Source organism: Pempheris klunzingeri, chromosome 15, assembly GCF_042242105.1.
Source record: "Pempheris klunzingeri isolate RE-2024b chromosome 15, fPemKlu1.hap1, whole genome shotgun sequence".
Taxonomy (NCBI): domain Eukaryota; kingdom Metazoa; phylum Chordata; class Actinopteri; order Acropomatiformes; family Pempheridae; genus Pempheris; species Pempheris klunzingeri.
This window is the reverse complement of record NC_092026.1, coordinates 23338745-23390425: the sequence shown is the minus strand read 5'-3', so window position 1 is coordinate 23390425 and position 51681 is coordinate 23338745. Positions and strand designations below refer to the sequence as shown.

Genomic DNA, 51681 nt, shown 5'->3' with positions numbered 1-51681 from the left:
CATGTGACAACAACCTCCCGTAGTCTTCATATGTCTGGGCTGTGGGGTAGGGTGGCAAGATTCAGCCTCCTACAGCTGTTTCAGTTTCAGTTAATGACTGTGCTTTGACTTACATATGAAACTGATGATCATTAGCACCTGTTTGGTATAATTGGTTAATCAAACACCAGACTATGATCCTACAAAATCCCTGACTTTGTGCGAGTGTACCCAGAAGAACTGATGCTGATGCAGAGGGTGGTCACACCAAATATTGATTTGATTCAGATTTTTCTTGTTCCCTCACTTTGCATTTTGTAAATCGACTGTCTCATGGAAATCCTCAGCTGACGTTCAGCCTTCGGTCTGCTTCTGTATGTTCATCTTTTCATCTCGGCCCAGAAAACTTAAGAAGACATTTCATAATTCTTCAAATTATATTATTCATAAAACTTAAAATGAAAAAAACGTATGAATGATTGAAATAGTTTGAATGACACTTCTTTACGGTTAATACAAATACAATCAAATATATATACATGAGTAAAACAAATAAAATACTAAATAAATACATAAATAACAACGTGGATGATTAATATAGTGTATTAAGTTAATAAGCAACACTGACTTGTACAACCTTAACAACAACAACAACGTTTAATGATGAGGACAGTTAAATGCTATGGATACATTTTTTTGCTGTACAAACAATATCAAAGCAGAATCCTTCAAAATTCTTTTAAGTTTCAGCATATTCTCCGTCAAATGATTGTGTCCAGCTATGAGCAATGAAAGTCACACTCCTTCATAAGAAGTGTCTGCAAATCCTCACTCAGTTCTTTACAGTTCTGCATTAAGATAGGAGGCTGTTACAAGCACATCTGAACAGGTCTGTTGAATTCTCACTATTGTCTAATTTAAGTTCCTCTGTGTCAACACTATAATATGCCTTGAATAAACCCTTTTATACCAACACAGTTCTGTGATTCAGAACACAAACCATCACCTAAACAACCTCTTCTTCAGCACTGAAATGCTTCTTAGCTTAACAGAGCAGATGTCCATTATTTATACTGTGTAATGAAAGAAACAAGGGCCAGAAGGACCAAACACATGACACTTACAGAAATTAAATGAACAACACTGACACACGTTTCTTAATAACACTGGATCCACACCATAACTACAGTACTTGTTTGGTATTGCTGTTTCTCTAGCTGATTTCATCATGTAACACATTTATTCTACTCTACACCTCCACAGCTGTGCCACATGTCTGTCTGAAGCTTTCTGACACAACTGCAAGGTTCCTTGGTGCTCTTCACTTTGCATACCATATTATTTCTATTAGCCCTGTGAGCATGAAAAACAACTTTTCTTACACTGCACTGAATGAGCTAACAGATAAGGTGGCTTTAAAGGTAAGGAGGATTTCTAGTTTATAATTCAAGCTACTTTATGTACACTTCTGTACAGCAGTGTCAGAGGTCAGGCTGTGTTATGGGGTAGTAGAGTGTAGAAGCTGTATCTTGCAGTTCCTGCATACTGCATACTATCTGCATAATGGTTTTTATTGGCCTTGTGAGTATTAAAGTCTGATGAATGGGGCGACTGATACTGACACGCAGAGAGAAAATTAAAAGTGAAAATGGAAATCAATTATCAAATTAATAATAAATGAATGAATAATATATAACTAATAATTACACATTAACTGCTACTATGATTACAGAAATGTCGTATTTCCAAAACAAACCTTGGAACAAGTTCAGCCAGGCTCAACTCCCTCTGTTTTAGCTACACGCTGCATTTGTATAATGCTGATTGGCTGTTTTGCAGGAGTTGGAAACAAACCAGAGTTATAATGAGTGTGAATATTGGACTTGCACTGTTGTCACTATTTCAAACTAACAAACTTTCAAATTAAAGTCAAAGGAAATGGCAGTGTTTTTAAATGTGGATTTGATTAATAAACCTGTATTTTCAATCAATCAATCAATCAATCTCTAATCCTATAGGGCCAATTCATAACTGTGTTATCTCCAGACTCTTTCCATAAAGAGCAGGTCTAGACCAAACTCTTTAATTAGAGAGAGACCCAACGATTCAGGAATTCAACATTAAGGATTCAAGAATCCCCAGATTTTGGTCATTTATCATGATCTATGTAATTATGTTGATGGATGACAAAGTAAATCTCTGTACCTTTATCCTGCCGAGGCATGTTTACTAAATTCAGAGCTGCGGTGTGGTGACATGCCAAACCTCTTCACCCCTGCTAACTTATTTGGGTGAATCATAGTTCTGGGTAAGCTAGCTGCTGTCCAGTAATGACGCTGGATGTCCTGACATTAACAGGCAAGACTGGCTCCCATGTCGCTCCAATTGGCTAGGTACTGCTTCGGTTCTGGGCTGAGCAGGTGAAAGGCTCAGCAGGCTTGATTCCACCCTGGAGGTACAGCTCTGACTGACTGATGGTGGGAGATGGGCTGAGTTTGGACGACTGGTCCTCACATTCTGTGACCAGATCCTGGCAGGGAGAGATGTACAGTCAAGTCTGAGTCTACAGAGGCCTGTGTTTCTGTGAATGTGGTTTAGAATACCTATGTACACAATGAGGCATTTTCCCCAAACTTGAACTCTAAGACGGAGAAAATGACAGGTGTGTAGTTCTTCTGTGAACTAAAGGGCTTTTGGCTCTCAGCTCTCAATAAAGTTCTTGATGAATATGTTCGCATGGACAATCGTATCCTGGGCCTTCAGGTTAACAAACTGTTATCAGACTAAAATTATTCATTCTTTAATTATTAATAATTAATTCTCATCTGAGTGCTGATCCTGCTGGTTAGTGTAGGTCAGACGAAATTTCATTGTACTTTGCTGTATGATGACAATAAATCTGATTTCAGTGGCTACATCACAGTTAACTGAACCATCACATTAAACCCGTGCTTTTCTGCTTTTTCTGCTGGACCATGAAGTTTCCATGTCTTTTGAACACTAGTTAAATGGTAAATGAACCACTCAAAGTGCTGTAACACTACATTCACATGCCTTTCATACACTGATGAAAGGGCCAAAGCAGCTCATTAGGGGCAGACTAACCTTTCACACACATTCACACTCCTAAGCGCAGTTTCAGGAGCAATTTGAGGTTACAGGTTACGAGGTTACAGAAAACATTTGACCTCTGTCATTGCCAACAAAGGGTATATAACAAAGTATTGAGATGAACTTTTGTTATTGACCAAATACTTATTTTCAATGTGATTTCCTGGATTCTTTCCCCCCATTCTGTCTCTCATAGTTGAAGTGTACCTATGATGAAAATTACAGGCCTCTCTCATCTTTTTAAGTGGGGGAACTTGCACAATTGGTGGCTGACTAAATACTTTTTTGCCCTACTGTACATGATATTCTGACTAACTGCTGTGTAACTTTAGATGCACCTGCACATATGACAGAAAGTTTTATAATAGAAACACATATCCAGGATACTCCAAAAACCCAATCATCACCAGGATATCAATGAGCATGTAATAGTCATTCCATTTCTTTCATTAGCTTTGCATGCATTCATTCCCCACCATCTGAGAAACAAGAGGATATACTGTGTGTTTATGTTAATATCCTGAAGAAAAGCTCAGAATTTAATCACTTTATTTGCGCAATCTGTAATTTCTGTAAAGCCGAAGGTTGTGTGCTAATTTTCAAGTTGAAGACTGAAAATGTTTAAAGTTGAAACATCTTTATTCTTCATGTTTAATATGTAGTTAGGTTTCTTTGCAAAAAATGCAAAGAAAAGTCAAAATCCTGAGGAAGACTTCTGATAAGAATTCAGAATTGCATTCTTAACACTCTTGATCTAATGATTTTCTTGACCTAATGATGATTTTCACCCAGTCACCCAGTCACCCCACCCCATCCATCCCTGTTACCCCTGAAAGCGACTAAATCTAACTTGATAGGCGACTAAAAGGTTTACAGTACCTGTGGGACAGACGCTAAGCTCTGTGTCCTGGCAGGAAGGGCTGGTTGTTGTAAGGAAGACACACACTGATTTCCTGTCTGAGGAAGAACAGGGGAGGAAAACTGGGTGGAGGACTGAGGCTGGGGTAAGTTGGGAAAAGTAAACAGCGATTGATATGAAGACGTGAGAAGGGGTGAGGCATGGATGAGAGGGGGTGAGGCAGTAAGATGCAGGACAGAGGAACTACAATCGAAGGAGCTCGATTTTGGAAGTTGTTGAAGAACCTGATCTTGGTTTTTGTTGGACTGCTGCTTTTGGAGGTTGGTAGGTGACTTATCTATGGGGGAGGCAGGGGTTGGGGAGGCAGCGCTGAGGGACAGGATTGGGGAGGTGGGTGCGGTAGGTGTTGATGTCAGGGTGCTGTAGGAAGGTGGGATCATTGGTATCTGTCTCTGCAGCAGCTGCATGATTCTCCCGATGTCTGCTGACATACGAGACTCCAACCTGGAAAACACACACAAATACACACACACATGAGTTTATAGGGATACAGTACTGAGACACACACAGCTGGCTGTTTACTGGTCTGCTCTGGTAAAGCTGTTTCATTACCTGTCTGCTACAGTGAAAGTGTTCACTGGTACACAAAAAGAAGAGCTTAATAGGTGTTATATGCTGTCTTGATATATGTAGGACAAGATGGATAAAACTCTGTGTGGATTCACAGCTAAAAATATCCATACACATTCTTTTAGTCTGATTTCTAAATATGCACGTTCACCCGGTATCCTTTTAGAAATCTCAATCAATGTGGAACTGGTCACAACTGGATGTAGGAATGCCCTTAATCAAATCATCACATGGTCTTCTCTGGGTCATGGTTGGGTCAGGCTCTGTAGCCCTGTCTCTGTCTTTGGAACATAGTTTAGCTGTCTGATTGCTCTGGGTTGGGTTATTAAGGTTATTAAGGCTCCAACCATTGCTGAATAGACTGTCGCCTGTTGAATAAACATGATCACAGTGACCTGGAGATTCATACAACACGATCTGGGGTACATTTTCACAATTGGCTCAAAGAACCTGGAGGGTGGAGAATCCAAAACGCTTGATATCTGAAAGAGGAATATTAATAGTAATTTGAAGCACTATAAGAAATCCGGGTACAAGTGCTGGGCAGGTTGTCAAGTATTAAGACTGCAGTCTTGGGATACTGCAAGGCCATAACAGGCTGGTTATTGTCTGGAGTAGCTTCGGGCTGTCTTGTCACAGAGGTTTTGTAAATTCTTAATTTGATTAGGCACCCATGATGCACCTGTAACCCAATCTGGGCAAAGACGTCTTCCAGGGTAACTGAAAATGTCTTATTTGTTATGTCAAGAAGGGGGGTGCTGCCGCTGTGATCGGCAGGACTGTAGGAGGCTCCGGTGTGCTTCTGGTCCTGGAGGTTTAGGCACCAATAGAAGCTTGCACACAAGGGCGAAGAGGTTTTGAGACTCACACTCAGACTGATGTCTATGTTCGTCTGATGTCTGTAAATGTGAAAAGTACTGTAAAATGGGTAATGAACACTCTAAAGCAGGAAGTAGAATAAAGAAAAAATAAATATATAAATCAGCAACCCTCACTCGTCTTCTATGTGTTTCCTCAAAGCAAATGCAAATACAACGGACTTGACATGGAAGCAGACGCCTTTTAGGGTCCACTAAAACTTTTGAAATGAACGATATTTTTACGTCTTAAAATGTGCCAATAAGAATACAAATATTAATTTGACTTCTAAACTCAACTCAACTCATGAAAGTAGATCAAGCCCTGCGACCCACCTGGATATCTGTTGCTGCAATGCCTCCAGCCTGTTCTCTAACTCCACCGTCTGCCTCCGAGGGATGATATGCGGTGGAGGAGGGCTCATGGGACAGTAGGAAGTAGAGGTCAGTTCGGAGAGCTCCTGGGAGGGAGGCTGAGGAGGAGGTGAGAGGAGGCTATGGGAGCATGGCACCTCCTGGTATCTCTGCTCCTCTCGCCTCTCTGAGCTCCAGAACGTAAAGATGTTGGACACTCCTGAGAATGCATCTGGATCACACAGGGGTACAGTGAGACACGCATAGTGCCACGTGGAGCTCTGACCACCACGCACACAGTTCTTTCTGATGTTTCATTTATCTCATGTGTCTTGAAACCATCGTTGCACTTGCCTGTTAAAGGGTTACAGGTCTCTTTTTTTGTGATGTTTGTGGCGGCTGCATGAATCGTGTAGGTGTGAGCAGGGCTGGTCACCTCTGAATTCTCCCCTTCATCCTCACTGGAGAACACAGAGCCATATCTACAAAAACACTTAGTTAAGAGGTTTGTTTAATAATTGGGATAGTCTAGACAATGAACTGATTAACGTATCTTTTAAAGAAACTCAACAAAATATCAAGTCTTACAGTGCGTGTTTATGATCGTCTCTGTCGTGGCTGTCACTTTGACCCCCGTTACTGGGTCCTCTTCTACATTTGTCGGCAGCTCTCTGTCTCCTTGCTGAAATGTTGTTGCCTGATAAATACACACAAACTATCACTGTGAGTTTGCAACCTGAAGAAATGAACACATTTACAGGTACTTGGTGCTGATGAATAAAGACAAATAATGGTGCAAGTTGCACAAAATAGACATTTCATATTAAAGGTGTCAGAGACACATTCAAAATCCTCAAATGTTAAGACACAGGGTATGCCACTTGTGCAAGCCGCACAGCATCAGTAGGTTTGAAAGCGATTGGTTGGGTTCTGAAAACAAAGTTCTGATTCTCTTTTAAGTTCATAGATTTTCTCTCAAGAGCTAATAAGCTGTGCCTCTGCTATAAGCTGTGTGTGCTCAGTGCACAGGTCTTCACACAGTTTCTGTAAACACCTGTTCTGCTCTCTTGGGGCTCCATTTGATGTAGTCCACTACTTTGGCATCATCTTTCAGGGTTTCATGCAGCACTGGCACTATATCTTTAGCTGCTGAGGCCTGAAAACAATGGTTCCAAGCTGTGTTTGGTGCACTTCCAAAAACTCTCCTCATGACCCTGGAACATTCAGTTGTTATTCTAACACACTCCCAGGTGAGGTCTACTGAACCCAGACACAAAACCGCAGTACTGAAAATGTCCTCAGTAGCTGTAGTGGTGGGAAGCTCTCTACTGCAGAGAAACTGATCTTGAAGGTCATCTTCCAGGATATGCTTCATATAAACCAGTAAAATGGGAATATTGATCTGTGGGGTGTTGAATGATGAGTGAACATCTATGATTCAACATCTGTGGATCATCTGTAGTGCATTAGTATCTATGTGAGCTGTGGTTGGTTTTTGTATCAAGGTTGTACTTCCTAGAGCTTGCTTGCAAAAAGAAATAATTCATTCATTGGTTCATTTCCCTGAACCATGTCAGTGAGCAGTAGTATAGATGATCTGTCAGACATGAACACATGACCCACAGCTGGGAAATACAGATGAGGCTGAAGTGATCATGCAACATCAGAAAATGAATGTATTGCTCTGTTTGTCTGGTCTCTCTCTCTTTTCCCCTTTGTGTCTCTAGTGCTCCTTCTCTCCACCTCTTTTTCTGTCTCTCTTGTTTCCACACCCTTCTCCCTCTCTCTCACATCCTCTTGTGTCTCTGCCTTTAACATTACATTCTGTCAGTTCATTTCTGTCTCTGTCCTCTACTCTTTCTTCTCTCTCGCCCTCTAAATTCACACTCTGAATACCTTTTTTTAGATTTCGGTACCTTTTTTGGTGCCTCCTGTGGGGCCAAAAGAGTGAGTGGTGAATCCCCTCTGTGATCTGATTCACACTGACTGCAGTACATCTCTGTTTAGTGTTACCTGAGCGAGAGGAAGAGAGTTTTTGTTCCCTCTGTGGTCTGCTGGATCCCTCACAGTCAGAGCCTTCTCCACTCAGAGAGCCAAAAGCTTCATTATTCACCTGCAAACGGTGAGTAGAGGGAAGAATATGCAAATGTATTGAGAAGAAGAATCATGTACTGCAAAATTTCAGCATTTTGTTTTGTGCTATGCTACAACGTGTACAATATGATGGAGTATTTCTGATATTTCAATTCACTTTCATTGTGCACAAATTCAAAATGTTTCCAAAAACAGACTTAAGGTGCTGGTATAGAACTGTTTGTCCGATTTAAAAGCTTCAGAACACCCCTTGTCTTTGGCGCTGACGTGTCCAACAGTTTCTGTATCTTTCTGAAATCGACAATCCAACTTTCACACGAACTTCATGCTGTGACTGATCATACGTGAAGGTTTTGAAGTTCCTAAACTTCCCTTTTTTAATTCTTCAAACGTCTATTTCATATGTCCAAACAGGTGCAACACTTCGAATGTCTCCCAGTGAAGTAAGCCTATGTCAGCCTACTGTCTGGAAATGTGTGCCCTTATGTCTCCAGCTCTCTGGTCAACTTTTGGTTGTGTGGTTATGTGGATCAGCTATGAATATTTTTGCCTTTAAACGTGGTTTGGACGTGGTTCTTCTAGTAAAACCCGGTTCTTAATTTCCTGGCAGAGACACAGTGTGTTTACATCCATTCTGTTACTTACTAATCAGAATCAAGATGTTTCTAATGGAGGTTTTTCCAAGTTATAATTTCTGCCTGGTCTCAATAAATAGAGGAGCTTTAACACGAGTAACATACATCTCTGAGATTGAAGGTGATCTCCAAGTTGGACCAGAAATATTCACAAAATTCAGGATACATCTCCAGAACCTGCAAACACAAGTGACAGGAAATATGGAACAGGAAAAATATAAACATGTATATTTCTTATCCCATTGACCAAATAGCACAGGCTCAGTCAGCAGCCATTCATTCATTCCATTCTCTCACTGGATGGATGTAAATTGACCAAAAAAGTGGTGATACCTCCAGCATATCCTCTCTGTATATTTTGTGCAGATCACAGTAAGTTAGAGCTCTGACATCAGCATTGGATTTCCCTGGCATTGGAAACAGATTGATGGGCTCACCAAAGACATCATTCTTTCCTGGAGGAGAAGAAAATGTAGTCATGTAGTGGGAACATAGGAATCTTGACATGTTCATTTATTTATGGAAAAGACATTTCTGACTTAAGTTGAGCATATATCGGTGGTTCATGGAAGCACCTACCCAGTATAGCTACCACCACATCTCCTTTGAGGATCTCTATGGATCCTCTGGAGATGAAATACAGAGCTGATATCAGGTCTCCAGCATGGACTAGGGTGTCACCAGGAGGGGCGTGTGTGGTCTTAAACCTCATGGCTAGGGCCCTCAGGCAGCCCTTAGTGGATCCTAGACACCATATCAAGTACAATATGTTGGTACAATGCTACAAGAGACATGTTTCCTGTGTTTCTACTTGTGTGTATACATAGTAAATACCAAATCTGTGGTTATGAATGCATCTACAGACAATATTGTTATAAATATTAATTAAGATGAATCCTTTTTGTGTTTATTTCAGTCACATACTTTATCAGTTCCTGTATTAAAACTGTGTAATATTTACAATAAATATCCGTGAAAGCAGGGGGGGGGGTATCTTCTTAAATGAAGTGAGCCTATGTCAGGTGAGGGATGGTATAAGGTCTGTACTTGTATAGTGCCTGTCAGGTCTTTTCAACATTCACACTCACACACCATTTATACACTGATGGGAGGTTGCCAATGTCATCTGTGCAGCTCATCTCTTTTATAAAATGCTGAAGTTTTAATGCAGCTTTAATAATTTATTTGATTTGTCCTGGTTTTTGAGATATCAGATATCAGATATCATATTGTACCACTACAATAAAATTGTGAGCTGAATATAACTTCCACTGACATCATTGTGGACAGTTTTCATAGGGGGTATTTCTTAATATCTCTATGGACACTGTACATTGCTAATTAAATGGCCTGTCCATTCACCCCCTCTGTATTGGGAACTAATTCTTGAACAATACTTTAAAAATGATCTGCATAGAGAGATGCCACTAGAAGAAATTGAGAAACCAAAAGGAGGTGAGTTGATGAAAGATTTGCATGGGAAGCAGTTATAAAGGAAACATGCTTAAGGGCTTTTAACATTGCTTTTAGATATTTCTACACAAGTGGTTAAAATCTTCTTAACTTTGTATTTAAACTTTAAATCTCTTACAGAATCTGACATTATAAAAGTATATATCATGTATGATTGCATGTATTTGAATGTATAGTGTAGCTCTATTTCTTGAAAGTGCCTACTATAGAGTCCAGGCATACAGTTGACTCGAGCTTTAATAACACTCTGTAGTCCATGGTTACACTTTCAACCATTTCTTTTAAAGTATAAAATAAAAATGGTAAGAAAATATTTTAACATACTAAATAAGCATGATTACTACAGTAGGCACCACAAGAACAATAAGCACAAGGCAAACATGTTCAACGACTAGTGTTTAATTGAATAATAATTGAAATAATTGAATTACTTAAATGAAGTGAAGAACTAATTGTATTTAAGTACAGTACAATGTACCACAGTAAATCTGCAATACCTAATTGTATTCATAAAACATCCCCTTCTCAGGTGTGATAGTATTACCTTTGAATGCCTTACAGTGCTGCAGCAGTGACCTGTTGAGGTGAAGACAAATATCTGCTTGTAGACACTCTGGGAATCCTTTTAAAACCTAGGGGAGGGATGGGGATGGAGGGCACGAAGGGAGGAAACCATTGAATTTAGCTACAAGTAGCATGCAGACATCAGCTTGCATAACCTGTGTAAACTGTAAATATAACCCCTTAATAAAGTAATCATATATGTTTACATCAGACTGAAAGTTTCCCATACTCACAGCATTCATATCGATCCCATTAGTGTATGACCATGCGTGTTGGAAGTACTCCTCAAGCCGCTGTCTCAGAGGGTTAGGGATCTGGTGGAAGCGGATGAACTCTCGAACTCTCATCATCTGGGCATGATAGCGTGCCGTACCAGAGTACAGCCGCTGGATAATGGCTGACACATTACCAAAGATACTGGCATACATCAAAGCTGGATAAGAAACAGAGGACCTTGTATCATTTACCCAGACACAGAGACTGAAGCAACAAGAAACAAAGACAAGAAACCAGCAAAAAATAAAATGAAAATAATTAAGGAATTACACAATACACAGCACAATTGCAGCACAATTAATTAATGTACAAACCTATTACAAGTTTTATAATAGTTGTAAGATATGAAGCTTAGTGGAACATCTTTATGCCACTCTCTTTCCTCTTCACCTGCTTTTCTTCTTTGCCAGTTGATGTGTGGCCATTTACTGTTGCCATATTTATCACAATCTCCATTACCCAACCTCCTCTGGACACCTGAGGGTCCTGCTTAGCTCTCACACTTTTCCTCTGGACCCCTGAGGGTCCAGCTCTGTTTCATCATGGGCTCTGCTGGAGACTGAACTCACCGCCGATAAGCATGACACAGATTGAGAAGATCTTCTCAGAGTTGGTGTTTGGGGACACGTTCCCAAAGCCTACGCTGGTCAGACTACTGAAGGTGAAGTACAGAGCTGTGACATATTTATCTCTAATGGAAGGGCCCGACCCGATGATGGAGTCATTGTATGGCTTCCCCAGCTGGTCGCCCAGAGTGTTCAACCAGCCGATCCCAGCCGAGGTTGACCGCTCCACATTACCAATGGCATACCTGAGGCAAGAAGACAAACACTGAAATTGCTAAATCTATACACACTGATATACATACATAAGCGTGTGTGTGTGTGTGTGTGTGTGTGTGTGTGTGTGTGTGTCCGACAGATCCTAATTGATTTCCAACCCCAAGAGCTACTCAGCTGGCATGCTATTGAGGGAGAACTACAACACCAGTTTGGCCGCTGTATCTATGCTGATGATGCCTGAGACAAGCTGATCAGCCTTCAAAGGAGAACCAAAGAGAGCTTGTGTGCCTATGCTGCGGATATCCTCCTTCCTGCATGGCAGGGATACCCCACCCTTGATGCCGTTGCACAGCAGGTGGAGCTAGCCCTCCAAGCCAGGCTGATCTGCATCTCCACCCAAAGAAGTACCACCTATTCCTGCAAGAGACAACTTTTCTGGGACATGTCATCAGTGCATCAGTGTCCACTGACCCAGCTAAGGTGGCAGCAGTGAGGGACTGGCCTGTTCCCCGCAAAGTTGGAAAGCTGTGGAGCTTCCTGGGCCTGGCTTCCTACTTCCGACGATTTGTCAAAGGCTTCATCACCATTGCCAGCCAACTACACCAGCTGACCTAAAGAGGACAGGTATTCAACTGGAGTGAAAACTGTGACCGTGCCGAGAGGAACTACTGCATCACTCATCAGGAGTTGCTGGCTGTCATTCTGGGTCTGCGCCACTTCTACCCATACCTCTATGGACAGAGGTCCCTCCTGTGCACCGACCGTGCATCCTTCACCTGGCTCCTCAAGTTCAAACAACCTGAAGGGCAGCTGGCCCAGCGGCTAGAGACACTGCAAGACTACAACTTCAAGATTCATCACCAGGCTGGCAGTGACCATGCCAATACTACTCAATGACCCTATGAGAAGGAACAATGCCGGTACTGCCAGTGGGTTGAGGAATGCGACGCAGCACCCCAGTGGTGACAGCACTAAGAGATGGCCCAATGGAGGATGTCAACAACAGGCCATCAGACAGCAGCCACGGCTCTGAGAACTTTGATCCGGAACAACTTAGACATGACCAGAGCCAAGACCCTGTCCTCTCCCGTGTCCAAGATTGGGTGAGAGCAGGCGAACAACCAGCATGGCCTGCAGTTTCAGTTCTAGACACTGAAACCAAGGACCTCTTCTCCCAGTGGTCCAGCCTTGCCAGCCATGATGGCCCTCTCCATCGCCGATGGCAGAGGCTTGGGGGCTACCATGACACCTTCCAGCTCCTGGTGCCTCACAAGCTGCGCACCATGGTGCTGTAGCTCGTCCATGGCTAAGGTCCCGGTTCTACTGGCAAGGGTGTAATCAAGATGTGGAACTGTACGTGCATTGGTGTGACATCGACACCGTCCAGAAGGGTCCGACCTCTCGCTCGCATGCCCCTTTGCAGCAGTGCCAGGTGAGGGCTCCCATGCCAGGCCCGTTCTCTACCATCAAACTGGGTAACAACTACATCCTTGTAGCCATGGACTATTTTACTTGAGAGAATGTCGGATGTTGTGTACAGGGTGCGGTTGATCAAGAGAAACCGGGTGGTAATGCTCCACCGTGACCAGCTTGCACCCTACTGATCCTCAGCTCCTAGTGTCCTTGCGCAAACCACTGAACCCCAGCTCCTGATGCATAGCTTCACTGTGAATGTGTGTGAAAGAATAGTGTTCTCCAATTTAGATTCCTCATGTGTGAATGGGTGAATGAGGATGTAATGTAAAAGCACTTTGAGTAGATGAAATGACTAGAAAGGTGCTATAAAAATACAGACCACTTACTTAATTGAGTTGAGTTATGCTGTGTGGGTGAAATCAAATAAAGCACCAGCATGGTTGAATGGTTAAATCGCCCTGCTTCTTTCTACTCTGAGAAACACCCACCCACCGCCACAATATCATCTTTTCTCTTTATACTCAATATAATACTCAATAATTGTATATATACTCAATAATTGTTCATTCTATTTATATCTATTAGAATCATGAAATGGGTATCTGGTTTTGGTTATGTCCACCATTTCTGTGTAACAAATGTTCTCAATAAAGTCTGGGTCTGATTAACAAATACTGCAGAATAAAGTAATGTACCAGATGCAGGCCAGCCAGTGAGCGATGAGAGCGAAGGTGCACATGAGGAGGAAGAGGACAGCTGCACCATACTCTGAGTAACGGTCCAACTTTCTGGCTACACGAACCAAGCGCAATAATCGAGCTGTCTTCAGTAAGCCAATCAATGTGGTGGTCTGTTAGGACGAACAGACAGAGAGCAGCATTGTTACTATGTGACTAGAGTAAGTGAACAATGACAGAAAAAATCCCTGCAATCGCTACAGTTTTTCCTCTCTACTATCCCAGTTTTACCCACGTCTATCTCTCATCCCACTCTCATCTTCTTCTTTCCCTCCCTCCTCCCTACCTCTCCCTCTCCACCTCCCCTAACCACCTCCTCTCCTGAGCGGTAGATGAGGAGGTCAAAGGGAATGGCTGCCACCATGTCGATGAGGAACCATCCTTTGAAGTAGTACACTGCAATCCGCGAAGACTGGCTCACCACCTGAGGAGACAAAACACAAAAATGTAGCTCAAATTTAAATCATGTAGCATTATATTTAAATTACTGACAGACAGAGAGTACTTTTTGTTCAAGTGTAAATAAAAGCTGAGAAATATTTTTTCCACAATGATGACATCGTCTTATAATCTTCTGGGAGACGCCTGTGTCATTTCCAATCAAGAAAAAACTTGCTGGTTGAATAAAAATAACTTTAAGTCAAAATTTGCCAGGGGTATGAATCATTTCGTGCTTAACTGTATATGAAATACAAAATAACTTAAAAAAAGCCATATGAAATATAAACAAATCCATGACCATATTATTACAAAATAATCAAACAATAAATGGATCACTCAACGTATTTGAAAATATATATGATACATAAATTTTTCAAGATTCAAGATGCACCTTTTATTCATCCCCCAAAGGGGAAATTCACCTGTACTTGACAGCTACATTCAGAAAAATTTACAGTGAAAGAAAAGGAAATTTTAAAAAGAAATTAAGTTAAAAAATAAAATAAATACCAATATACAAAATGTATTCAATTCAATTTTTCAATTCAATTTATTTGTATAGCCCAATATCACAACAGAGTGTCTCACAGTGCTTTACAAAGTTCACTGAAATAAACAAGTGTAAGCGAACAAACAATCTAATAAAGAGTCCATGTAGACAGGTGAATAGTGCAAATTTACAAAAGTGAGCTATTGTGGTTATGATAAATAAATTATGAAATAGTATGACAACAAATTAATTAATGGAACTTCTTCTTTAAGTTACCATGACAATGAACCGTTTTTTATTTACAATAAATTTATTTATTTTATTTAGTTGAGGATCCATATAGACATAGTTTCTGGTTTCACCTCAGAACTACTGGAACTATGAGCCAGTGACTCAGTAGGTCAGTGAATTGGACAAATAGTGTCTCTGTCAGTTATCATTTCAGTTAATAAGACCAGTTTACCTCATCATTGGAGTTTACATATGTGGTCCTGAAGTTGATGATGATGTCGACAATGAACATAATGTCCACTATAAGATCCACCACATTGAGGGGGGAGCAGGAGTAACCGCAGGTCTGCATAGCTGCTTCTCCCTGGTCACTAAGAGAAAATACATCAATAAATTGATAAATGGATTTTGATAAATGAAACATCCACTTGAAGAAAACACATGGCAGTAACAGTGCAAATTATTTAGACCTCAACATTAAAAACAAGTGATGGTATTTAAAGAACAACAAGGAACTTAAGACACATGTACAGACTTGACCGGTATGTTTATTCTAGAGACACATTAGACTTGAACTAGAAACTTAGATTAGGATCTAAGTGTCATGTGTGGACATGCAAACACTCCTGGTATTCTTGGAGCCTCGTGTTTGTGCTGTAGGTAGTAGAGTAAAGAAAAGAGGAAAGTAATAGAGCACTTTCAGGTTTAATCTGCAAATAGATCAGAGAGGTTCTGTCAGGGTACCAAAGGGTGGCCCGTCCAGCACAGACCACAGTTTGTAGTGTGGACTGTTCGCTGCAGAGGAGTTCACCTCTTGGGTTCTGCTGAGGGGCCTTTCAACAAGAGCTACTACATATCAGCCCCATTACTCCACCCACTCATCTCTCCCAACTTTGCATGTTGATTCTCAAATACTCCATCCACCAGCTCCAGCCCACCAGCTCCCCCTCCCAAACCACAGTAGGGGCCTGGGCATCTGCACAGCTGCCCATATTGGCCCCATCCACAGCTACCATAGCTATGGCTTTGTTGATTCAACATAGGGACACTAACAGAATCTTCAAGAGACAGAAACCCTGCAAAGCAGCTGGGCAAGATTCTGTCTCCCCATCCATTTCTGAAGAACTGTGCCGCTGTTTCCAGTGTTCAAAGACCTCTATGATAATGAACTAAATTGAGCATTTTGTATGGTCCCACAGAACTGACCCACTCCTGGCCCCCCTGCAGTTTGCCTACTGACACATGTTGAGATGTATCCCTGCAATGCACCTCCAACCAAAAGGTACTCTGTATGAATACATGACATGATGCTAACTGGTTAAAGGTATCAGTTCTCACCAGTCCTGTTAGCTCTTGCAGTAATACAGAGGACTGCAGGGGAAACCTTGCACCTTTATAATTAACTCTTGCAGATCAGGTGAGCAACAGTGTTGTGTGAATCTCCACCAACCTCAGTAGAAATGTAGCAGAATAAGGAGTGAATATGGCGGTATAAATCACTAGGAGCAGAATGACCCAGTCCCACACAGCTTTGAAGGGACTGTAGTGAAGGATGGTCCACTTATGGATCCTGGGAGTTTGCAGTTTGTACTCTGGTAATACATCAGCACCCAGAGACAGCACCTATGGGTGAGAGAGGGAGATCTGTTATTCTACTCATGCACTCTCTCGCTGTGGCTCCACAAGGCAGAAAAATAGGAACTACTGTTTGGCGACAAACTAAAACAAAAGCCAAAATGCAGTGAGTTTGCAATGTGTTGTTCTATAACCTTGCAAGGCAGCGGGATTTACAAGAATCTGTCTTGCCAGGATCCAAGTTATTTGCTTGTGGTTCAGACCAATCCACTTTACCTATGAGCCACAGGGGCAACTGTTCAAAACAGCAGCTCATAGATGCTGCTAATGCATCAGTTATATCTGAAGTAGAGACTATTTCTTTATTGAAAAGAAAGCAAAGCAAAGAATCACACTTCTCCCAACTATGTTATATGTTATGTTGATCTGACTGGTTAAAGTTAGCCAGTGTTATATGACGGTGGGCAGATGGTTCATCCAATCACCTGCCAAGTATTTTTTAACAAACCATCTGGTTGATCAGGTTGATTGTCATAGATTCTCTAAATGTGTGGACCTCTACTCTGTGGGCTAACAGCAGTTTCAAAAGATATTCCTTCATTTGGTGTTGTTTGATAGTGGTGGTGGAAAGTGCTATCTATCATATTGCCCTAAAGTCTCCCAAAGATGTTAAGTTGGGTTGAAATCAACCACTGCTTCATTTACAGTGAATGGACAAGTCACTTTGTGGAGCCATGCAGAGGTACGACATCAAAATGAAGTTCATATTCTAACAGACGTGTTGTAATTTGGTACCTTGGGCATCAATAAATGTAGGGGTTCCAATTATGTGTGGACAATTAATACTCTGCCTCATACGGCGACACCAAAATGCTGGTTAATTTAATAACTACTACCAAAATTACCATACTGACAGTTAGTTGAAGGATTTCGGAGTTCTTGACACCTTTTTCAAGGCAGCAACACAAAAGTGCTGCCTGAACCAAGTTTATCAGCACCAGCAGGTATGACCCAAAGTCTGCCAGCTGATCTTCGGAGCAACAGGAGCACACCAGCAAGTTAGCACACAAGGAACAAAGAAGCAACCAGATTCCTCCAGCCTGCAACCAGGACAGCAAGGATAAAGAACCACTTCTTCCAGCCTGGTTCATCAACAGGCTGAGAAAGCAGCACACTGAAGGGCCTTCTTCTTCCCTTTGAGGACTGGTAACAAAATCGTCAGTATTATTGTTATGTTATTATTCCGGTTGTTGTTTGTTGTGCAACCCCCCACCCCCCTCTCTATTGCTCGCTAAATTGCGAATGCACCACTGAGAAACATTTCCAACGCTCATAGCCATGTAACTTGATTCATTCTTGTCTTTGAAAGGAAACACTAAAGATAGCTTAATGTTTCTATGTAATCAAAATTGCTATATAATCTCAATGGCAAGCTGACTCGAACAAGATCAGTATGCACGCTAAAATGTGTTTGTAGTATGGAGCTTGGATAGCTCTAGTGTATGACTCAGAAGAGTCTCTTTGGTTTATTTGTGTACATGGGATAATTACAATTTCATTATGAAAAAACTTTAACAAGGGTTTAAAATTAACAAGGCTATGGAAATAACACACTGAGCTGCGGATGAAGAGTAATGCAAAACAATAACTAATGTTATTTTCTAGGTCTAGTAAAAGTATAAAAGCACTGCAGTTTATTATTAGTTTCTTTTTAGATTTATTATAAGATTTTAAATTATCCAAATGATTATTATATCACCAACAACTACTTTCATCTCTGATTATCATAACTGCTTATCCAACAACTTCTATCAGCAGGGTAAAGACAAGTTCATATGTTTTCTCTTTCCTTACTGGGGCGCATCTTTTTTACACCTCCTATTTCATGATCTCTAACCAGTGACCTTGTTCCTTTACAACTGTGTGCAGACTAACGACAGTGATAAATTACTCCAAGCCACAGCTGCCCCATAGTGGAACATGGTGACGTGACTACAGTACAACAGCTTGTCCAGATTATCTAAACCACTTTACTTAGAGGTGAAACTGGAATGTTGCAGGAAAACAGTGTACACAAAACTACAGTAAACACAAAAGCAATAAGTAAGTCTGTAAACTATGATGGATGTTTACAATGGGCAGTTTGAATTTTACTCTTCACTCCTGTTTTCTCCTCCAAATGTGTTTGACTAACCTGCTGTCAACAGGTCAGTTGAATGCTTGTGCTTGTCAGTCTCATTTTCTTGGTCAGTACAATAACTGACCAAGAAACACAACACTAGAAGTGATGGCTGTAACCATAGTTTTCCTTAAACAAGTGAATGAATATGACACTTTCAATTACTGTTGAATTGTCATTAGATTAATATATTGCAAAATAGTTGTGAAATTATACAATATCTCATTATATTCCATCTTACAGTACCTGTGTTCTTTTGCTGTTTTCATTTTTGTACACACCTTCATTTAATCAAATGCTCCCTTTACAGTTCTAATTCATTTGCTGTATTTGAAATGCAAATTTATAAATAATTCTTTGATGTATTCATTTACCACAGTGCAGTGATAATAACTGATTACTATTATACATCTATAACTGTATATCCTCCATATTCAACCACATTTAGACCATTAACATTGCCAGGATGATTATGGTGAAGGTCTTTCCATTAGACACCAGTTAATATTGATCAGTTCTGTGACAAACATGTAATCAATCTATCTGCTTACATGCATTCTTTTAGGGTTCGGTGATAGTGAGACATGCCCACACTGTTCGACTCACCTCATGAGCCACTATTGACGAGATGCGGACAGGTCTCTTCATTGTGGTGTTTCTGCGATCACTGCTCAAACCTGACAGGCCGTCCTGAGACACACGACTGTACAGGACACTCTCTGAAGACATGGTCCACGCCTGCTGCAAGTGCAATTCAATTTGTCTGTCTTCTCCTCTGTCTGACCAGGGGTTATCCTGTCTTCTTCTTCTCTTCTTCTGTCCTCTGAGACTTTACCACTCTACCTACCTGTTTCTGTTTTTTTTTAATCTGTACGGTTCATGTAGCAATGCTGATCTCACTTCATAGTGCAAAGTTCAAGCTCACTAAAAATAAGACGTCTTATACTCGTAAATGACCAAGAAAGTGAAGGAAGGGTTGTTATTGAGACATATATCACGTCCATGGGTCAGTTCACAGCCACAAACTGTAAGATTTACCCTCCGATTTTCTTCAGCACTCTTTCAATACATCCACAACAGATCAGTCGTTGAAATCAACAGAAGCGTTTTTGTCTTGCTAACAGCCTCCTAGTGATGCTTTAAAGACAAGAGCCCTGAGAGTGGAGGCTAAAATAGACCCAGACCCAGAAGTGACCAATGAGTCCACATTTGTCTTCAGCAGTTGAACTATCATAGTAGAACTTGCAGGCGAAACTCTTCCAGCAGCAGTAACAACATTCAAGACAGTTCTCTTTGCTTGTTGCAGGATTGATTCAGTTGAAGTGAAAGTACTCCGTGGCAGCCCCCTCTTTCTCTCTTTTTCTCTGGGATCACTGAGTTAGTTATAATAATCTCTGGACAAATGTATAAATAAAAGGACATAAAAATCCCCTATTTTCTTCCATCTCTCCTACCTGTATCACTATCAGTCTATGATAGAGATCCAACTGATCCATGCTACCTCTCTCATCCCATCACTCCCTCTCACTCCTCCCCTTTTTGTCTCTCTCCTTATTTTCCTCTCTTGCTTCTCCCCCCTCCTTTCTCCTCCTTCGTGTGCAGTGGTGCAGCATTTCCATTCTACACAACATAAAGTAAATATGTTTCCCAGAAAAAAGTTCAAAGTTTTTACACCTCATCCAGAGGGGAACATGGATGTAGGTACCAAATTCTGTGGTCAATCAATCAAATAGTTTCCCTCAAATTTGTTAGGCAGAAAAATCAGAGGTCACCAAAATCAATCAGTCAATCAATCAATATTTATTTATATTGTACTCAATAAAAGATTTTGGATTTTATAGGCTTTAATATTGTATAAGTGAGGTTGTATGAAAAGATATTGGCCATGACTTGGACTCAGTTCTTGCATTAAATCAACTGAGTTAAACAGAGATGCAAAAACAAAAATAAACACAATTCATTGAGACTTCTCTTAAATGTGCTGGATATATTAGATGCAGGAAAACAGAAAATAATCTCTCAGCAGTGTTGTTACTTTGGAAACTGGTGTTTTTGTTTTCCGATTGTGCAAACCTCTACCATTAAAACATCAGACTGTTCTGTGAAAGAAAATGACAAAGAATCAATGCTGTAGACTCAAGACTTGTCTTGCTAATGACTACTGCTCAACTCATGCTTGACTAAAAGACTGGAATAATACCCCTCATCCTCTGTGTATAATGATTAGGCTTACATGGGACATATAATCACTGAAAATGTTTGATTGTAATTTTGAACTTTGTACGCAGTGCTCCATATAAATCCATATATGAATGCATCTGAAACAATGAATGTTCACAGGTCTTTTGCATCTGAGCTGTGACTGGCTTTCCATATGTGCCCTCCTAATTATTGGTAGAAATACTGACACGCTCATGTATGCTTGTACTTTTAGTAAACCATATTACAAGACCAGTAGGTAAACTGCAAGACCAATATCCAGACTACCTAGCACCACTGTGAGAGTACTACTGTGGTATTGTCCTCACACAGAATCAGAGGACATCAGTGATGTCATCAAAATACTCCTGGCCATGGCAAATTAACTACACGGTTATCGGTGAGTACCCCCTCATTAATCATGTGGTCCACAATCTGCCCCACAACAGAAATATCTCCCATGTACCTCAGTGCCCTCCAACTGAAATAGCTGAGAGTTTGGGGGACATGAGGGAGACACTGCCCCTTTTGCACCAGTCATGGAGCGGAAACATTAATGTTAAGTGATACTCTGATCCCTAGTTTATATATTTATTCAAACTATTTTAGTTTTTTTGTTTAAAATTTTTGTTACATTTCAGTGATTCAGTGCTTCATTAGGTGATTTAATAAAAGACAGACAGGTAAAACAGGAGCCAGTGCAGCATCTAAGCCTCCTCAGGAAGAACAGTCTGCCGAGGTCATCTACTCTCATACTGTGCAGTGGCAGTGCATGATGAATTTTACAGAGGAAGCCAGTCAACTTGCCATGGAGATTATCACCATAAGAAAATATGAAAATTATACAGCAATTTTGATTCTAGTGAAATATTAAGCTATCTTTAGTGTTTCCTTTCACAGACAAGAAGGAATCAAGTTGCGTTGGAAAAGCTTCTCAGTGGTGCGCATATCAAATTATAAAAAACAATAGCATTTGAAAGGCAACTATAAAGCAATACAATACAAACTGGGGTTAATTTTCTCTCTCCAAAGAGGCCTTTTGAAAACACTACAGTATAGTGACAGAAAGTATGCACACTGCCTACCGTGAAGGAACTCCAACAACTCCAATCAGCAAGAAACAATAATGCATAAAAGATGCAAGATCCTAACCCGGACCAGATCTATACAGGCCAAACTTTCACACTGTCTGATTTATCTACAAATAAAACACATAGCCAAAAGGCTCCAGGCATATTAATACTCACATTCCTCGAGACTCTGGACGAGGAGGTGGAGTTGCAGCCATTTTAAACTTTGGCTTATTGATCAACCCTACACCTAAACTAGATCTAGACTTGAACTTTCAGGTCAGGTCAGCACTGCTGCTGCTACCGTATGACAGTAAACTGTACTACTTGTAGCTGTCCGGGCAGATGGGGCTTGTTAACCTTGGCTGGCAGCCCACCTAGGGGAAGGCAAACCCCGATCTCAAACCTCCGCTGTCTTGTGGCCACACCCATTCCTGGGAAAGGCTTCGGGAGTAAACCCTTAGGAGAAATCCAGAGTTGGAGTCCCCAAGGCAGCACGTTGTTGAATCAACATTGTTCTGGCAGCTCCTGCGACGGCATTGGTGCCAAGCTGCTTGGGCTCTTGCCCTTCCCTTGGACTACACCAATGACATGGAGAGGGGAGACCTGCTGCATGGGCAACAGCTTGTCTCCTATACCCCCTTGCCCAGGCCTGCGCTCTGGAGAGGTCACTCCAGTGTCGCTGTGAAGCGACGACACAACACGTGAAGTGGCAGTTACCGGTTTTAAGCCTTAAACTTAAGACTTAAAACCTTAATGACAATGGGTCAAAATTAATGAACACATGTGCCCACTGGGAGCATAAACATACCTACAACCCACATGCTGGTTTTGCGAAAGTTGTGTCCTGTTTCTTGGCAGGAAGTCAAGTGTGTTCTCAGTCGGTATTTCTCTCCATCAGGACTACGGGTTGTTGCTGATTCTGTTTCTGATTGTCAGGGACAGAATCTCAAGGCCAAACAACCAAAGAGTGATAGACAGGTAGCTTGGAACAGAAACGTTAGAGTACCAAGTCACCTCTACTAACCTGGGTGACTTTCTCCGTGACATGATGTGTTCTGTCGATCAATTTGCAAGGAGGTCTGATTTCACCAGGAGGTAATGCCACAAAAGCATCTGCCTTTGAGTCCAGAAGGCTCTGGGTCATCTGCTGCATGTGCAGAAAACCAGCCACACACACACACACACACAAACAGAGAGCAAGGTTTTTGGTCATTGATGTCATATTGAACTGTGTAAAAATGTAAACTGTATGTTGAACATGTAATAAAATCGAGAATCCACTGTGAGAAACAGTGATTCAAACATTCATGTTTGAGAAAATTTGCAGCATCAGTAGTTCAACAACAAATAATAACATTTCCTTTTCACAGCTAATTTTTTACTTCTCTCACATACTGGGACTTCTACAATTGCAGAGGTTCATTTGTGTTAAGTGTGTGGACTGTCTGTTGTGGGTGTGTCTCCGTGTGTTACCTGGCTGTTGGTTCGGCAATGCAAATCAGTATCTGATGTCCCAACTGGCACACTGCTCTTTCTGATGGTTACCATACCAGCTGAAGGAGAAAAGATGGGAGAACTTTGGTAGCATCACTAATGGAGTTAGAATATTCCAAAGCCAAATTCAAAGAAACACATTTTCAGTAGTAGTAGCAGATATATTTACATACAGGATTTGCAAGGGTCCATGCATGCATTGGAGCAGAGAATGTTTTGAGAGTGTGATCAATGCTTTGAGTCTGAAAGTGCATCCGACTTTCCTTAGCTGACTGTCTTCGAGCCAAATAGCATTCACTCCTGATTTGCAATTTCTATTCCTGTGTCACACAAAGAGGTTGTGTCTGCCTCCCACATGGCCTGCTGCAGAGATGAAGATATCACCAAGCTGGCTCAGTGATCACATACAGGCAAGTACACCTCCTTTCTGTTAATCGTGTCGATTTAGAAATTTAACTGGCCTCCTTGACAAAACAAATTCTAAACTTCATGCCGCTTTTGATCACTAACCTGTGGTTGTTCTAGTTCATTCATGTCTGCTGCATGGATTCATTCCTTCTCCATGTCTGCATTGTATGTGTAGATAGTGCTTTTGTTGTGTCCTTGTTATTTTTCTGTTAATTGTAGCAATAATGAAAAATAAATCTAATGTCTGTGTCCTGACATAGCTGTAGTTTACTTGCAGTTAGTTGTTATGTTTGAGATCCTTTTCTGGCTTTTAACTGAGTTCAAGTTGTTTCTGGTGTTATCACTCTTGACTGATCACCATGAGATACTATGCTGATTCCTGAGACTATATCGCTGGACAAATAGTTGAGACAGGTTCACATAACCCTGATTAATGCTACACTTTCCTCAAAGTAGGGGAAACTGAGGTGGTTGTGTCCTGGGGGTAACAGCAAAATACCTCCCAGTATGCTACACCTGTATTTTAATTTTCTCATTTGTCATTTCAAACGGCAAATAAAAACCAATTTAACTCTACCAGACCAATTTCTGGCCCAATTTGTTGGTGGGTATCAATTCACATTCAGGTTGCAGAAACAAATGAGTAGTGCCAAATCTGATCCTGCATGTTTGATGATGATGACTGCCCTCTGCTGCTTGGTACCCATCACAATTCTTTGGTGTTATTCATCACATTCTTTTAGTTTTCTTCTTTCAATTGGCATCTAGAAAACTGCATAAATGATACCAAAAAGATGGAAATTATTGGAGACAGACCACTGACTTCTCATAATAAGGATGTATAGGTAATATTGTATGTACTGTGTTAAAAACTTGGGTAAATGTAACATTAGATTAATAAGGAAGTATTGTGTTTTTTATGGGAGTGTCAGTAAGAATGAGAAGAAGTTTTGCACTTTATTTAGTTAATTTCATGTAGTGTATAATTTTTAGTATGCATATAGTATTTATAAAATTAGGACCCTTTGATAAGAAGCAGTAATTTTTTGTAATTTCTCTTAAACAATTCAGTGCTACATATCTTAAAGGCATCATTTTAGTTGGGTGGTCTGGAAGCACAAGTGTCAGCCTGTCTTGCTTGGGCGTTTTGGGGCGGTTATGAGCAGCGTGCAACAGACAGCAGGGGGACTGAACAGCATTTAAATGCAGTGTTATTCTCACCAGTACAGCTGTGTCTCAGCTTCAGCCTCTTTTCCCAGTAACTCTGCCCAGTCTTGATATCATCCACTGAGGAGGAATGCTTTAAACTCCCATCTAACCTGCTGGAAGGATGGTTGATGTGGAATAGACAGTCATCTTTATCTCGTTCTCTTCCTCTCCCGTCTCTCCTAGAAAGAATATTTGTAACATTTGTAAACTGGGTCTCAGTACCTTTTCACCTTTCGCCAGGACGTCCAACCCACAAAGAAGAACCAGGAGTGTCTATTTAGTGACCTGTTACTGTTGGACCCCCTTTTAATTTCATTTCCTTTGTAGCTTTCTCATAACCTCACCCACCCAACCACATGAAAAACAGATCTAAATCTCTTATACAATATGTAATATGGCAGAAAAATTGTACTGTAACATTGCTGAATCACAAGTTATCTTGCATTTGATTTCCCAAGACTACAGCTACACTCATGTGTCACATTCATGTCTTCAGATATAAAAACTAAAAACTAAAGTGTGGCTGAAAAAGAAACTAAATGGTTAAACTGACATAATTTTGATATGTAAAAAGATAGGAAGACATAGTAAATCACATGTCAGAAAGTCATAAAAACATGTATAAGGCCTACATACAGAGCTGTCCTACATCAAAAAGTCAATTTCAGATGAAAAAGAATGTATTATTCACAAAAACAAAACGATAAAATGAAATTATTTAACTTTACAGCTCATGTACCTTATGTAGAGATACTACAATACGTTATTCTCTTGCAGTGAGTTTATTATTTATTGAGTGAGTTTTATTTATTATAATTTATTTACGGGTTTAAAAGAGCAATGTGTTAAAAAAAAAAAAAAAACAGAATGTGTAGAAGTAACAGTAGTGGCATTATGTCAAAGTCTATTTACTGTGTTGCAGAGATATCTACTAAAGTTAGCATGTTAACCAGCTAAACTGTGCACATTAGACCACTTTATAATTGAGGCCAACAGTGAAAAGAATAGTCTCCTCCAGCTTAGATTCCTCCTGTATGAATGCGCTCTTAGTTCAAATGACTAGAAAGGCGTTACACAAGAACAGTACAGACCATGGGCATTGCCATCTTGGTATTTTGGAGCCAGAGGTGGCATTCATTCCACAAAGACATCACAAGGTAGTCCCGGCCTGAAGCATATCCTGCTCTACTCTACACAGGACCACACTTTTCTAAATGAGCATCATGCTGTATTGCTGTAAAAGACTGAAAACTAGTGAAACTAGTGATTGAGACCATAAACCCATTAGGAAGAGAAACTGAGGTAATAAATCAACTGACTTCTTTTTGGAGCCAGTGGAGTTGCCTCCTGCCGGTCATTAGGAAGAATGCAGGTTTGAGGCACTTCAGCATTCCCTTCACTTTGGCTTCACTTTTCAGACCCGTAAGATACGTCCACCTCTACGATCCAATATAAGATGAAGAAGTAGCTTGCCCAGTTAACAACTGACATTGGATCTTTAGTGCAACTAACAACAATCACAACGATCACAAACCCTTCCAAAAAACATTCCAGATACAGCAGATGTAGCTGTTTCAATCGGCATTTGTTCAGTTTGGATTAACACCAGCAGACTATGAAATGAAAACAGTGAGCAGCATCAACCTGGACCAAACACTGAGCGTGAGGTTCGGATTAAGAGCAGCAGACTTGGCCACAACAATTTACGACCACCAGTGAGACTAAATGCTGCAGTGGGCCATGTGACCGTGCCATTGGAGAGGGAAGACGGCCCGTGAAGTGCAGATAAGAGCTAGGTTAACCCTGCTTGGACATGGCTGCAGTTATGGAAGATGGAGTGGATGAAATGAGACTCAGGCTGGCCAAGCAACAGGATATCAGAGACATCTTTACAGATACCTGGCTCCATCTTAGCGGCTCGAATCAAGCTACTTCTCTAAATGGGCGGACCAGGTCCTGAGCAGACGGACCGGAAGACTCGGGTAGGGACAGGAGGCAGATGGAGGCAGACTCTGTCTTTACATCAGTGGTACTTGCTGCTCAAAAAATGCACTATAGATTTATTAGATGTATATGTTTATGTATATAAACAACTGTATTTATTGTTCTAAACTGAATTGCCTGCATATACATTATGTTTTAGATGCATTTTAGTTTTTTTGGGAGTATGTGGCCAATCCTACACATTGTGCCAAAGCAACCAGTCACCTATTTTATATTTTACAAGTTTATACAATACAATAATATGCTGCAACGACATGTTTATTTAAAAAAGACAGTAGAATAATTTAATTACCTTGGTGGAGCATGTGAATGAGTCGTCGGGGTCAGTGTTGGGGGTGCTGAGGCTGGGGCTGGAGGCAGACCTGCATAGCACTCCCTCCCTCTTCTGCTTCCTCCTCCTGCACCTGTATCCACCAATAGCCCACAAACATCACCTCCTTCTCTCTTCTTTCTGTCTCCCTCACTCCTTCGCCTGGGTGCCACCGAGCCATCCCTCTCTCTTCCTCTTCGCCTTCCTCTTATTCGTTCTTCAACTTCCTTCTCCCCATCTTTGTCCCACAGCAGTAGTCCTGCGCCTGCCTCCTCCAGCTGCTGTCTCTCTGGGAGGGACAGCAGTTTGTCCAGGGCCACAGATTCATGTCCAAGGGGAGGCAGGTTGGCACAAGGAGTGCCCAGCTCCGTGTCCGGTGACAGAACACCTGTACTAGAGCTGATGGAGCGGAGGAGGCGCAGACGCTTCCGTCGAGCTGGGTGCAGCACAAGAGGAAGGCAGTGATGGTTGAGTTGCTCTTCGAGTCAATTTTGTTGCTATAGCTGGCTAATTTTTGTAACTAACTGTCAAGGGGATCCCAAACAGCCTCAGGGTTACTGTATGGTAATTTGTTTATGATAATTTGATATAATACAGACACACACACACACACTCTCTGTCTCACTCACATTAGATGGCACATTCACCTACACCTACACCTACACCTACACCTTCTAAGCTGATAACGAATTTTAAAGGTCTTGATAGTTTTAAAATCTAACATTCTGTTTAATATACAGGCCTGGGTTTGCATTGAAATAAACTTCCTTTGTGTTGACTGGACATAAATTCCATGATTTTACATTTAAATGTCCACTTTTTCAAGCTTCAGTCTTAAAACAGTACAGAAAATTGTACAATTAATTGGTTGATGTTTTTAATTGATTGACAGTCCTGGAAAAAAGGTTATGATACTGAGAGTGCTCAAGTAAATATCTGCATTATTAGTTAAAAATGTATTGATAGTGTAAAACAAAATCAAACTCTTATCTATATATAATTCATATTTCTACTTTTTTTTGCATTTTGGGGGAGCTTGCATGATGAAGTTACACTTATGGTGTAGATCCTAAGTAATAGGGATGTTCTACAGTCCAAGGAGATTTCTGGATGTTTACCAATGATGGTTTCAGACATACTGATAATAAACTGACTTGACTGATAATTGATTTTGATAATTACACTGAGGGGTTCAAATTTAGATGCAAACTGCGCCATCTGGTTCAGTACGTGATATCACAGATGTAAAGCTAAGTTACAGTCCCAGAGAAGCTGATACCAGGAATTCATTTAAATTGCAAACTTTCTTTCTTATTCAAGAACTTCCATGAGACTGGGTTGGTGTGCACCTCACTATGTACGAATTAATTGACAAATTAAACATACCCAGAGACAGCCAGGGGATGTGCAGCACTCTGTTGAGCTCTCTTGCAGGAGAGCTGTTGGTCGGTTTGGGGTCAGTAGGAAGCTCAAAGTTGAGAATGAACATGATGACCACGCCGTCTTCATTCTTCACTGGAACAACATCTATTACACACTGGAAACAGACTCCTACAATGACAGAGACACAGAAGAGAGGACTGAAGGGAGGAATGAAGAAGCAGATTTGTATAATTCTGAATATTTCCCTGGCCAGAAATGATTACGGTGGGTGCTGCTGATTTTATCATCTGAGCATAAACACATTCACATTTGCACCACTCTAAAAAATGGGTGAAAATCACGCAACGTTAGTGTTCTAGGGTTAAAACAGTGTCTCCATTATCAGCCTTTCCCATCTTCAGCCTTACCTGCCGCCCATGGATGGATATCTTAAAATTTCGCAATTCAAAGTGAAACTATGTGCATGGCTTGAAAGATAAGGGGCCGGTCTCATTCTATCACACTCAACAATGAGTTCAATTTTGTTCTCACATTGGAATAATTATCCAAATTAAACTTGTTTTTGCTGACCGCCAATAATCTCACCTCAGTCACTATTGTAACTCAATTAAAAATGTTTGCTGTGTCACATTTTTTAAGTCCTAGACTTACAGTCCATCTGATCATTGCAATTTATCAGTATTTATGTATGGGAATAATCTGTAGTGAGCCAGGCAGTGAAGTCAAATCCTCCCTTATGTCAGTAGTTATTAGCTGTGCAATATTTTTCATAACCAAATGGGTCAGAATGGATATCCTACCTATACTTATCTGAATCAAATCAATATTTGATGAGACCACCCTTTACCTTCAAAACAGCATGAGTTCTTCTAGGTACACTGGCACAAACTCAGGGATATTGTAGGATCATAGTCAGGTGTATGATTAACCAATTATACCAAACAGGCGCTAATGATCATCAATCTCATATGTAGGTTGAAGCACAGTCATTAACTAGAACAGAAACAGCTGTATAAGAGGCTTAAAAGTGGGCGAGTTGTGGAGTTTGCATGTTCTCCCCATGCTAGCGTGGGTTCTCTCCAGGTGCTCTGGCTTCCTCCAACAATCCAAAGACAGGTGTGAGTGTGAGTGTGAGTGTGAGTGTCTCTATATGTCTGTGTCTGTGATTGGCTGGTGACCAGTCCAGGCTTTACTCCTCTCGCCCTGTATTTTTTTTTTACTGTATTTTTTAATCCAGCCCTCAGTCGGTTAATTTTGTTCTCAACAAATTACACAATGTACAGTAAAGATTTTGAACTTGTGTGTGTGTGATTGAAGTGTTCCATTAATTGTTTTTGAGCAGTGTATTTCAACATGTAGTTGAAGCTTTTGATATTGTGATAATGAATTTGGACTCATGGCGACACTATATAAGGGTTGTGTGAAAATAATGAACAGTCCCTGGACAAACAGAATCCAGTATATTGGGGGACTACGAATAAGTACACTGAAATATATATTTTTATTAGTTGACGTACTTGCATGATCTTGCAGTTTTTGGGTGGTGTAATCAAAGTTGTATGTTAGTATTGTAAGTCACTTTAGATAAAAGGTAATGTTACTTATGCAATCTGAGCATAAAGATAGCTAGCAGTAACTCCTGGCTTTAAAGGAAACAGAGCTGTTAGATTTTGAATCACAAAGGAAGTCCTATGTACAAACTATTGGCTCCATGACTTGATTACTTTTTTTGTTTTACATATATTTAATTCTGTTCAAAACAACAGACCTCTATCCTCTGTCTCTATTGGAAAATGATTTCATGGATGAACAAGACAGTGCAGTGACACAAGTGTGTGTGTGTGTGTGTGTGTGTGTATGTGTGTGTACAGTGTGCAAAGGACAGAAGAGGGGGTTTAGTGTTAGGGCTAAATTGATAGATTAAGGCAGCTACATGCTAACTAAATCTACCTTAATAATCATATCACAAAGACATGACAGGAGGACCATCTGCTGCTGTGTAGAGGAGACACTCACACATACACTTAATAGCCTGGCAATGTGATAATCCTCAATCTATGAACTGACATGAGCTGTACCAACCTTTTTCAATATGTTGGTGACTTCCTTCAGACTGATTTATGGCGGATTATAGGGAAAAACTCACTTATTATATTGATTTGTCATGTCACTGTTTAGATTTAATGCAGGTGGGGGAATGGACATACAAGCACATCAGTGACACAGGTAGCAACGTAAAGGGACATCTAAGGAGCTATACATGTGCATACAGGTTAGTAATTAGATCCAACTAAGAGGCTCTATACTTTTTATTTGCAATTATCATCACAAAGTTGTCTTGTGTTCTCATGGGCTGCTGTGATGGAATATGAATGTAAATGATATCTATACTGTCAGGAATTGTACAGAATAAAAGTAAGAGCAAAAAAAGCTATATACAAATATACATATAAGAATAAAACAAAATAAATATGCATAATGAATAAAAAAACGATCAACGCCTGGACTCCTGAAGAAACTCCTGGGCATGTCACCCTCTCGCTGGAAGGAAAGCCACTGCAGTGCTGACTGACCTCCAATCAGAAGAGCTACAAGACTGTGTTTTCCATACATATTTTTTTCCAAAATGAGGTCCCTTAGGGGCCCACTGGAAGGGACAGGACGTCGTCCTTCTATAGAGACTTTGCTTTGAATCTGGTACACTTTATTGTAATAACTTGTAGCAGAGAGACGACTGCAACACAGCTGACACAGAAAGACCAGCTGTCTGTCAGCACCCTAACCCCCATGAATGTGAAAATGGACATGGTACCAGTCTCACAGCTACTACCTCCTGCTCCCCAATCACCCCTTTCATGCCATTCAATTCAACTGAGCTTCCCATGCCCTCACCTGCACCTCATTCCGTCATTAGTCCATCAGTATGTATCCAGGACATTTCCACCCATTCTCTGCCCAATAATGTTTTGCTTAACTTTCCAGCATTTTCTTAAATTTTATTCCTGGCTGCACCTTGTTGGATTTGTTTTCTTTACAAACTGACCTCCTCCCCTGAACATGCCTGCATACTGTGTCATGCTTCTAGTCTGTCTCCAATCAATGCAATAAAGGAAAATATGCAATGTGCATTTTGTGCTGTTTTTTTTTCAATTCAATTTTTTGTTGGAGTAATGGATAACAGCATCTTCCTAAGGTGCTTTAGATTGTTTGCCAGTAAAAACACATGTTTTTACATGTCGTAATTACATATAACTATTGTTCATTTTTATGACTCGTGTATTTCAACATGTTGCACGTTCTACAGGATACATGTTATTAAGCAGGTTTAAGTGAGATGTTACTGCATTAACTGCAGTAATGGTGGTTTATTATCTCCCCAAATGAATAAATATCCACGTCAATTTCATTAATTCAGTTACTGTTACAATAGATGTTTTCCTGAAGTTGTACATCAAGAATGATGTGTGTGTGTGTGTGTGTGTGTGTGTGTATAGAGGTGACACTGAAGGTCACTGCTGGTCTTTGGAGACAATGAGAGAAATAGGATCATAGTTTATCATTTCTTTTGGCTGATATGGTACTTATGCTCTAATGAAAAATAACGGATTAGAGATTAAAGGACAGAATCAAAAGATTATCCAGCTTTCACACACAAACACATTGGCTCATTGGTCGCTCACTGTTCTCTTCCTTCCTGGTGTTCTGTCACTACCTCCCTTCTCTCCTCCACTTTCCTTCTTACCTCTCTACCTCTGCAATTTCACAGAGCATAGGTACAGTATATATGTCATGCATTTTATCATACTTCTTCATATATGAAAAACATTAAGCTTTTCTACTAATTAGTTTTTCTGTTAATTAACCTACCTGGCAAGTCAGACAAATTATTCAGTAAAATGTTCACTGACAGCGTTTTTCATTTGTTTTTTATTTGCTCCTCGCCAAAATAACCGAAATCACGATCTTTCCCTAACCTTAACCAAAGTGCTTTTGTTACCTGAACTGTGGACGCAAGCTCTGGACTCACTCAAAGAAATGTTGCTGTAAACATATTCCAGGAAGTGATTGTGATATGTTTGTTAGAGAAATGGGATTGTGAAGACAGTTCATTGATATACAAACGTAATGTCTGGTAGGTAAGTTTGTGTAGTTGTACTAAGACTGATTAAAATAGTTATTAATGTTGTGATATTGTTCACTTAAGACCAACGTTAATAACCATTTCACCTTGTCCTAATAGGCCTTGCATTCTACAAATAGTAGTGAGGAAATCTGCTACAGGGAACCACTGTAGCTCTACTGTAACTGAGAGGTGGAAAATACACAGCAACATTTTGGTCATCAAATGAGTGTGCAGCTTACACCGCAGCCAATCTATTATCTATTCAGTGTGCCCATGTTTAATTTAATGAAAATACATGTCTTTAACAGCACAAGTAATCATCAAGTGTCAGCAGGAAAGTTGGTTGGTTGGGTCCCTGCATCCTTTTCTTTGTGACTGACAAACTGAAAGCATTCAGAGATATGTGTTGGCCTGTTACCATTCCTTGTAAAATATCTCTTGTTGCCTCTTTTTACCATCTTACTATCTTATTGCATTGAAAAACAGATTCTTTCATCCTTCCATGGTGACCTCAGCAGTCTAATTAATGCAAGGGGGGGGGCTGTGAAGGTCTGCTTTAAACTCCCTATCATAACTCTGTATTCATTCTGTGTTGTATGTAATTAGTGTGTGCATAGGGAAGTGAAAGTCAAAATGGTCAAGTAAACCGAGGAGACGCATTACTGAACTATTATAATAAAGACCCAGGAGGGTTTTGTCCATGTGTGTTAAAGAGTGGAAACCCAGAGATCCCATTAGGCTCAACAGACAATACAGAATTTCAGGCTCCTTTATGCCAAGGCGTCAACAGCCTGTTGGAAGGCCAAATATTAGCAAAATGTACAATGGCAAAAACTCTCCGGACAAGGTACACTGACTCTACTTAAAGAGAGAGCTGAAAAGGTTCTTTTTTTTCAAGGACAATGGTTGAAATATGGTCAATGGATTGCTCACCCTACAGCTCTGGAATCCCCCTCTAAAATTCAGTCTGACTTAATTGTAAACGTACCTCAGCCCCAATATTCACTAACTTCATGAAACCAGTCTTATTTTTGCTTTTAATCTAGATTTCAAACTAAAAACTATTTAATTTGTTATTTTTGTCTCATTTTTGCATTTAAGCAGTTACAGTGGTTCTGGGCTGTAGCCTCAGACGCCCAGGCCTAACAACACCCCTGATCCTAAACGCCTATCATCATGAGCTTTAGGTAGTGGACAAAAGAAGAGACACAAGTGGACTACCTTGAGTGGTAAATAATGGATGGATGGCTATTTGTTTAAATCCCTACCACACAAATAATGTTCATTTATATAGCAAATTATTCCTCAAATGAAATCCATCAGTCTCCTCCAACTGCTCCTGTATGAATGACGTGTGAAGGGGTGATGTAAGTAGTAGTTGAAATGACTAGAAAGGCGCTATACATTTACCAAGCTTGCATGCAAATAACAAATGAAAGGCCACCCATTATTTGGAATCATTAAGCAACTAACGTGCCATATCGAGGAACAAACTGCGACAACTCACGTGTAAATCAGAGTCACACACTCTTAAACATCATTGTTGACTGTGATCCCAGTAAAAAGTCACAGACCCTCTGGCCTGATGAAGTGTCGGGACAGTAAACTCACTGTGTGCTCCCCAGGCACTCATCTTCAGCGTACTGTGGATTTCATCTGCGTTCATCTGTGTGGCTGCAATATAAATAAGCTGCTCCTATAAAGGTCAGGCTATATTAGACTGTAACCCACTTTTTACTGGTTTGAGGTCTAAATTTAAAATGTCTCTCCATATTAAATCAGTCATTTGATAATTACTAGCCTTCATATCCATACTGTCTCCACATCTGCATGGGTACAATTTAATTGTTAATTGAGATTGCAGAATAAACCCTATCACAGACATATGACTGTCTGTGAGAGGGTTTTCTGTAACCTAGTTTTCTGCCTTCTCGTACTATCTAAGGATATTGAATATTGTAGACTAAAAGAATACAGAAATACAATTAGAATTAAAACAAATAGTGAATTTCACAGGTCATTCACAGTGAGTGTACACATGTGATGGCTGCTCTACACCTGTTTCTACATTCTGCTGAAGTTGTTGCTTCGTAAGTAAAATTTGACCATAACTGATACAAATGATGACTGAATCCATGAAAAGAATGAAGAGTTGATAGGATCATACCATCTTTAGTGTAGAGAGAAATCTCCACCTTCCTCTCTTCTGCTCCCAGCAGAGCTTTAGCCATCTGGGCCACCGCCGGTCTCTTGGTATAAGGGCCATACAGGAAGCTACAGGTGCAGGGCTTCTGCATCACCTCAGCTCGGGTATAACCACACATCCCACAGAAGGCGTCATTACAGAATATGATGGCACAGTTCTCTACCTGTGCATTGGCGATGATGAACTTTCGATCTTTGGAGGAAAGAGGAGAAAGATGGAATTAGGATGACAAAAATGCAATTCATGTTACATCTTCAAGTACTTGAATAAAATCACCAAATGCAAAGAATCTGCAGAACACAAAGCTTAAACTTGTATTGATATTTGACCTTAAAATACACTCCCCTCCAAAAGTATTGGAACAGTGAGGCCAATTCCTTTATTTTTGCTGTAGACTGAAAACGTTTGGGTTTGACATCAAAAGATGAATATGAGCATTAAATTCTCCTTTCTGAGGATTTTTTTGGTAGCATAAGTCATATTGCAAATCTTTAGCTCCTTTTGTGTTAATGAATTTCTCCTTCCATCCTGAATAATCATGTTTTTTGTCATTTTTTTAATAGTGAAAGCAGCTCGACTTCTATGAAAGCGAAGACGCTCCGCTTTTCCTCACTGTCGCTGCCTCCTGTTAAACATCTCTCAACAAATGTTTTCATGTTGAAATATATTTAACAGGAAGCAGCGACAGTGAGGAAAAGCAGAGCGCCTTCACCTCCATAGAAACAGTTGAGCCACTTTCACGATTCAAAAACTGAAAAAAACCTGATTATTCAGGAGAAATTAAAAATGGATGGTCATAGCAGAAACCGCTCGTATTGCTGACTTATCAAACATGTTTTTTACTGGCAGCAGACCCTCTGGACAGCTGTGGAAATGTATTCACACAGAAGTTCTCTGTGCCCTGTTATACAATCCTTGAGATCATGTGAATGCCCTCTCCATGTGAAGTGAAGCACACATCCCAATCCAGAAAGCAGCACTGCAGACCTCCTTGGTACTTCCTACTCAACGTCTTGGAGGTTTCAGGTCAACAACATGCTCAGTCAGGCATCAGACCTCTGATGAAAACATCGACTAAAGTACATAGAAATGTTCTTACTTTGCACACAAAATAAATGTGTATGTAAAATTACCATTGGATTAATGACACCTGAGCACAATGTTTTTAAAGAAGAATCAGCATTATTCCAGATTGTCAGGCACATGCCCAATATTTGCAATCAGCATACTGCCATGCCCCTGTATCTCTACATAAGTGTAAAACAACGGAAGGCATACTTTTTTGTAGAAATTGGTGGGAGTGGCTGATCATTACAGGCCAAAACCAAAATCATTACATTTCAATATGGACATTCTCATATACACCCATAGTAAGTCAAGACCTGGACACTTTTGCATGTACATGGTCTGAGATGTTCTAAATTTGTTTGCAGATCATTAACAAAAGTATAAAAATATTTATGAATACCGAATTCTTTGCATAAAATATTCATATGCACGGTTTAAGCACAGATTTGTGTCTATGCACTGTTTGTGAATGAGGCTCTGTTGACGCCATATATTGTTGTGAGGGTGGAGACTTTCCCCTGATGTTTCCCCAAGAGTCCCCACAATGAAGACAATAACTCTGCACTTCAACATGGGACTAATTAATTAAATTACACAACTAAGCCAAAACAAACCATAAATAAAAATGATTTCTGAAAAAGAAGGTGGTTGCTGCCTCTGCGGCACAAACTGGAAGCTATATCACCGCATGGCTTAAAGTGAGTGACCAACCCAGAATGTCTTCCTAAAACACAGCCTTTCCTAAATATACACTCTTAATGAATAAGTTCCATGGTGACTCCCTGAGCTCCTCACCACATCACCAAAACCCCAGTACTGGTCATCTTCACCTTGATCAGAGGCAGCACCATGATCACATACAGATCCACACCAAAAAGGGTTTATGTGAGTCCCACAAGAGAAAATGTGTCTGTATGTAGATTATTTTAGAAAGGAAGTCTTCTGAGAAAGGGCAAAAATTAAATATTACATAACTAAATGTCACTCCTTTAGCGATCTCTGGGCCCCTCAGACCAGTGATGAGGTGTAAGTCTTTAAAGCTGATACTGTCTCTGGTTATCTCTGATTCCTTTGACATTTTTTTGTATTTTATACATACATTGTAATAAATAGTTATATATATTAAATTGCACCAGTAGCTGTCTCAAAGATCTCTGTTGCATCCTCTTTGGCAGCATCTATGATGATAAACAGTATATGCAAGTGTTTTTTTGGACCTCACTCTAAGAGAGTTTCAAAAGTCTTCCTTGATGGTTTTGACTGCTCGTTTTCATATGAACATCGAATTAATTTCTTTTTCTTTGGATTTGCACTTGTTTATGAAGTTTCATTGGCTGCAGCCATCCATCTTTTCTCTGTTTGTTCACTCATAGTAATAATTTTGCTCTCAACGTCAGCAGAGACCATAGAAAATAGTTCTCCGCTTCCACCTACCCTCTCTGGTCAATCAATCTTTATTTATATAGCACCAATTCACAACAGTGTTATCTCCAGACTCTTTCCATAAAGAGCAGGTCTAGACCAAACTCTTTAATTAGAGAGAGACCAACGATTCAGGAATTCAACATTAAGGATTCAAGAATCCCCACATGAGCAGCATCAGGTATTATATTAGGAAACAGTGGAGGAAGAACTCCCCTTTATTATTATCATCATTATTATTATTATATTATATTTGAGTTATACTGTGATTTTTCTCAGTAATGTCGCCACCAACACCGAGTCCCAAAGAGTGGCCTACTGTAAATGTGAGGGTTTCCATCAGTGGGCCACGACTTAATTACCACCTTTGTGAACTCATTTTGATTACAGATTTAAAGACCAAAACAGGACGTCTGTTTTTGTGTTTCCATCCATCCATTTTCTATATTGCTAATCCATCAGGGTTGTAGGGGAGCTGGAGCCAATCCCAGCTGACTTTGGTCAAGAGGCAGGGTCACCCTGGGGTGGTCGCCAGCCAATCACAGGGCCGACACATAGAGACAGACAACCACTCACATTCACACCCACACCTACAGGCACTTTAGAGTCAATGATTAACCTAACCTGCAAGTGGGACTGTGGGAGAAATATTATTATATTAATAAAATACCACAGATTAAGCCAGTGGTTCACATCATTTGCAGGTTCCAGGTTCGAATCCAGGTTTGGACCTGGAACCTTCTTGCTGTGAGTAACCACCGCCCCCCCATGCTGCCCTGTTGTCCTGATGCTATGGAGCAATGTGGAGCAAAAACTATATTCAGGTCGCTTAACACTCATTTATTTATTCATATTTACCTTTAAAAATTGTAGGAAAATATGTGTCAAATACTTTCATTGATTATTCATTTATCAGTCCACTGTTTACTATTTTGAAGTAGTTGCCTGTTTGTTGCCGATCAGTTACATAATTATCATATATCATATATCAATAATGCAATAACAGAATACAACCTTTCTCCTGCTGTCACTGTCTTGGTGATATTAACACGGACCCTTGTACTCACTCTGTCCCTCGAACTTGCGGATGATGGTGTCCAGGAAGGTGTTCTGCGGCGCCACATGGCCCCGTCTCACCGGCATGCTTCGGACCGGCGGTGCAGCGTCCTTCGGCTCTGATTGGCTGAGACCCGAGCTGCTCCGGTCTGTTCCAGACACACTGCTCTCTTCTGGGAAAGTTCACTCCAGTACGTTTTTATTAGTTGGGGAAAAAAACAGTTGAACAGTTGATCTGTTGGAGTTAGTTTAGTTGTGTTTGGTGTGGTCAGCCCTCGCCTCATTATCTGGTCCCTCTCTCTCTCTCTCTCTCTCTCCATTCTGATCGCACAGGCCCGCCCATAATTTGAATCCTCGGCTCTGATTGGTCCGGACAAGTATAAACTATCTGTCTATCAACTATTACCAGCAGCCATTAGGGGTCCTGTAATGGGAACTTCTTCTTACCTCAGTGACACAGTGACACCGACTGGAGGAGTTTATCATCACAGTCTGACTGAGTTCTTTACCAGTTCATTGATTTCGGTTTTGAGAAACTGTAAAAGAAATAAAGCCTTTATCTTTATGTTCATGAAAATGCTTCCACCTTTAGAGCTAATAGGAGACTGTGATGTTGAAATAGAATGAATATTTCTTCTCACTCTGCTTCTTCATAAAACTTACTGATGATTTACTGTATGTAAATACAAAATCACATCATAGAGCCTGTTCAAATTAAGTCCCACTGTTCCACTCTACATCAAACACAACTCTTTGTATGTGTACATCAGTAACTCATTTCAGCAGGTTATGATTAAATGTGTTTTCCAAGACTGCATGTGAACATACATGAATTATGAAAACTGCACACACTGCAAGTTGCCTACAAGAAGCATGTTAGTATAAAATACTCCCTGGAAAAGTCACTCACGTGTGTGTCTACTAACTTGTCTACTAATTATTCATGTCGTCTGGTGAGCACAGAAGACTCACTTCTGTGGCGGGAGCAGGACTCGAGACAACAGGCAGTTAAAGTAAAAGTCTTCACTCGCAGTTTGGTACACAGGTAGGCAGTCAGAGAGAAGGCAAACAAATCCAGGGAGGGCGAGGCAGAAGCAGAGTCAAGGGCAATAACAGGAATCAAAAACCAGGAACATAAGACACGAGGAAACTGCTGGAACACTTGTCACAAGGAAGACGAAGTGATCCAGAGGACAGGGGAGACAGACTAAATACACCGGGGCAGGCAGGGAACGAGGCACAGGTGGAAAGAGTGGAGACACAATCAGTGGTGGCGGGAAAACACACAGTGGGAGGAAGTGAATCTACCGGAAAATATCAGAATTATCCCTCAGGAAATGTGGCTTGGTTTAATACATAGCTGTTATGTCTCATCAAGCTTGTTAAAGTTAGTTCATCTTTCCCCTCTTGTGTCAGGTCCCTTGACGCCCTGACTGCTCCCACCTGTACTCCCTTCCCTGGTGTATGTATTGTCCTGTGCCAGTGTAGCAACAAGTTATTAACAAACTTTAATAATGAAATTCTTTTATTAGATGCCTGGTTTGAGTGTTGTTTGAATTTGAAAATGTTTGACAGCTAAAACAGCTTTCAAACTAGTTTGTTTTGCATTTGTTTGGGCACACCTTGTCTGCTTGGGTAAAGAGCTTTAGAAAGTTTTGCCTTTTGAGTTTATTTGGTTGCACTTTGAAATGTGATTTCACACCTGATTTTAACATCACAGTGGCTTTTCTAGCACCCTCCTCAGGACAAATGTTCCACTGTTAGCCGTTGAGTTAGCCTTCCCCTGGGAATGGTAAAATTTGCCTAAACATAATCACATAAAGTTAAATAATGTTGTAATCACTATAAATGAAATCAAATAAAAAAAAACCTTATGATATATAATGATGATAATATAATATATGATAATGACAATAATAATATGAACAGTGAACATTTTTGTGACCTGCCAGACTAAAGTCCAACTGAAATTAAATTGCATTTTTTTGTCTGCATATTGTCTTCTCGTCAATTACGTCCCCATCAAACAATAACCCTGAAAGTAAAGAGAAACAACAGTCCATCATTACTTTAAGACATGGAGGTCAGTCAGTCTGGAAAATGTCAAGAACTTTGAATGTCTCCTCAAGTGTAGTCTCAAAAACCATCAAAGGCTCTGATGAAACTGGCTCTCATGAGGACCCCCCAGGAGAGGGAGACCAAGAGTTACCTGTGCTGCAGAGGACAAGTTCATTAGTTACCAGCCTCAGAAACCACAAATGAACAGAACCTCAGATTAGAGCCACATAAATGTCTCAGACTTCAAGTAGCAGACACATCTCATCATCAGCTGTTCACAGGAGACTGAGTGAATCAGGCCTTCATGGGCCAATTTCTCCATCCATCCATAATCTATACCGGTTATCCGTCAGGGTCCCAGTGGACTTTGGGCGAGAAGCGAAGCCAGCCAACCACAGGGCCAACACACACACAATGTATGTGTGTATATATATACAGCAGGTAAAATAAGTATTGAACATGTCACCATTTTTCTCAGTAAATATATTTCTAAAGGTTCTATTGACATGAAAATTTGAAGACTGTTTGTGTGGAAGAACAGGCCAAAATCACACCTGAGCAATGCATGTGACTAGTTTCTCCATACAGGAGGCGTCTTGAAGCTGTCATTACCAACAAAGGCTTTTGTACCAAGTATTAAATAAATGTCAGTAAGCGTGTTCAATACTTTTTCCCTGTGTCATTTCACATTATTACACATAACTTAATTTATGGACATCTATGGTTTGATTTCTTTGCATGTGTGGATTGCATGGGTTGTTACCAACCATCATGTCAACAGCACCTTTAGGAATATATCTACTGAGAAAAATGGTGACGTGTTCAATACTTATTTTAGCCGCTGTGTGTGTGTGTGTGTATATATATATATATATGCATATGTATATCACAGACTTATTCCATGTGATGTCCTGAGGCTCATGTTGCTTTTCATTTGTAACTGTTCTGACTAAAAATACTACATTGGTGTGACACCACATTATATATCAGTATATTACATAACATTCTTAGCCCCACACAACATTTCATGCAATCCAGTATGAAATCACAAATCACAGCTCCCCCCTGCCTCTGTTACACCCCAAAACTTGTCACACACACACACACACACACACACACACACACACACACACACACACACACAGTCACAGTGATGCAACAACAATTGCAAATAGTTAATGTCTGAGTTGGAGATTATCAAGTTGAGCTTCAACATAAAAAAAGAACCACTCTAATCTGCTGAAAGGTTGAATAAGACGCGGTTGACAGATGTGCTTCGCTTGTGTGTGTGTGTGTGTGTGTGTGTGTGTGAGTGAGAGAGAGGGGATATTGTGAAAGGCTGTGTCCATCCTATAACAAATGTGTCAGTATGAGTGAATGAGGCTGAACTTGTGTGTGTCGCAAATGTCGCTAAAGCTGCTGTTCTGATTGGCTGCTGCCCACACACACTCAACATGCACCCCGCTGCCACTAGGATGTGTGCATGAGAGAGAAAACGAGGGAGCAAGGTAGGGAGATATAGAGGGGGGCGACAGGAATAATATAAGAGAGAAGAAAACAACCGTCTGTTGGAATAGAACAGAACAACTTATTGGTTTTATAGCAGTGTAGCCAGTTATCACTCCACTTCAACAGCTGGACCAGCAGGTAAGACACAACTCGACCCAACTCAACACAACCATCTGTTTCCTGTGCTTTTCTTTGTCTGTTTCTGACACCATGATGATAAGATTAAGTATAACTGCTAAAATGATTCTTTGTTCAAATAGAAGATTGTTTCCTGTATATCCTGTGCAGATTGTACACACGTGTTTTGTTGTGAAGTTCAGCGTCAGAGATAAGATACCTGTATGGATTCAACTTGTGGGGAAAAAAATAACACAAGCTGATGTATTTATTTTACTCAGAAGCAGGGAACATTCTTTGTCTTTACATTTGTCATCGAGTAAATTAATGTTGAATCAAGCGAATCAAACACGTTCCTTTTCAGACTTTTGACCGTGGTCATAAAAATACCAAATCTAACCAATATTATCAGTTTGTTCCCTCAGAATCAAACACAAGCTTCTTTCTTCAGATTCCTTGTTTAACAAATGTCCCACAGTTCCAAAATAGACAAACATTCTGCGTTAAGAATAGCCTCAATACACCTGACAAGTTTAATGTTAGCCATCCTGGACAGTCTATCTTTAGCATCTCTGAAAACACTTCACTTATCCCTCAAAACCAGTCACATAAATTGGTATGTGTGAGGTAGATGCCACTCAAAATATAGCCTGATAGCCAAATTTGATCAAAGGAAGGACTATTTGACCTCTAGTGGTTGTCAAATGGCATGTAGGGAAATGTAGGAAAGAATCAGCTGAGTGGGCAAGGGAAAGAAACCGGTGCAAATAAAGTACAATAAATTAGCTTGTTGAATACACAGAGAGACAGAAGATCCGTAACAGAGGAAGGAATATTTATTTTACTTTGATTCTTAGACTCCACCATGTTAGATTAGAAAACATTTAGTGCAACAAGTTCCATAAGATCTGTCCTGATGGCCTTTGATAGAATTTAGAGAGCTCTCCTGTCTGCGTAGCTACCACAGGTCAATATTATATTATATTTTTAAAAAAGGCCTGTGTACGCAATTGATTTTGATCTCTCAGCCCTAAGGCTAAGATCATGGATCAATTGATCTGTGACTGTGGAATACAGGAAACAATGATCAGTTTGCGTGAGCATGTATGTGTGTGTGTGCGTTTCCGATAGAGCTGATGGCACGACAATGTCATCTTGCTGTGACCTTGTCAAGAGAAAAGCATGTAATGATTTTCAAATGGAATCTGATCCACTCAGTGACCTCTAATAAGACCAATGGCAGATGAATCTCAAAGTCCCTATTCTGGTGTTTTGCTGTTTTGATGATGTTGGTGGAGGTTATTTTTTCCTTAAATTTGTTGTTTTATGCCTTAATTACAGAAGCATATATTACCTAAGACACTCATCTACATTAGAAAAAGAAGGGCAGGGATTGGATTCAGTGCAGTGGACCATGACATACAGGGACCCAGCTGTGGAACCGCTGTCGTGCGAGGGAGGGGGATCAGTCAGGTGCATATTCATTTTGGTCTAGGATGCTAGGATGTTGGAGAGAGAACCTTTATAGCTAAATGCTAGATGTTAAATCTAAATGTCTAAGTGTGAAACTAAATATTTGCCCATGATGCAAATTTACAATGCTGGTCAGTGGAAGTACCAAAATAAAAGCTTGATGTTGTCATCCAGCGCTATCCACTGACACTTATTGACACTTGACATTATATTCCAAAGGAATTCCAAAGAAATGTATTCAATTTTAACCTAAAATGCATTTAAAAATAGTCCCAGAACTTCTCAATACATTCCAGGATAATTATCTACTATGAATAGTTGAGATTGTCACCAGATTAAAGTTAAAGTTATTATGTCTAGTTTGGTGGTAGTTCAATGATGCTTTCACATCTCAAGGTCAAACCTGGGTTTTGCTTTCCATAGTGATGGCAGACCCACACATCCCTCTCTTCCTGTCTATCTCTGTAATTCTTCGCCTCTGCCTGTCTGTCTGTCTGTCTGTATCTCTCTCCCTAATCTGTTGTCCCTATCCAGGGTGGCTGGCACCCAGCCCTTTGTCGTGTGTGTGTGTGTGTGTCTGTTTGGTGTGTTCAGCCAGACGTGATCTGGTGTCCAGACACTGAACCCAATTCACCTAAACAAATTCTCTCTCTCTCTCACACACACACACACACACACACACACACACAGATGACATAACAGTCTATTGGTCCATCTTAAAGGTCATGAATCAAACTCCATTGATTCTCCAGCAACGGCAACAATGGAAAGAATGTTTTAATATATTTTTGCATATAGAAGGAGGTACAAAGCAGGAGGGTAAGAGGGAAATTTGGTCAGTGTGTGATGATGAAATAGTTTGTTTATTCCTGTTCAGCAACTAAATCTGGAGTTTTTCCACATGAAAGTATCAAACGAATGCTTTTGTAGTATGAGTAAAGGTACATTACAACCAACGATGCCTCATCACATAAGTCAAAAACATTCCTCTGTATGAGTTATATACTTTAGTAACGTTAATAGTGATAATCCAGATCTGATCGTTGCTCAACGTACAGCCAGACAGAAAGTCCAGGATCCAGCAGCAGATGGAAGAAGACAGTCCCAGCTCTGCCAGTTTGGACACTAGTCTGTGGGGGAGCATAGTGTTGAACGCAGAGCTAAAATCCACAAAAAGCAGTCTTGCATAGCTCCCCTGCTGCTCTAGGTGGCTCAAAGCAGTATGGAGAGCTGTGGCTATAGCGTCCTCTGTGGACCTGTAGGCAAACTGGTGAGAGTCCAAAGCAGGTGGCAGACTTGAAATGATGTGACCCTGAACCAGTTTCTCAAAACACTTCATGGCAATAGGTGTGAGTGCCACTGGACAGTAGTCATTCAGACTGCTGATGGTCGTCTTTTTAGGCAGAAGGACAATAACAGAGGACTTCAGGCAGGGTGGGACAGAGGACTGGGACAAGGACTGGTTGAAAACCCTGGTAAAGACACCAGCCAGCTGGTCTGCACAGGTCTTCAGAACTCGTCCAGGAACACCATCCGGTCCAGCAGCTTTTCTCGGGTTCACCCGAGCACTCCAGCATGAGGATGTGGTCGCTGTGGGCTGGGGGGAGGGATGCTCTGTGCCCCATCACCAGACCTGAAGGCCGTGTTCCTCTCCTTCAGCAAGATCTTGACGTCATCCAGGGCGTCTGGTTGGGATAGACCCGGATGCACTTATCTACAGTGACAGTGTCTGTGCAATACTTAATGTAGCCCAGGACAGCCCAGTCCTGCTGGCCAAACACATTTCATTTCGTTCTCTTGAAACAGTCCTGGAGCTGATGAGAGGTACCTTCAGGCCATGTTACTACAGTCCTTGATAAGATGGGAGCACTTTTCCTGAGGGGGGTGTATGCTGGAATTGTTGCCATGGAGTCAGTTAGTTAGCTGGGGGCGACACATGTGCAAGTCTGTCATTGACTGACGAAGTTCCACCATTGGTCAGTCAATTACCCTTTCAAGATGAATGAGTGTCACAAGAAGCAGACATTGAACATTGCAATGCCTTGTAAGTAGGTCACAAAAGAGGATTTATAGGACTTGGAAGCCTTTATTGAACACTCCTGCCATCAACAAAACAACATGGACTTGTGTCTTGTCCAACATTAAAAAAAATCTTTCATGTTGCCTCACAAAGAAATAAAAGAGCCAAGGTCTAGCTTGGATTTTACCCTCAATGAAAAAGTAAACAACTGGTTACTGTCATTTGCTAAAATTCAAACCAAGCAGATTGAACAGAATGATGATTTTTCATCAAAAAAACTAAACCCTGAAAGAAACCATCTTGGACCTGCAAACTCAAAACATGCTGGATAATCTCATCTTCTCCAGTATTCCTTAAAAACTGTATTAGGCAGTCTCTTGCCTAATACTTACCTTATCATCACCATATCAGTGTATCATCAACTAAAGGACCAGACCAACCATTGTGAAGTTCGAACATTTTCACCAGAACTACTAAAGTAGTCAAAGAAATGAAGGTAACTATAGGAGAACATGCACAGTCCACACAGAAAGGCCCCGGGTTCAACCTGCACACAGCCGGCCAGGAGATTCAAACCAGGAACCTTCTCAAGCTCTACTCACTGTGGTGCTAGTGTACCAAATCATGACGTCACCATAATGCATCCAATCAAACCGTGAATTGAGTAGATGTCCCATCCCTACAGGCCTAGCCCACTTGATGGCTATCTTAAGTGCCAGAGCCTGGCGGGCGGGGGACCGGATGCAACATGCTCATGCAGGTGGAGGGATGGCAGATAGAGAGAGAGAGAGAGAGAGACAGAGAGAGAGAGAGAGAGACAGAGAGAGAGAGAGAGATACAGTAGAGAGAGAGAGAGAGAGAGAGGGATACAGTAGAGAGAGAGAGAGAGAGAGGGATACAGTAGAGAGAGAGAGAGAGAGATGGAGAGAGAGAGACAGAGTGAGGGATACAGTAGAGTGAGAGAGATGGAGAGAGATGGAGGGGGGGGTGTACAATAGTCTGCCAATACAAATGTTTCTGTTCTGCTCTAATTCACCGACAACATAATAGCACAGGTCGATAGATCCTCCCTCCCTCTCTCTCTGCCGCTCTCTACCTCTCTCCACCACACACACATTCACGCGCCGCAGCCGTATGCGTCCGTCCTCGCGCCAGCGGGTGGCCGCCTGGCTGCTCGCGCTGCCGCTGGGGAGAGGCGGAGAGGAGTGCGCGCGCCGCGGCCGCCTGGAGATGATCTCGTTTTGGCTGTTGTGCTGGAAGCTGTTGGTAGGTACATCAGCACACCAGTCTCACACGTCTTTCTAATAAACTCGTTCCCGGGGCTTAGCCTCCTCCTCGTGCGGCCGAGATTTGGGGACGTTTTTTGGCGGCCAGCACGTAGCCTGTGCGCGAGGTGATGCGCGAGGCTTTGGCTTAGCTGGGCCACCATCACAGCGCGGGTGTCTTGGCTTCTGCATGCGCGCTTCTGTGTCACGCTTCTGGATGCTGTCTTATATAAGACATCAGGCTGAGCTCTCATCTGGCTGAACAGAGCAGGACAGGAGGTTGGAGCAGATGAGGGTTAGGATGATGAAGAATAGAAGGGGACAGAGGAGCTATAGGACTGAAGAGAATGGTATGGTAGAATAGAATAGAATAGAATCACTGAAATGCTTACTCATGAGGCACCATGCTCTCCCTTGTTCCTCATTCTTCTTAAAATACATGCCAAAAACTCTTCTACCATCCTCCCACCAAACACACACACACACACACACACACACACACACAGGTGTCTGAATAAATGATGTCTCCAGCTGTTGATAGGGGCCAAACAGAGGTTTGAGACTAGAGGAGAGAGGGGATTCACTACTAGACTGTGCAGAAACTGGCTTTAAAGTTCAGTTAAAAGTGACATTGTGCAAGTGACTCGGGGTTAAAGAGGTCGGCCAATAATCCGAAAGGTCAAATTCAGGCAGTCAGTGATCAGAAGGGCGGATTAGAGCTGAGAGCTGCTGCGCAACTATTCATTCTCCAATACCTCCTCATGTGCTGTGAGCTCTTTGACAAATGAAAGATCTGGCTATATTGAGAATACATTGATTGAATGCCAATAGATGTACTAATACACCGTCATTAAATCTCCCCTAGAGTCAGATCTACATGTTTAATGAGGAGAACATCTGCTAAATAATCATCTCTGCAGCATATATATTTGAATTTATGTCTTCATTTTTTGACAAGTGAAAACAAAAAGCATTTCAAGTCCAGTCTTCCCATTAAATAGCACAGTGATGCTTGAAATGCAATTTATTGTCAAGAGATGCCGTGAAGACATAGAACCAATGGTACAATCACAACCAACTTCTGGAAAAGATCATGCAATTAAGGATTCTATGAAAGAGAGATCTACTTAGTGCTGTTATACTGTGTATGGACGTGGATGAGGCAGAGGGAGGGATTTTTGACACTGTGAAGTATTTGGTAAAGGTGCATGATTCTCAGGTCGTGAAATGCAGTTGTTGATTTCTTTTAACCGCCACCAAAATCTTCTGAACCGTAACAAAATAGTTTTAGTGGGTTTTGATGTGCATAAAATGTCACCTAGTACAAGGAAATTCATATTGAGCCTTAATCATAGTCTCAGAGTTTCAATGCTAAGTAAGTATGGACCTGAATGTTGTCTAAAAGAACAGTGTCTAAAAAGATGAGACAGCAGTTGAAAGGATAAATCCAACTTTAATTATTATTTCTTCTTTGTCTTCGTGAACAATGAATATAAAAATGACAAACATCCATTTGAACTCGATGCTCTTTTGTGTGCTGAAAATGCAACAATCCCTTTGGCACATTTTGGTTTGTTGAAACCAGTCAGGCTCTGCATACAAAATGCACTCTGTTTCCACCTGAAAGCTCTGAAAATGGTGCATGGAGAAAGCTTTTGGCATGTAATAGGTGATTTGGCAGTCATTCGGTGTTTCTGTTTATATGTTCAATTATGTGTGTCACTGCAGAGGGTTTACTCATTTTTTCATAAATTGTCTAATTCAGTCATGTGAGGCTGGAGTGCATCCTGCAGTCATTTTAGGATTTATGTTTGTGAGTGTTGAAAATGTTTTCTGGTTAGCAACATGGATAGAGATTATTGCACTATTATATTTTCAGATTGGAGTTGTTAAACATCTATACATCCATTCTGTCATCATATTACTGTCATGCAGCTCAAGAGGTGTGTGTGTCAGATGTCAACATATTCACCATATAAGGAGCTGAGCGTTGTTGCTTTATATTTATTGTGTGATTAATTTGATCTTTTCTACACACGCTGTGATTTAACCAAAAGAGAAATTACTTTAGCAGCTTGCCTGCCTTTGAATCTATACTTGGTGTTACCATAGCAACACCTCCCATCTGTCACCAGCACATGCTTGGAACAACAGACCATAATAATCTGATAACCCACTCACAGCCAACGCATTGCCACCATGGTAACGATGTGAAGGTTTGAGTTTAGCCCATCAAAGATTTGCAGGGCATGTACACGACTTGAATCTACTTTACTGTGTGTATGGGTGTGTTTACTGTGTGACACTTGACTGAGAGTGTCTACATGTTACAGTGTACAAGTTTTTTATTCGTCATATATGCAAGAATTGTAGTAAAGCACTCACTGGCAATGAATTTCTTAATCCTCCAGCTCCCTCCAGCAGTGCTGAAACAACAATGTAAGATAAGATAAACCTTTATTCGTCCCACATTGGGGAAATTTGCAAATCTGCAGCTGCAAAGAATAATAGTAATATATATAGAATAAAAAGGCTATGCAGTATATACAAATATAACAAAGAGTAGAATGGATGAAGTGATGAATTATTGCACCAGTCAGAAAAACAGTACTGCACAGACTTGAATGAGGAGAAGATATTGTACATGAGTACAATAAGAGATGAGAGAGTAATGTAAGAAAACCACCTAAGTAAAAAGTAAAGAATCTAAAACACAACAGAGAGATATTATAGTGTGCAAGTTAAGATAAAGTGTAGAGTATATAAATAAATTGCTGGTAGACCATTGACTCATCAACATGGTTATGTGTGGACTGTGTCAGCCGGCTTACTTATGGCTACAGGAGGACATAAGACTGCTAAAACAGCGAAAGGATGAGTTAATCCTGGGCTTTTTGTCCATAGCTGTTGCTCAGGCTGAATATCTGTCCATGGCAAACTCCTCTGGGTATTCTAGTCAGTCCACCTAGCGCTCAGCTGCTGTGGTGTATGGCGAAGCCCTACTTCCCTGGTCTGGTTCAGTCACCAGAGAGGAACCATTCCTTTCAACTGCTGCCATGTCCCTGAATGATGATATCTGGCCCATCCTCGGGCCTAAGCATGACACCCAAGCCTGCTCCATTCTGCTGCTGCAGATTGCGTCTCACCTTTGCTGCTTGTGCTCCCAAGGAAATCAGGAGTGCAGACTCAGTGCCCACCCTCAGCACCTCTATGGTTTGACTGTCTGCCACCCAGGAGCCTGTGTAAAGGACATCACTCCCACCACTCTGCAGCTATCTCAGGAGCACAATTCAGCTCCTGCTGTCATTATCCAGGCTGGAACAAATGACATAAAAAAGCAGCATCCATGGTTGAAGCTGAGGACGTTATGTGCCTCGTGAACAGTTTGCTGGACACCATGAAGGAGGTAATTATTTGTGGTCCGCTCCCCATAACTTATTTTGGTGATTTGGTTCAGCTGCATGCACCAACTTCACATCTGGCTGAAGGGCAACTACTTTGTGGACAACTACACCACCTGAGCTGTAGCTCAGAGGTAGAGTGGGTTGTCCATCAATCTCCTGGCACATTCAACACTGAACCAACTGAATGTGTGTGACTTAGATTCCGCCTGTATGATTGATGTGGATGAGTATGTAATGTAAAAGTGAAATGACTAGAAAGGCTATAGAAATTCATCTTCTTAAACAGATCCCCAGCTTTTTAAACCTGACAACCTCCATCCTCCTATCTACAACCTTACCGCTTCTTATCTACAACCTTGGACTCATGTAAGGCCACTCAACGACTGACTGGACTCCATATACTCCTCTTGAATCACACTGTTTTTAGTCCAATTACAGTCATAATTACATTAATAGTTTTGTTTTGTATAAACATGGCCGTTCATATGCCCATTAGTGGTATGTATCACCAAGCTCCCCTCAGCACAGCTGGATGCTTTGGAGGACACTGTATGCCTCCTCTGAATTATTGGTAATGGGGGATCTTAACTCATAGACAAGCCCACCAGACCAAACTCAAAAACCTTCACAACTCTACATTAACTGATCTCCTGCTTACTAACAGACCATATAAATATTCTGTCTGTGGAGTTTTCGCCCTAGACATTAAGTGATCACTGTCCGGTTGCCTGTAACAGTGAATGTCAACCTGAAATCATCACCACAAGAAACTATAAATATTCTTTAATGTGTCCTAAATTATTTGTCTATCTCAACTACTAACAATACTTTTCCTATTGCTGATCCTGCCATGGCACTGGAAAACTTCTCACAATCTTTTGATGTTATAGCTGTTAGACATGCCCCTTATAAAAAAACACAAAATTAAAAATGGTATGATTCTCTCTGCCTGTGACAGTTTTACCAAATATTGGAACACCATAGCATGTCTTTTGAACTCATTGAGGTCATAGCTACCACTCAAATCAAACAAGCATTTGGTCACATTACTGATAGATCATCCATGGTGGAAGCTTTTAATCACCATTTCCTCTCCTCTGGTCTTGACTTTATGCTTGTTGATTCAACTGTGATTAATTCCCATATGTGTCCAGCAGAGGGAGTCCTTAAAGCCTCTGCCACAACTACATCTGCCTG

At 40.9% G+C, this 51681-nt stretch overlaps 1 protein-coding gene across 1 annotated transcript; it reads right to left on the bottom strand.

Moving 5' to 3' along the window:
* Positions 1 to 2368: 2368 nt before the first annotated feature.
* Positions 2369 to 38725, bottom strand: LOC139214222 (voltage-gated inwardly rectifying potassium channel KCNH2-like). The gene is made up of 23 exons (XM_070845014.1): positions 38650 to 38725; positions 35054 to 35284; positions 28767 to 28931; positions 27363 to 27816; positions 25079 to 25245; positions 23429 to 23508; positions 22980 to 23102; positions 16380 to 16552; positions 15162 to 15300; positions 14054 to 14191; positions 13726 to 13880; positions 11402 to 11643; positions 10790 to 10989; positions 10537 to 10624; positions 9099 to 9263; positions 8853 to 8974; positions 8625 to 8696; positions 7804 to 7903; positions 6379 to 6487; positions 6145 to 6272; positions 5773 to 6010; positions 4234 to 4453; positions 2369 to 2509 (listed from the first exon to the last, which is right to left on the bottom strand). The coding sequence occupies exons 1-23, from the start codon at positions 38723 to 38725 to the stop codon at positions 2369 to 2371; spliced, it is 3726 nt and encodes a 1241-aa protein (XP_070701115.1).
* Between the last annotated feature and the right edge of the window lie 12956 nt (positions 38726 to 51681).

What these genes read in the sequence shown, in the direction of transcription:
- LOC139214222 (XM_070845014.1), bottom strand. Translation starts at nt 38,725, where the DNA reads ATGCCGGTGAGACGGGGCCATGTGGCGCCGCAGAACACCTTCCTGGAC. An exon ending in CTGTGTCATGCTTATCGGCG is followed by an intron (nt 10,990 to 11,401) that starts GTGAGTTCAGTC and finishes TTTCTTATCCAG; the next exon opens with CTTTGATGTATGCCAGTATC. An exon ending in ATGGGATCGATATGAATGCT is followed by an intron (nt 10,625 to 10,789) that starts GTGAGTATGGGA and finishes TCCCTCCCCTAG; the next exon opens with GTTTTAAAAGGATTCCCAGA.